Raw genomic sequence first — 72,089 nt, 5'->3', positions numbered from 1 at the left:
GACATGCGGAGACTGCTGGGGTGATTTTCCAGTGTTGTACATCGGTGAGGTGTTTGAGGTGCTCGCGGAGATATGTTCTGCCCTGTGCTTCCCTGCTTGATGCGTTGCTTTGGGCTGTTCTAAGTTCTAAAAATGTATATTTTGTCCTAACCGTAAGGTTCTTATCCTAATACTTTTCGGTGACGCTTGTTTATTTTAGAGCATTTATTTATGCCATCTTGAACCCTTCATTATCAAATATTGGTTGACTGAAGTTGTTTCTACGAAACCTTGTGGATATCCCATTTAAGACGTATCATTTTATTAATTTGGTAAGCAGACCTAACTTTTTAAAATAAATATCCTTTACACAAGTGCACACGATAAGAATGAGAGTACTGAGGGATATTTTATTCTCTTATATCTACTGAACCCCAAGAGATACTATTACAAAAACACTGTTAGCCCGCTAATTGATCAAAGTTAAAAACAATAATATAAACTCATGACAGCTCTCTAGAAAGGTGAGCATAAGGGTGAATCCTTGTTGGTTAGTTTTAAATTGCCGTATTTATTAGTATGTATTTATATCTCTAGTGCCCCATAATGACTATTGTTGTCTTCATTATAGTGATATCATCCTTATGTTAGGTTTGCCTACAGTTAAAATACCAAGATAATATGATTAATCAGATATTATAGCGTTCTTAACATGCTATTCATGTTTTTTTATTAATGAAATTAGGAATTGGTTGCTTTGTATTTAGATGTACTGATATGTTATACTGCATATATGACATTTATGAAATGTATGTTTTTTAACTGTATATATAGATTTTATCTTAATGATGTATATTGATTATTTTTCTTGTTTATTTTTACTGTGTATTTCAGAATACCTTGTGCCTCCTGAAGAAGGCGTTCTTTTAACGCCAAAACGCGCGTCGAGTATATTAATAGCCCTTCCATTATTAATTCACATGTTTTTTTGTTACTGATTGTCTATTATTATTTACTGTATGTTTTTAATTCAACATTGTATGCATTAATAATGATTATGTAATTGCTGATCTGCTATTTTATATATGTAATAAATAATAATTTCGACTACAAGCTTTTTTATACATGTCCTTGTTCTTGCACCCTTTTCCTATTCTATTGTTATATTATTGCCTAGGAATTTATACACACAATTGCTTTGGGCTGTGCCTTCCTTCCTCACAAGGCCGTGCCCCCATACTGCTAAGAATCCCCTTTTGACCGCGCCTCCTCACATCAAGGAAAACACGCCTCTCTGCAATTTATATCCTGACGGCAGGGAAATCAGCGACTTTCACCGCTAGTTTACTGGAGTGTCTGATGCCGCGCCTTGTCCCAAACAGTCGATGCTTGTATTATGAATTTGGCCGACATTGATATGTTATTTGGAAATGTTGTTCCGCAAGGTATATGGGCACGGATTCGTAGGGAGAATCATTTGGCTGAATTAGGTGGTGATTGGGCTGCTATTAGAGCTGCGGATGCGAATCAGGTGGGTGGTGCAAAACCCGAGGATTTGATTACGTCTCTTCCAGGTAGAATAGTTGAGTTAATGAAGACAATGATGCCGAGTAAATTGGGATAAGTTGGCCGCGTGCAAGCAAAAGAAAGATGAAAGTGTCTCGGACTTTTTTACTCGTTTTGAAGAAACATTCATAGACCACAGCGGTCAGGACTTGAGTGTAGAGGGTGGTCAGCGATTGTTTGTGGACAAGTTTGTATATAATTTGCTCCCCGAATTATTGAATACATTGAAGAGTTCTGAAAGTGCATGGGCTGTCTCTTCTCCTGCTAAAATATTGGCTACTGCACAGTATTATGAGAATAGGGATAAGGAGGAGAAGGAGAAGCAAGAGAAGAAAAATAAAGATTTGAAAACTAAAGTTCTTTTACAGCAGGCGTATCCGCCTCGCTCGAATCAACATCAGCAAAACACTAATTTTCAGCAGCCTCCACAGTTTCAGAGACTGTTGCAAAAGCCTGAGTATTTTACGCCGAGACCTTCATTAGGTCCTAATCAATGTGCATATTGTAGGGAGGAAGGACATTTCAAAAATAGTTGTCCGGTCTTTATAACAGCGTAATAATGGGATGTCTGCTTCTCGAGGTCATGGGAAATTTCAGACAGGATCTAGAGGTAGAGGACGAGGTGCCTCCTCTCAGGAGCAGCGTTCTCGTGTCCCATCTACCTCGAATTACTTTGACCAGCAGACGGTTCCGTCTACGCAGTATTTCAACGATAATTACTACGTTGAAGACAGGGCTGAAAATTTTCAGACTGAATAGGACAGCCATGGAAGAAGTGAGGGAGTTGTGTCGATTCCAGTAGATCAAAATGGGCCGTATGTCACTGTCAATGCAATGGGTGTTTCAGAACCGTTTCTTTTGGATATTGGTCCGATGAGAAGTTCAATCATTTATTCTAAACTCCCTTGGGCACTTTTGTCTGGATTAATAAATACTTCTGTGGGATTTTCTGGCGCTCCAGTCCGTAATCCGGTTTCTTGCCCCTTGCCTGCTCCGATTGGTCCTTATGATTTGGAATCTTCACTTATCTTAACAACTGGTTGTGGTGAGAATTTACTGGGTTTAGATTTGTTATAACGACTGCATGCGGCATTGTGTTGTTCCCCTTCTGGAGTGCATCTCACGTTGGGAAAAAGATTGAAGTCTCTCATGTATTTATCTCGGGACAAGTTTCCACCTGAGTTACGTTCTCTACCTGAAAGTCTTTGGGCCATGGGCCTGAATGACGTGGGTCGTCTTGCGAACCCACCGTACGTTGTCACAGTTAAAGATAATGTTTGAATGCCACGCATTCCTCAATATCGTATTTCTAGTGATGGAGAGAGAGCATTGTTGGCTATTGTTGATGACTTCATTCAGAAAGTTGTGGTCAAAGAGACCAGAGGCAATGTCTGTAACAGCCCTGTTCTTCCGATCCTTAAGAGGACGGATCCTTCACAGCCTCCTGTTTATAGATTTGTTATTGACCTAAGGGAAGTCAATAAAATAGTGGTACCACAGTTTCCTGTTTTTCCGGACATTACAGCTTTATTGACAATGATTCCTGCTTCAGCGGTTTGGTTCTCGGTGATCGATCTTAAGACTGCTTTCTTTAGCATTCCCATTGCTGAGGAAAGTAGGGATGTCTTTGGTTTCTCTTTGGGTGGCCGAAGCTTCAGATTTAAGAGAGCTCCTCAAGGCTATTGTGAAAGTCCCTCTATTTACAGCAAAGCTCTTAAATGGCAACTTGATACTTTCCCTTTGCCTCCAGGTGCTACGCTTGTTCAGCATGTGGATGATTTGCTGGTGGCTGCTGATACGGAAGATGTGTGTAGGAATGTGACTGTTGCGTTGTTACACCATCTTGCTGTTCTGAGTCACAAAGTATCGCCCTCCAAATTGCAGTATGTGCGACAAGAAGTGACCTATTTAGGTCATCTCTTGTCGAAAGAGAAAAGGCGATTGACCCCAGAACGTATCCATACTATTTCACAGATGTCTGTACCCACTACACAGAGAGAAGTACGTGCCTTTTTGGGTATTACTTCCTACAGTAGACAATGGATTTCCAATTTTTCACTTTTGGCCAAACCATTGGTGGCATTAACGTTGACGCCCCATCCGCTCCTTTGGACGGATGAATGTCAGAAAAGTTTTGTTGATTTACGTACTGCCCTGTGTTCCGCTCCAGTGTTTGGTACCCCAGATTATAGTAAGGCCTTTACATTGTACGTTCACGAGAGAGAAGGTTGCGCGTTTTCAGTCTTGACACTGCAATTCGGAGATAAGCAAAGGCCATGTGCCTATTTCTCCGCTACATTAGACCCAGTAGCTAAAGCTTTGCCCAGTTGTCTTAGAGCTACAGCAGCTGCTGCAATTTCTATTAGACAGCCTGCCGGATTGGTATTGGATAACACACTCATTGTTATGGTTCCACATGCAGTGGATACTTTGGTAAATAGAACTAAGACGCAGCATCTCACGAGTGCTCGTGTGTCTGGTTACGAGCTGACCCTTCTAGCGAGTCATATACATATTAATAGATGTAACACCTTAAATCCAGCTACACTGTTGCCACTCCCAGATGAGAAAGATGATCAGGAAAAGAATGATTGTTTTCTTCAAACAGAAGACGAGACGAAGGGGAGGATTGATTTAAAAGACACTCCGCTCAAGTACCCGGATGGGATCCTATGGGTGGACGGTTCTTGTTTTAAGCTCCCAAATGGAGAAACCACTTCTGCCTATGCTGTCACCACCTTATGCACTATTGTTGAGAAGGCACGTATTGGACATAATTCAGCCCAAGCAGCTGAATTGATAGCTTTGACTAGAGCGTGTGTGCTGTCGAAGGGAAAGAGAGTGAATGTGTACACAGATAGTCAGTACGCGTTCGGTGTTGCGCATAGTTTTGGAAAGTTATGGAGGGAGAGAGGATTCTTTACCTCTCACAGGACAAAGATTCAGCATGGTCAGTTGGTGACTGATCTTCTTGAGTCACTTACTTTACCAGCACAGATAGCGATCATAAAGTGTAGCACACATAAGAAAATCACAGATGATGTGGGTCGTGGAAATGCGTTTGCAGATGAGGTAGTGAAAACTACAGCTAGAAACACCACTAGTCGAATGTATGTGACAGCTCACATTAGTACAAAAGGCATATGTAAGCTTTTGGCTCCGTTATGGCAGAATGAAGGAATTCCGAAATGTGCAGAAAATGTGGTTAAACATTGCATTCTTTGTTTAATGCATAACCCAGGAAAAGGAACCCCAACTCCAGCAGGTCATTTTGCTCCCCCGTCATATCCCTTTGAGGTGGTGCAGATCGATTACATTCATATGGATCGCTGCTACAAACTCAAGTATGTTCTGGTGGTGGTATGTGCCTTTTCCCGTTGGATAGAGGCCTGCCCCTTGAAAGATAACACCGCTTTGTCAACTGCTAAGGTGTTAATTAAGGAATTCTTCCCTAGGTTTGGTTTGCCTCGCATTGTCTGGAGTGACAATGGAAGTGAATTCGTAGGCCAGATAATGCAGAAAGTATGTTCTGGTCTTGGAATCAAACAAAAATTCCATGCGGCAAACCATCCACCGTCAGCGGGTTTTGTTGAGTGTTACAATGGTACGCTCAAGCTTAAGCTGGCGAAGATCCAAGCCAGTACAGGTCTTTCCTGGCCTGATGCCTTGCCCCTAGCTCTTTTGTCAACCAGAACTACTGTACACTCTCGTATGGGACTTAGCCCATATGAAGTGGTATTTGGACGCCCCTCGTCCCAAAAGATACTCAGACATACTATATTCTCTGTTAATTGACTATTTGCACAATTTGACTGCTAAATTAAGTGTTATTCATCAACAGGTACAGAGTGTTCTGCCGGAGGCCTCCACAGACCCAGGTCACACCATCGTGCCCGGCGACTGGGTCTGTGTGAAGAATTTTCAACGGACTAAGAATTTGGAGCCTCGGTGGTCCACGCCTACGCAAGTGTTGCTCGTTACTCGCACGGCCGTCAAGGTGGTGGGAAAACGCAATTGGATACATGGAGTGCATTGTAAAAAGGTGCCACTTCATTACCCTTTGATCAGTGGACTCGCAGTGGTGTAAGAGAATCGGACACTGCAGCAGTGCCTTGTTTTGTCCCGATCAGTGATGCTCAGATTTATGGGACTCAGTCTGAAAAAGCGGATAACGATATTCTTCAAGCTGCTGTGCCTGTGCATCGTCGAATAGACACCACCAACCCAGAACTACTGTTCATCGATCAGACCGTGCCAAGCAAAACACGCTACAATTTAAGACCAAGACCCAATGAACTGAACTCCTGAACACTTTTTATTAACAAAAGACATTCCTTCTTTTGTCCTTTTGCCTTTTTGTGTAATATTAGTATTAGATGTGCCATCTGTCTCCGTCGCAGGGTCACGGTAGGAGACTCAGACTGTAACCTGATTCTGTTCTTTTAGTAAGCGGCTAGTGCCTCAGGATATACAGAAGTGATTAGCTGAGTAATCGAAGAAGAGTGCCGTGAGCGACATTTTTTTCGACAATGATGGATGGTATAATAATTGTAGGTAGGGAAAATAGGAAGCAAGAAATGAGATCAAAATATTGTAAATTATTACGTAGTCGATTTGGCGTAGCTTTATTTGTTCTTATGTTTTTGTATTTTATTAGCCTGCACAGGATGGATTGTTCATATTTTACAATCAAGAAATGTTGCTAATACTACTACTTCTTTGCCTTCTCGACTTTGTCTTCTCACACAAAATGCATATTTTACCCCCTCATGAACAGATAAGAAGAGCCGAGTATATGAACAATACATTTATCCAGTTGTTGCACCAACATCAGTTGGCTATTAATATGACTGATTGTTGGGTGTGCGGGCTCATGCCACACAATACACAAAAGGAAATGCCATATCTGGTTCTTCCTTTTTCATACGAAGGTTCAGCTTGGGCCTATTTGACAATGTTTTTGGCCGCATACCACAATAGGCTTAGAAGCCCTGTGAGAACTCCTGGGAATGGATTAGATTTTAGTCACAGCTCCTTGATAAAAAGCATAGTGGTAATGGCCAAGATTGTAGAGAAGAGTAAGATTCCATTAGATGAAAAGAAAGCTTATGATGGATGGAATGTTACCCACTATGTCTCCATTCTCAGCGACAAAACTAGAAAAGGCGAGTCTTCGCCAGTGTGGACTGTGCCCCATAAAGGAAATCTTTGTTTCCAGATTAATAGCAAGAAAGTTGACGAAATCCAGAAATGCATATATACATATGTTCTTTCATCTCTTGATTTTCCTCCGCTAGTTCCATCTCAAGGAACATATTTTGTTTGTAATGATCGAGCTTACACTTGGTTACCTTCTAACTTTTCTGGAACTTGCTACATAGCTTTTCTCCTTCCCCCTACACATACGGCTTCGTCAGACCATCATAGAGTTAGACATAGCAGAGGCGTATTCGATGCCAAACACACGGCAGAACAAGAGGGAGGGGATTTCCTTAAAGGATTCCTTCCCTTTTGGGGACCGATGGTTAACAGCAGACACATTAGGCAATTGGTTCGAGTGGTTGAGACCACTATTAATGTTACCGCAGGTGCGATAGGTAACATTACAGCAGAGCTTCAAGCGGACCGTCTTATGATGCTTCAGAACCGAATTACGCTAGACGTGATCCTACCAGATCGAGGAGGTGTCTGTAGATTGATCGGATCTAGTTGCTGCATTTATATTCCAGATGACGCTCCAGCAGTATACCAAGCTATTTCCAAATTGCATACAGTCTCCGAGTCGATACACCAGGACGAAGGAGATTGGTCTTTTATGGGATGGTTTTGGGGAACATTGTCTACTTGGGGATGGAAGATCTTAACGTTCCTTGGAGCAATTTAAGCTGTCATATTCTCTTGTTGCTTATGTGTTCAGTGTGGTCCTGCAGTTTGTGGCCTGTTGGCTACTTTATGCGTTCCACGATCTGCCGCTCAGATGACAGAGAATATTAGAATGATGGTGCAGCAACAACTTGAAGATCTTATGAACATTAGTATTGACTCTGACTCAGATTAGCATGAGTTGGTTTGTTTTTGCCTGAGTAATGGCAAAAGGAAGGCTGAGGTTCTGAAAATTACGAATTTGTTCGTGCTCAGCCTCCATTTTGAGATCACCGCCATTTTGTGTTGTCCTCACTCAGGCAGCTCGGCGAACACGATGTTTGTTCTTGTCGTTTCTGCTTTGCGTGTCAGGTGGCTTCCTCGCCTATGTTTACTAACGAGTGTCAGGGTCTGGCCGAGTACACTAATTCCTGTCTGAACTGATCAATCCCCGTCTGGACTACATGTAATTTCACACCATTGTTTCCTTCAAGTTATCTTATCTGCTGTTCTACGCTACACATCTCATGAATTCTCCTGTTTCTCGATTGTCCTTCTACGACACACAGCTGTGTTTTCTCTGCTAGTAAACCGAATTGTGTGGATTCACTTGTGATTTACTTAAGGGGTCGAATGACAAACAGAACGGGAACTTGAGTTGCTTTGGCTTTAAAACATTGTCTATAACATTTGCCTATAGCTCATGCTCGTGTTTTATTGCATTTTGCATTGTGTTGTATTGTATATAAACCTGTGTGCCACGGAGTTAAGTGGCAGTCTCTTTTGAACCTCGTTGTACTGACGACTTCTAAGACCATTGTACTAGCTGAAGCTAATCAATAACATCTTCTACTCCAGACGAAGAGTCTGTGTCTCTGTTTTGACAAGGCAGGTGAATCCCGGGGATTTAGGCGTACCCTGCGCCACCGGGCCTTAAGGCTGCGGTTCTCCAACCACAGGGTCCCTCAGACATCCATCATATCTCCTCTTTTGCTCAATGTGTACCTAAGCCCATTATTGGACATGTTTAGATCATTCACCCTCTCCCGTTTCAACTATGCATATGATAAACAAATCATTCTAAAAGTAGATGGCTGGAAACCTCTACAAATCAAAACTTGACAACAGGCGATGCACGATAAATGCACTGACGCAAAGTGACCACCTAAAGCTTGCTACTGCAACGATATACATGAGGACAAGGGCAAAACAAGTACAGGTGCCTACTGACATATGGCCCAAGGAACTCGCAGCCCCTCCATTGACATCAAGAGAAATAAGAAACCTTTAGAGTAAGCTAGGATTGGGGCGTGGTCTGGCCTCGCAGGAAGATGGCCGTCTGAAAGGTGAGCTCCGTCGTGGGATGGACCCCTGACGGGATTTCTTCACTTATCAGCGGTTGAGGAGATTCCTTTTCTTGGCCCGCTGTTGTCAGGGGACTTGAAGATGGCCTCGGCTGCATTTCCTGACATGCGGGGACCGCTGGGGTGATTTTCCGGTGTTGTACATCGGTGAGGTGTTTGAGGTGCTCGCGGGGATATGTTCTGCCCTGTGCTTCCCTGCTTGATGCGTTGCTTTGGGCTGTTCTAAGTTCTAAAAATGTATATTTTGTTCTAACTGTAAGGTTCTTATCCTAATACTTTTCGGTGACGCTTGTTTATTTTAGAGCATTTATTTATGCCATCTTGAACCCTTCATTATCAAATATTGGTTGACTGAAGTTGTTTCTACGAAACCTTGTGGATATCCCATTTAAGACGTATCATTTTATTATTTTGGCAAGCAGACCTAAATTTTTTTAATAAATATCCTTTACGCAAGTGCACACGATAAGAATGAGAGTACTGAGGGATATTTTATTCTCTTATATCTACAGAACCCCAAGAGATACTATTACAAAAACACTGTTAGCCCGCTAATTGATCAAAGTGAAAACCAGTAATATAAATTCATGACAGCTCTCTAGAAAGGTGAGCATAAGGGTGAATCCTTGTTGGTTAGTTTTACATTGCCGTATTTATTAGTATGTATTTATATCTCTAGTGCCCCATAATGACTATTGTTGTCTTCATTATAGTGATATCACCGTCCTTATGTTAGGTTTGCCTACAGTTAAAATACCAAGATAATATGATTACTCAGATATTATACCGTTCTTAACATGCTATTCATGTTTTTTTATTAATGAAATTAGGAATTAGTTGCTTGTGTTTAGATGTACTGATATGTTATACTGCATATATGACTTTTATGAAATGTATGTTTTTTAACTGTATATATAGATTTTATCTTAATGATGTATATTGATTATTTTTCTTGTTTATTTTTACTGTGCATTTCAGAATACCTTATTTCAGAATACCTTGTGGCTCCTGAAGAAGGTGTTCTTTTAACGCCGAAACACGCGTCGAGTATATTAATAGCCCTTCCATTATTAATTCATATGTTTTTTTGTTACTGATTGTCTATTATTATTTACTGTATGTTTTTAATTCAACATTGTATGCATTAATAATGATTATGTAATTGATGATCTGCTATTTTATATATGTAATAAATAATAATTTCGACTACAAGCTTTTTTATACATGTCCTTGTTCTTGCACCCTTTTCCTATTCTATTGTTATATTATTGCCTAGGAATTTATACACACAATTGCTTTGGGCTGTGCCTTCCTTCCTCACAAGGCCGTGCCCCCATACCGCTAAGAATCCCCTTTTGACCGCGCCTCCTCACATCAAGGAAACCACGCCTCTCTGCAATTTATATCCTGACGGCAGGGAAATCAGCGTCTTTCACCGCTGGTTTACTGGAGTGTCTGATGCCGCGCCTTCCGGTCTGACAAGGTCATTTTTTCTCAGAGCTTCTTCATGTAGTTGGAGAGGCTTTTCTTTGCTTCCTGACACAGCGCTGCATACCTGTGTCCCTGCTAGCGCTGCGGCCGGCAGCGCCTCCATCGGAGCGCCGTCTGCATTCCTGCTGCTGCCTGGTGCTAGGCTGTCCAGGCCCCACTGCTGCCAGCATCACCCCTGGCGGCCCCCGGTAGCCGGGGAGGGCCGCCGCTGATGCCGCCGATATCACAGCCGCAGCCCGGCCCAAGAGTAAAGAATCCCTGCGGCGGCCCCCGGAGCCTGAGGTAGGCCGCCGCAAATTCTAGTCAGGCCGCGCTGGGCCTTGAAGGGCGGACTAGGCCCGAAGCCTGCCTCAACCCTCACGTGATGGGGGGGCGCATCTTGCCCCGCCCCTGCCAGCGCTGCACTCCCTTTGGGCCATGAGGCCGCGCCCCCACAGGCCGCACTGCCATTGGCGGCTGCAGGCGCGCCCTGCCTCGGCCCACTCTGATTGGTCCCAGGCCCGCAAGAGGGCCAGAAGATCACTGGAACCATGCTGAGGCTGAATGGAGGCCCGGGAAGCACGCCTGAGTCGCGCGGGCCTCCCCTGACCGGCCCACCATGCCCGAGGCCTGCTGACACTACCGAAGGGCCCCGGGGAGAGTTGGAGCCCTCCCCCCGGCACCGGAAACCCCTTCGAGGGCCCTCCACCCCACCAGAAGCCTACGCTAGGGCCCGGGAGGGCCGAAGAAAGAGGTAATACCCCGGGTGGGCGGGCGGAAGGCCTGAGACTGCCCCCACCCTGGGGAGACTGTTGCCAGGGCCACGTTGGCCCAATCGGCCCATTTAAGTCCTGGAACTGGGCCAGAGCCCCGAAAGATACCTCTGGGGCCTGAGAGTAATAGAGTTGACTATCAGGTAACGCTAGGCCCAGATGAACGTTACTTATTGTTAACGGTGGCAATGTATCTTTGCTCATGTACCACTGCTTTACTGGTTCTTAGGCCCAAAGTTTATATAGATTTAAGGGAAGGTTTATCCCTGCTTGAGGAGAGCATTGAAATGTTCCTTCCTGCTCAATTACTCCCCTTCAATGTAATGGTTATCCCTATTCATTGAAATAGTTATTTCCGACAAAGGAAATGTTAACTAACTGCCTGCAGGTTTATAATGACAGGGTTGCTTTACCTAATGTGATGTTGCCTGACCTCTAAGGTTTTGGATATTCCTGAGTGCATATAAAAAGGTTTATTCTTGCGTAAGGAAGTGTTCACCTTTACCCGATGACAGGCTTATCCCAGTCTGATGACCTGGTTCAATGACAGGGTTGTTTATCCCCGCCTAATGCCATGATTATTGTGGCCTGATGACATGTTTCTTCTGCATGAAATGTTTAGTCTGGCTTAATGAAACGTTACACCTCCAATGAAACGTTTACCCCTACTTAGTGCCGCATTTCCTGACTGCTTACAGTTACATGGGGCACTGGTTATTACTGAGTGAGGAAACGCTCATTCCCTGAATGAAATGCTTTCCAAAAAGCCTACAATTACCTATTGAAATGTTTAGTGCTAAGTCATGAAATGCTAATCATCTAATGAAATGTTTATTGCAAAATGCTACCTTGATTATTGAACCGCTCCCTTTACTCTCCTCTGATGAAATGCTTCGAGGAAATAGAGAAATTGTGATTTTTGATTACCCTGACTCTGCTCTAGATAAAGTTATTTGATTGTTGTAATCAAACTCACTGGTGTGGTCTCCGTCATTGCATGTGCGTTTATTGTCTCAGTGGATGCGTGTGCTGTGTAGTCACTTAACACCTAAGCTTTCGGGTGCCTACCTGCTCGTGCCAGGCTACCCCCGGGGAACTGGTGACTCCAGTTCCTACAACGAGTAATTTGCATTCAATCATGCGCTGTATGGGCGAAGCCGGTGCAAGCTATGTTAAACATATAAAGAGCAAAATGGCTGTAGAGCCAACAGCACTACAAAGTCATTCTAAGGGCAGTGTAGGCACTATACAATTGCAAAAACATAATACAAAAGGTTTTAAGGGGGACGTTGAGCTTGGGGGAAAATGTTTTATATTTCTGTGGGGGTAATGGTCATTACCAGAGAGGGGGTGAGACCATAGGAGACACCCAGACATTTTATGTCTGACTGACCCAGGCCACGCCCCTTCTTGCTCCTAACTTTGCTTGACCCTGAGAACAGCTCCATGAGGTAGGTGGGGGGACACCTGAGACCCATATGCAATGATAAATGTTAGCGATTGATTTCTTCTGGATACGACGGTAGCCTCTATAGCTGACGCCATAAGGTATCCTTGGGCAAAAAAACTTCCATTAAGGCTGTGCAACAAAGACTGTTTTATATTGTGTTCAGACACAGCACAACGGAGTGTTGCCTTTCAAACAACTAAATACTAAATACTGGGGGCCTCATTTATGAAAAGTGACGCACCGCTGCGTGAGAACAGCGATGTGGCAATTTTCATTGCGCCCTCCTTGCGGCACCAATGATGCATCATATTTACAGTAGGACGCATTATTGCGCAAGGAGTTACAGATACGTCAGTATTTCTGACATATCTGAATGGCGCAAAAGTGACGCATTGCTGGAGTGTGTCACAAAAGTGACGCAACTCCAGCAATGTGTCCTTTCACATGGGGCAAGCCCATTGTGAAAGGGCCTGCGTCAGTCTTACGCCTGCTGTGAGGCAGGCGTAAGAAATTGACACATTTGCGTCCTAGAAGTGGCGCAGTGAAATTATATAGATTTCACTGCGTCACTTCTATGATCTTTTCTTGCATCAGTACGCCCCCCTGCATACATTATACCTGGCGCAGGTATAATGTAGCGCAGGGGTTTACAAAGTGACGCATCTACCTATGAATAAATCTACTCTTCAACTACGTTGACTCTGACTTCATCACTACAATGCGTCAGTTTGTAAATATGGTGCAACAAGGCATTTTTTTTATGCTGCTGGTGCGTCACAAAAAGTGACGCACCGGCAGCGTAAAAGTGACGCACAGCCTCATAAATGAGGCCCTGGAAATCCATGTGAATCGCTTAAATATTTGTATGGTTTCGCCTTTTCCACAAGGAAAAACAAACAGACTCACACTTGTTCAGACAGTAATTGTAATAAAAAGTAAAGCAGAATAGATTGTGTCTTTTATTATCACACATTTCCACTTTGTTTTAATATGAACATCTTGAGTAATAATTACATTATGTATTCAAAAGGTTATTAACTTTCCCTCTGCACTTTAATATCTCACTTGTCACAGGAGGAATGGGGGGATGTTCTCTGTAGACTGTTCAGCAGGCGGTGTTAATACTTCAGCTGTAATACGTGTTACGTGTCAGTTAATACTGTTTTATTATTTACATCGTGTACATCCGAGCTTAAATTACTGTTTCAACTGATCCAGGCTTTCAATTCAGGTGTTAGAATACGTGCTGCATGAGACATTTATTTTGTTATTTTATTTATTTATTTTTAAAGCCCAGATCTTTCCAAATGATGATGGACAATGTATAAAGTTGAAATCAGCTTGGAATGGTTCTTCCTGTTACTCCTGTCATGCCATCCCCTCTACACGTGGTGGAGCCAGAGGAGGCTTCTCGGTATAGGTTCACCTGGGCCTGATATGGAAGGTTTTATTATTATCGCAAATAGTATGCAGTTCCTCAGGGCGGGCAAAGTGTTACAGAGGCAGGAGGAGGGGGATCCTCCTTGTCGGAACTAGAGTCCTCACACACCCAGGAAGCTAGGTGTCATGCTTCATCATATGGACTTGCTCCTCGTCGGGTCGCCGCTGTAATGCCCAACGGGCACCCTTAAAGGGGCTCTTTGGCTGAGATCTTTTTTCCCTTGCCCTATGGTGCATGTGGGTGCGGAGGCTCTAAAATAGTGTAGATGTGGTGAAAGTGCGTGATATTAAAAAAGTTGGTTAGCCCAAATAAACTTTTTTTAGACTGCCTATCCACCTTATTAAAAGCAAAATAGAGTGGCCGCTCTCTGACTTTATGGTCCAGTGGAGCTAGGCTCCACTCTCATGTTCAACATGTTTCATGCATGGTGGTCAAAAATGATACCTGGCATTTAATCAGGACCTAGTATTTACACTATCTACACACAGTGGAAGGTGAAAGAACTCCTCCCTACCAAGCTTCATGGATGCGAGCATGGAGTCCCGCCAATCCAGGTGGTAACCTATAAGAGGGTTGATATGAAATCAGTGTGGTGCAGAAGGTAAACTGTTCCTCTAGGCATCTCTCAGGGAGTAGGTCACGTCACTTCAACACATTTATAACAGATATCCGCACATCTGCTGTAAGGGAGTGGGAAAACTCACTCCTATTCAAAAGGAGTTAAAAAAGGAGGTAAAAAGACTAGAAGACTGGATTAAAAACAGCTGTAGAAGAACAAGGTATAACTGTGCTGGAGATCCCTGTGCAGGGCGTTGATTCAATATTGGTAACTCACCTAACTGTAGGACGAGATTCACTCCATACGGTGATCCGCTCCGAACACTAGTATCATGATGTCCTAAAAATATGGGGGGGGGAAGGTGCATAACAGTAAGCTCTTGCCGAGTGCCGACAAGCCAAACATCACATCCATGATCACGGTAGAAAATGGTGTCTAGATACAGGGGAGTGGCAGGATATGGAAGGAACATTTAAGGCTCAGGGAGACCCGCCTTTCTAGCCCTGATTGTTCAGGATAAATGGTGGCCTTTTTATTATTGTTTGATTAACTTTCATAACAATGATTTTTTAAATTCTGTGTCAGTTCATTTTACCCAATTGTTTGTATTTTACCAAACTTGAAGTCTATAGGGAGGGGATCTACGTCTTAGCCTAACTACTTTCTTTGTGGGGATTTTAACGCTAAACTGGCAGCTGATTTCAAGGCGCGTAGGTCGAAACATTGTGCATCTCCTAGGGGGCTACCTGATAGCAGAGGGGAGGAGTTAGGCAGGTGTATAGCAGCCCATGATCTTGTTAACTTTGTTGATTTGTTTAGTTGAGGGGGGCCATCCGTAGCCTCTTTTACAGAAAAGGCCGGGCCTCCGTTATCGATTCTATATTTGTAACAAGGAGGCTCCTACCTTGGATTTCAAGTGGCACCCTTCTGGAGCGAGAGTGGGCGGATCACAATGGTCTGTTTGCATAAGGACATCTCCCAGTGCATAATACATCTTGTCCTGATGAGATCATTTCTGTCCCCCTGCATTCTAATATCCTCAGGGTTGTTTGGGACTTGAAGGAACCAGGGGTCAATAAATCAATCAGGGGTTTATAAAGTGCACTACTCACCCGTGAGGATCACCCTTGCACATTTCTAAAGACTCACTAAGGGTCAATTCTTTAACTGCTTGGCAGAAGTAAGTGGGGATGGAATGCTAGCCCAATATGAAAACTCAACTTTGTGTATTAAGTATCTATCGCTGATGCCCAACCTGCGCGTGCAGGAGAGCCCTCGTTGGTTCAATAGACATTGCTCAGCAGCCAACCGTTGGCTAAGGAAGATTCCTTTCGCTTTACCAAAAGGCCCATTTGCGGTCTGCGAAGCCCGAAAGTTTTTATAAAAGTACCCTGAAGACTAGGAAGGATGTCTTGAATAAAAGGGACTGGGAGCTCTTAGAAAGCGCTGAGCTTCCCAAGAACAGCAAAGTCTTCTGGGACATGGTCAAGGAGATCAGGCAAAGGGATGGCCCCACCAATCCCCTTTTGAACTGTAATGTTTTTGGCTCGGAATGGGACTCTCATTTCACTGCTAATTATCATCTGGAAGAGAAGGAGAGTCTAGGGAAAGAACTTCGGAGTAAATGACATCACTCGCCCGCATTGTTTGTCACATTAAACAAAGTACGGGTGGCTAAGCCCCGGCACCGGATGGGGTCCCAATAGACCTCATTGAGTGCAATACTGATCAGTGGGGTCCTCTGCTCATGAACGTATTCAATAATTCATGTGTAAAAAGATCCCACGTTCATGGGCCTTTTTCACTATTGTCCCTATTTTTTGAAAAAGGGATAACATGTCGCCCAATGCTATTGTCTGATTTTCGTCATTGACAATACAGTAAAAAAAAATTGGAAGGGTGCTATTCAACTATCTAAAATGTTGGGCAAAACATAGCATTTTGTTGACCTATCAACTTAGGTTTCACCCAGGGCTGGGCACATTGGCACAGTGCCTATATTTCAATTTGATTGTTGGCAAACATAACATAACCAAGCACTGTACCTGGTCTTTATGGACCTATAAACAGCATTTGACTGTGTCAATAGAACCAACCTTTGGTTGATGTTACTGGATTCAGAGTTAAAGATGGCACTTGTGACATTTGGGCCTGGCATGAGAAATTTCTTACATTTTTCCCTTAGCTCGAGGGATGTGTCTAGACTGTGTCCTGGTCCCACTGCTCTTCATTATTTACATTAACAGAGTGAGTCCCTCGCTGATTAATGCTACTTGGGACATCCAGAAAATTGCTCACTTGCCCGTATCTGCATTATATGTACACAATGCAGAACCTATGGCATGGACCACGGGTGCTCTTCGTACGCTAGTCGAGTCTTTTGTATCTTTAGAGAGCAGCTTAATTCTTGTTACAAACTTCGGGAAATCACATGTCATGGTGTGCGGACCAGGAAGAAAAATATACCCAAACTAATGCTTTGTAGTCAATCTCTTGGCAGCAGGATCAACTTTGGCTATCAAGGGGTCATTTTTGACTCTGCGGGCTCATGGCAACCACAGACTAGTTGCTCATACCTGAAAAAAAGTAGGTCGACCAGAGCACCATTCAATGATTTTCATGTCCTAGTAGGGGGATTATTTCTCTTCTCCTGAATATATACAATATTCAGTGTGTTTCTGCAGCTTTCTCTGGTGCTCGGGTCTACCCTGCAGTCAGAGGAAAATAGTATCCTCCTTCATCTCCCCTTACAAGCTCCCATTTTATTATACAGTCTGAGCTAGGCCTCCAGCACATACCCAACAAAGCAAATTTGCAGTCACAGCCAGTGCAGGTAAGAGCAGTGGAGTAGACTGTAAGAAACAGAAAACACTCAGTGGGGAGAGTTGGCGGAGTAACACTACGTGGAATTCTCCATAAAAATTCTGTTCTACCCTAACTAACAAAACAGAAACCTCACACACCTTTGGTAAAGCAACAAGTAACTCTACATTTACATGCTAAAGAGCATATAGTTATCTCACAAAAATGAAATTGGAAATATCGTAAGCAGTGAGTGAGGTGATGATTTTGGCGTCCCCTAACCTAGGGAGAGGACCAGGCAGATGCCTTGAACACAAAGAGCATGTCATGCTGAATGATAAGGTGGTGGTCCCATCCTCCTAGGACCACCCCAAGAAAAGTAATGGGCAAAAACACAATCCCAACCAAAGGCCTGGCAAAGCATTATGAGGCGAAATTCTAGTATGCATTGAATATTGTAGATCGTCTTTCCCGCTGGGCAAGTGAGAGCCCCTGAGGCTTGAGGAATGGTTTCCTCTAAGTCTGGTAGGTCTGATGGAGGTGCCCATCCTACCGGGCACATCAACAGTGATCCTTGGTGGACGGCAGCTCGGGGCCTGCTCTGGCATTGGGCTGCCCTCCTCCTTGCGTCTGGACACCTTGCGTCTTCGGGACCCCATCCCCGCCCGCGTGTATTTCCTCCCTGATGGTGTCTGAGAGGATCAGAAGGCGACCTCAGAGGGATGCCGTCTGCTGGCTGTTGCCGGCTCCTGACTGAAGCAGCACGCATAGATAATGATTGAAGCTGGAATTCTACTGATGGCTATCGGTAAACCAAGTTCATATGTATATGTTTTGCTATCTAGCCCTAAGTGCGCCTGGTATGCCCAGACATGGGTCCCGGCTCACTGTGCACTGGATTCAAGTTAGCCTAGTTGATGTGTGATGATACCCCAAAAAAGGTCCCAGGATGCTTGTTTCCGGTCCAGGGAAGACTTGGCCTGACTTGGCAGTTCAGGCCATACTGTTCCAATGAAGCACAGGATCAAGACTGATTTGGATATGGCTGGGTCTAAACAGGGGTCGTATGGTGAGCAAAAGAACTATAGGTTTAACCCAGATCTCTTAACTGGGGGTGAATGTTTGATTTGCTCTGCATTCCATCCATCATCTGTGTGTCTTTAGCATCCTTTTACTACAGCACAATGTCGGCCTAGACGAGCGACAGAAAAAAAAGAAAAATGAAATGAAAAATTACACTTGTATAGCGCACAGACTACCTCGCAGCTCCGACCTAACCAGCACTAGAGACAGAACTAGTCTTAAGGTACCTTCCTCCTCATAACAGGACTCTTACACATTTTCTAATAGTCTACACTTTCTATAAGTACAATTAATTAACACATTCCATAGACGGCTCCATGTTTATTGATGTTTGAGATATATCCTGACCTTCCTGTTTCATTCTTTTTATATATAGTGTGTGCTGTGTCACCGGCTGGCTCTGCCACACAAACATGTGGGTGTACACCCAAAGAATACCGATTTATAATCAAGTTGTTCCTTATTTTCGATTACTCCTAATAACTTCGGGCCCGATTCACAGAATGAACTTAAGACTCAATCCTAAACTTACTACTATTTTGGTATTCACAGAATGCACTCACTACTTTTGGCATTCACAAAATGAACTTACTACTTTTGGTATTCACAGAATGAACTTACTACTTTTGGCATTCACAGAAGTTAGGATTTTGTCTTAAATTTGTCTTAAGACAAACTTAACACAGACTTAAGACAGACTTAAGACAAAATCCTAACTTCTGTGAATACCAAAGTAGTAAGTTAATTCTGTGAATGCCAAAAGTAGTAAGTGCATTCTGTGAATACCAAAATAGTAGTAAGTTTAGGATTGAGTCTTAAATTCATTCTGTGAATCGGGCCCTTCAAGTCTATATTCTAGTAAGCCTCGAGAAAGCCTCAAGGGTATTTTGTCCCACGTGGTGAAATGTGTTGGCTGATGATGCTCCACTGTATTAGAAAATAATGTTTGAAACATCTTTTAAAAAACAATGCAGAGCAACAGAACATTCTCATAAACTCATTTCAATGTAACCAGAAGACATCATCCACTGCTTTCATGTTCTGTTATCCAATTTTAGGGCTGGTTCTTTTTCGTAAGACTGAACATATTTGCATGATACTCGGTGATGAATTTGTGCTAGGATCCAACTTTGCACCTGCACTAATTTAAAATACTGTGATCAGGGCCTACCCAACAGAAAACTGCCAAGCACCAAGAGTATTATTTGTACTTTAGGTAGCCACTGGTCTTTAGGACCACCAGTTCCGCCCTTTATCCAGTAGCCCCTGGCCCTGACCACGCCTCTTTGTAAGAAGAGAAGAGGCACTAGACATTTGAGAATACATTTATGCTCAAAGTTGTTTGCAACATAACTGGTATGAATATGACCAACAATACAGTGAAAATCACATTGCACTGACACACAGAGCAGTAAGGTCTATGAAAAATTAATTTAGCAATCGATTACATTGGTTAGAAAAGCTCAGGCCGGGTAGCTCTTTTTATAGACCGACAGCATTTACTTTAATAAATTAAAGAAATCCAGCTACAATTCCTAATTAGGCCTGGGCGAAATTTTATTAAACGCTAGAGAAATTAATTTAATTTTGGTAATTTTGCATTACACTTTTGATGTGAAATTACCCAAAATTATGCGCTTACCCTTGTTCTACTAATTAGGAGTAATTTGACACAAAACTCCTACAGCAGGGTCGGAGATAATTATCGCTAAGCGCGCTTAGCGCAAAGATAATTATCGCCGGCTATCGCAGGATTTTATCGCTGATCTGGGTTTAATCCTTAACCGTTCTTTAGCCCACTCTGCCACCCCAGTTTAGACATGGCCATATGCAAATCAGTCTGACCCTATGCCTCATGGGAAAATACCAGCCCGAACTGCCAAGCCATGCCTTCCCTGGACCGGAAACAAGCTTTCCTAGGACCAGTTTCTGGCATTCCAGCCGTTCTCAGCCCGGCTTGCTTGAATCCAGTGGCAAAGTGAGTAAGGGACTCACATCTGAGCAAGCCTGGCTGGATAGGGCTAAAGTGAGTGTTTGATTGGTTCAGATACTCTGTCCATCACCACCCCCTTTTGTACCCCTTAGCAAGAACGAGCGCTGGTCTGTTCCTGTTTTGTTGAAGTGAGCTCTATTTTCTTAGTGCAAAATGCATACTCTGGTCCATTTGGATGTGAAGGTGCATTTGTGCTAAGAAAATGGAGTTAAATGCTGGGTTATGTCCCTCGCACATTTCCGCTATGAAATAGCTCTGAATGCGACAGCACACGAACAGCAGCAGCCCCTCGCGCTCGCTGCATTTGTTGTTCCTGTGCTACTGCGATAGAATTTTTATGCCAAATTATTTATAATTGCGTAAACAGGCATACTCGTGTCATTTCTCATAATTTCCTGTCAAAACAGAAATGCGAAATTTCTCTGAATACTCCAGAGTAATCAAAGTTTCACCTAGGCCTACTGGAAACCTCAGCAGCATTAGGTTTTTCAATAAAAACCAAAGGCCTGGAAACACTGCAGCTTTTGTTCTTTAAAAAAGTATAGTAAATATGGTCCTTCTCACTCAGAAGATGATTTAAACTGCAGTAGAATGAATGCTATGACCTGCCCTACTAGCAGTGAAGTAATGTATTAAGTGTTCCATCAGCTGAGAAAGCACTGATCAGAAATTGCAGCCCCTAACACACACATGTGTGCACTCTGTGGGTGATAAGCGTGGCTCAAATCCACCCGAGTGACTTACCGCACTCACCTATAGTAACTCTGTAGAAAGTCAGCCGGACAGTGGAGAAGAATAAACAACAAACTTTATTAGGCCACAAACTCCCATATGAGAGGGCCCTGTCCGACCTCACCCCTAAGAGTGCGTCGAGAGGACTGACTCACATCATCACAGCAATACAATAAAATGCAATACAGTACATTGGGGTACCCCCCTTCTGGAAAATTACTGAAACCCAGACAGAGGAACAATGTCCTCATATAGAAGGCATCTGCACCTGCAAGGGATACATCGCTATCTTTGCTCAAGGCCGCGGAGCTAAGCCTCAGCGTCTCTGGTGCTTGAGAACATTACTGATAAGAGACTTGTTAGTTTCGGCCACAGTTAGCTGAGAAACAAAAACTGCTGTATTAGTGAAATTCTCTATTCCTACGGGAGGGGTAGATGAGCGAGTGCGACTCGCAGGCTCGGGGTGGTACACAAAATGGAGGCACACGAGCTAAGCTAAGAAAACTAATAACATCACACATATATTTGAATAATCATGTAACAAGCAGGAGTAATGCAAAAACATGTATATATACGTACTTCATCAGTTAGTCACATGATGCTAACTCACGCAGGAAAATTAGAGATGGGTGGGGCATCGAAAAGTGAATTCTATCAGACCCTCCTTTTAGCATCATTGGCTAACTGCAGCGGAGCATTTATTTGCCAAAAGGTAGCGCCTTTACAACCATTCTAGGGGCAGGGCATCATACTTATTCAAAAATATCATCTTCAATGAGCATCATCCAACGAACATCAGGGAGTTCAGTAGCAGTGGAGGCAGTATATTGACCAGACACCTTCTTTTGTGGTCGCAAATTCGTAGCACACATTGAGCAGCATGGGGGAAGGCAGTAGACACAGAGGCAACATGTCAGTAGTACGCTCACCACACCAACCAAACCCATCAATATTTTCCAACCCCAGGAGGAGAAAACACCCCAGAGCCACCCTTTTAATGACCACGTCCCGTTATCCTGATGAAGTTCAGTCGCTAATCTATGGAGTTTCTGAACTGCTAAATTAACTGTCGGAGCTGAGTCAGGAATATATACGCAACAAGACGTCCCGATGACGCAACAGGCTCCGCCCCTATCTGCCAGGATGACGTCAAGCACCATCCTATTCTGAATCGTAAATAATCTCATAGCCTGAATCTCAACAGACATGTTAGTCGCGATGTCTGCTTCAGTAAGTACCACCTTCTCCATTACCCTGGACAGTCGTCGAATGGCCCTACTATTAAATATCAGACCCCAGAAAGGCAAGAGACCCTTAGAGAAATCAGTCCATTGTTGTAGAGAAGTGTCTGTCTGGTCAACGTCATCTACCTGAAGTTCCCTCCTTTTGCGCTGTTCTGGTGGACTGGGAAACCTACGATGAGTCTTGTGATAGTCGGAAGGTGCCACATATACGGGCGGAATCATATAAGCTAGGTAACATACCCTCAGGCAACCATAAGTACCCATTATCTCCACACACAAAGTAAATGCTGGGGGGAGTTACCAAAGATGGACTAAGGGGTAAACGTATTGAGGCTGTTACGTTACAAGAACTGTTGCCAACTTTAATGGGGCCCCTTCCCTCTATACAAAAAAATGGGGACGGACCCACCACAGCCAATGGAATTAAAGACTTGACAGTGCCGTTCCCTTTAGGTGGATATCTGTAGGACAGAGAGGAATTTAACCGTAAAAAACTTTCTCTAACCTTGTCGGTATCATTTGGAGTCAAAAAGCGTCCCACCTTTTTCTCACACGTCTCTATAAATGTCTGATCAAAACGTTCGTCAGTATATAACCGTCCAAGGGAAGAGGGGGGCATAGGGCGAACTCGCATTGTCATTGACGAACCTCTGTCTTGCAGTCGAGGAGTCAGAAAATCTGGCTGTTGAAAATATTTGACAAGACCTATTAGAGTATACCATCCCACGCAACTATTCACAGGTGTCAATGGAAGCGCTAAAAATCTATCCTTCTTGTAAGCAGCAGAAGGCAGAAGCCCGCAAACCCAACAGTCTGTTATGTTAGTGGTGGCATGAGCATGGTGCAAAGTCTTTATAAAAACATTTTCTTTGTAACCTCGTCTAAGCATTTGTTCACCATAATCTACCGTTATGATGTTATGTTCAGGAACAGCAGTAGGTGTGGGTGCAAACACATGTACAGGATAAGCTTTATCCAAGAAAAACAATATACCAAGAGTCACTAGAAAGGCAATAAGCACTATTATGAGGAGTACTAATTTTCCTCTCCAGGAAAGGGCCAACCAGGGGGAAGCAGGCAAAGGTCTCCGAGGAGCCGCAAAGGGCTGCTCCTCGTCGGGGATGGGACGACCAAAAGGATGCATATTTTTAAAAATTCGCAAAAGTATATAAAAAAAATGGAAATATACACTAAAAAATAGTCCCAGACAGTCTTAAAACCGGCCAGAGGGGTTCTTCAACCCTAAAGAGGGATCTTCTCCCTGTGTCCGTCAAAGCCTCACAGGCAGGCTTGTACCGTCCATACCTTAATCCCACGTCACTTGACACACAGCAATTGTAACAGAGGAGCACTTAATCTGGGCCCCACACCACTCTATAGTCTCATAGAACAAAGTCTCATAGAACAGAATCTTCTGCTAAACACCAGGGCTCTTACAAGTCCATCCCTATCACTAAATCTTCTTTTGCAACAGAATCTCCACTAAGCCCTTCTTCCAGTGTTCAGTCCAGTACACCTTCACCTTTTTCGGGGCCGCAGATTATAGCGAGTGCTCCCTCGCACTTCAGGGTCAGTGAACAAAACGGGTGTATCTGTAACATGAACTGGACCCTTTAATGCCTTCTCACTAGTAGCAACGGGAGTAGCGGAGCTTGTTATTTTTTCTCTTCTTTGTCTTGGTGCACTTTGTTCTGCAGGTGACTTTTCATTCGTCTTTTCACCTTGCTCCTCTCCCCTCAGTGAGGCATCCAAGAAGGGGACGTAGCTGGGTAATTGCTCATGGCAAAGGAAGAGAGCAAGAACAGGGCACTGTAAGCAAATCAAAGATTTGATGGTGTATACACAATCTCATTAGACAATGTTGTGAGTGTGAACCCACTCATGGGTGCCGACGTTTCGATCCCTAATGCTCAACTAGATACATGGGATCATCCTAAATGTATTGAATATTGGACATTGTTTCTTGAAAATAAATTCCTTTCCCGGCTGGGATAGGAAACCTAAAATCGTATAGTATTCCATTGTGTTCCTATACTGTATTGTATTTATGTTGAATAAGCTAAGCACCTTTGTTTCTTATAACGTAGTTATACCCATGGTACTTAGCTATCCGTTGGGTCCCCCTTGTTTCTAAAAAACGCCCATAATTATGAGCCACGCCAAAGGCGTATTGGCTGTCAGTATAAATGTTCACGTCCAGTCCCTCACTCAGTTCACATGCCCTCAGTAAAGCTATAATTTCTGCAGCCTGGGCCGAATTGTAAGGTATTCTAGAGGTCTCCACTACTGTCTGTAATGTCGTAATTGCATATGCTGCCGTCGATGTACCATCTGCAAGCTTGAAACAAGACCCGTCTACATACAATTCCCCATGCGGATCATCTAAGGGCTTATCCGTCAGATCCACCCTCCCTTTCGTCTCCTCCTCTGTCCGAAACAAACAGTCATGTATGTCATCATCCTTTGCATCTGTTGGGATAGGTAACAACGTGGCAGGGTTCAGAGTGGCACACCTTTTTATCGTAACATGAGGTGCAAAGAGGGTCATCACGTAGCCGGTAAGACGAGCACTAGTTAAATGCTGCGTCTGTGTTCTGTTTAGCAAAATGTCTACAGCATGCGGTACCATTACTGTGAGGTCTGAACCCAATACGAGCCCTGCCGATTGTCTTATGGCCGGACAGTGGAGAAGAATAAACAACAAACTTTATTAGGCCACAAACTCCCATATGAGAGGGCCCTGTCCGACCTCACCCCTAAGAGTGCGTCGAGAGGACTGACTCACATCATCACAGCAATACATTATAATGCAATACAGTACATTGGGGTACGCTCCTTCTGGAAAATTACTGAAACCCAGACAGAGGAACAATGTCCTTATATAGAAGGCATCTGCACCTGCAAGGGATACATCGCTATCTTTGCTCAAGGCCGCGGAGCTAAGCCTCAGCGTCTCTGGTGCATGAGAACATTACTTATAAGAGACTTGTTAGTTTCGGCCACAGTTAGCTGAGAAACGAAAACTGCTGTATTAGTGAAATTCTCTATTCCTACGGGAGGGGTAGATGAGCGAGTGCGACTCGCAGGCTCGGGGTGGTACACAAAATGGAGGCACACGAGCTAAGCTAAGAAAACTAATAACATCACACATATATTTGAATAATCATGTAACAAGCAGGAGTAATGCAAAAACATGTATATATACGTACTTCATCAGTTAGTCACATGATGCTAACTCACGCAGGAAAATTAGAGATGCGTGGGGCATCGAAAAGTGAATTCTATCAGTGGGTGGCACTGATCTCACATGTTTCCCTCAGGCTTTCAGAGGCAATTGATAGAAAAGGCATGACTCTGTTTCATTCTTATAAACATTATCATGATTAAACAATTGCAACTGATTGTAAATAGACACATCAGGAAATTAGTTTATCAAACAATATTTAACCTTTAAATAATGTGAGTTTATTTCATTTCTGGGGTGAAGTTCTGTGCAGGTGCTTATGAATTTCTCCTAAAGACGGAAATTTAAAAAAAAGTATATTTAAACCAGCACTGAAAAAAACAATTGGTCTGGCTTGCATTTTGCCTACAGACTAAACCATTAAAAAGCCTGCTGCAAGGAAATAAAAATGAAGCAATGACTTTCTGTATAGTTTCTGCATCTATCAGATAAAAATGTAATGTGTAATGATTCAGGGTACTTCTGAGATGTAAAATAGTCCATCATGCATTGCAATGCAGGTACTCTACCGCCGGCGGACTGATACACCAAAGATCTCATCACATTAAGTGAGATAAAAATACACCTTTGAGCGAAGCCAAAGCCACTTTTTCCATATTTATAACAATAGGTACTGCTATGCTGTCAAGCAAGACCTAAAAATACCAAACATGTATAGCGTACTATTTGTTTAAACATATAATTGGATTTGTAGAACCCTGCCCCCTCATCCTAATCCATTTTCAGGTTCTTACCTTAATATGCCAAAAAATATAACATACCCAGACAGCCCCCCCCCATACCAATGCCTCCTTCCCACTGGACCAATTAGTCTGTCCCATATTCGGGCCTACTTCTACATCAGCCTAGTGCCATAACATAACAATGACATAACATCGAATATTATCGTGTAGCGCTAGGAAGCAAGATGGCGGCCGCTTGAGGCTGTAGAAGTGGATTTGCCAAACGAGCACCATGAACTAAGTGTTGGACAGTGTGGGGAGACTAATCTAAAGGTGGAAAAGTGAACAGCACTTACCCGCCAAATGTTTGTTGATACAGGAGGCTCCGATCCTGCGATGGATACCAACCTTGGACCCAAAGGCAGCTTCGGGAAAAGCAGACATGGGACTACACTACGGCAATAAGACTGCTGGTGGAGCGAGTTCTCGTATACGCTGGCTGCCGGCGTTGCCGCCGAAGAGTGACTGGCCAAAAGGCTCCCAAGGCGGATAGTTCTGGGAAAATCGGGTGCAACGGCGGATCCTGCAGGCTCTGTGGGGGAACGAGAAGGCCCGCGGGTGCCGCTGACACTGAAGCCGGCTCTGGAGAGAGAGAGAAAGAGAGAGAAACGGTTTCGGTCAGGGGAAGAGGCGGGACCTCGTCGGGAAGGCGTGTGCCGGGGGCTCAGTACTTGAAATGTTACGTGCCTCCAGCGATAAACTGACGGAGAGTATCGTTAAGTGTGCAAGTATCTCTGAGGCTGAAAAGGAGGCTCCCCTGATGAATCAGGACTGGAGAACGACTCTGCTGGAATTCAAAAAGTAAGTTCTGAGCCAAGGCAATACGCCAATGTAGCAGTCGGCATAACGGAAGACCAAATGAGACATAGTGAGGGATTGCCAGAACAATGTGGGGAAAGTGAGGATGAACAAAAGATAAACCAAGGGGAGACTATTGAGGTTGCAACGGGCATCAGGCCAGCAGAAACAGAGTTAGAGACAGCAGCATTGACAATACCAAGAACCTTCACAGTACAGCAAAACACACAAGATGATGAACGGAATGTTGCACAATGGCAAAACATTCACCCCCAGTCACAGATCTGGGTTTAATCCATCGTTATTTTTCTCACCAAGCCACCCAAGTTCAGACATGGCCATATGCAAATCAGTCTTGACCCTGTGCCTCATAGGAACAGTCCAGCCCGAACTGCCAAGCCATGTCTTCCCTGGACCGGAATCAAGTGTCCTAGGACCGGTTTCTGGCTATCAGCCGTCTTCAGCCAGGATAGCTTGACTCCAGTGGCATAGTGAGCACGGGACCCACGTCTGGGCATACCCTTCCCACATACGGTGAATAGCAAAACACACAAGATGATGGATGGAATGTTGCACATTGGCAAAACATACACCCCCAGTCACAGATTAAACCTAGGACTGGAACCTAATTAGGCTGAAACGCTGGGTGAGATCTCCAATTGAAGACCACCCACATTATCGTACCGGTCCTGTGTGAAAAGGTCAACTTCCTCGAATTGGATGGAGTCTGGCTGATGACACACACTACATTTTATACTCCACGAGGAGCAGCTACTCTGCCCTCACTTCACTGATAGGATAGGGACCTCCTATCCTTCAAGTTCCCTCACATAGGGGGTCAGTCTTGCCCTGAAGAAAGTCCTGTACCTTTATGGCTGCTTTGGACTGAAACACATCGGCACTAGGTTCTCAGGACCATAATATTCCAAAAAAGACTCATTTTTAGATTTTTTTATTTACCCAGACAGACCCAAGAATAAAGGGAAACCGGGGATCTGCCTGAGGTATTTTATCTTTAAACCCCCTTCTCTCTTGTCTATCTAAAGAGCTCCCAACACTGTGGTTGAGCCCACCCTGACTTTTAGGAGTCGGGGTGACCCGATGATGAAGCATGACACCACTAGGGTGCGTGAGCGTAACATAAACAAAATAGTTTTTTCCCTTCATTCATGGTTGGGTTAGGTACAAACTTTCACTACAGAGTTTTCTTCACCCCCTCTACCTTTGTCCTCTACCTCAGGCACAGTTTACTTACTAGCACAACTGACCACCACGTGGTCAATTGGAGTATTTGTTGTGCTTTGAAGCTTTGTATCTAACCAAAGACAATAACAAGGGAAGAAGATTAGGCAACTGCACGCCAAGCTTCGGGATTTGGAGAGAGAGCATTTGGGTAAGATAGTGCAGGGAATGGAGGCAGCTACAACTCAGCTAGACATTATTTTGGTTAAAGCTGAGATAGGGTCTTATTTCTCTCAAAAGGCTGCAGCAAGCTACCAGACTCATAGGGCGGAGAGCTATGAGTATGGCGAAACAGTTGACAAAATTACTTGCCTTAAAGACTAGACAAAAAACAGTGAAGAGCCAGATATCTCTAATCTCAAGTGGGGGGGTCCTCATATCCAGTTCCAGGGGATATAGTTGCTGTGTTTCCTAAATTTTATCAAGAGCTTTATATGGAGGAGAAGCAAGGCCCTCCCAGGGTTGTCTTTGTGAGGGCTAGTAAAGAATACAGGACAGTGGGGAGGGGGGGGGGGATGCAAGCAAGAGGCTGAAGACTGAATTTACACTGCAGGAGACACAAACAGCGATATAGCAGTTGGCTTCGGGCAAGGCATCAGACCCTGATAAGATCCCATCTGAATTGTATAACATTTTTCAAGAAGAGCTGGCTCCCTTGCTCTGGTACCTTTTTTTGGGGGGTACAATATTCTGGAAATCCACCAGACTCTTGGAAGGGTACTAATATTATATATAGAGAAACCATCGGATAAGCCCACCTCCCATCTCTCTAATAAATGCGTATGCAAAAATGTATTCTAAAATATTGGCGAACCGTCTCCAGAGGGTCATTGCCAGTCTTGCATCACCTTGGAAACATGGCTTCGTACCAGGTCGAGACACACTGACCACGTAAGACTAGCCGTGGCCAAATTTGATATCACTGGGGAGACTAATGGAAATTTGGCTTTGATCCTCTTGGATACGGAAAAAGTATTTGATTGTATGTCATGGGAGTATTTGTTGGGTGTCCTGGCAGCTAAGGGGTTTGGCCCCTGGGCTGTTACTGCAATCAAAGCGATGTATAGGGCTCCCTACGCGAAACTATAGCTGATGGGTAGAGAATCAGACATGATAAGGGTTTTACGGGGAACAAGGCAGGGATGCCCTTGTTCCCCAATTTTATTTGCCTTATATATAGATCCACTTATTCAATCGATGATCGAGAACCAGGCAATTGTTCCAGTGACAACCCAGGGATTTACTGCCAAAGTACTAGCTTACACAGATGACATTGTGGTATTTAACAACTAACCCTGAGGAAGCAATGAGGGAGATTGAAGCTATTGCTACTATTTTTGGAAAGGAATCGGGGTATCTGTTGAATAAAACTAAGACCCAAATCATTTGCACCAAAAATTTTACTTTTTCTGGATAGTCGACAAGTAAATATAGCTACCTATCTTGGAGTTAGTATCCCTCCGGGTATCGGTCAGATCGCCCAAATTAATTTAAACCCTGTGATTAGTGAGATTGCTTAGGCGAATAAATTCACTTCATTTAACTATTATAGGGAGAGTTAACGTTCTTAAAATGATATTGTTCCCCAAGGTGCTGTACCTGTTTTGGGCACTCCCGGTTAAAATTGAAGGATCTTTAATCAAAACTCTAGATTCTTTATTGAGTAAATTTATTTGGCAATATGGTAAGTTCAGGCGATCTCTAAAGCTTCTTACTTTGCCACAAGCACGGAGAGGGTGGGCCGCTCCTAATTTAACTTTTTATTATTGGGCAGCTTTGTTACATCAAATAAATATATATGCTTTTTTTCGAAAGTACTCGCAGCTCCAGTGGGACACAGGCTGAGGGTCTCCCAACAATCTACGAGCTGGCGCTTGGGGAAAGGGCAAAAGCACTGTTTTTACTTGAGTTGGAACCCAGTTACTGTAAGAAGGTTTGATTTAAGATTATATTGAATGCATGGAAAATCTGGGGTAGAATACAAAAACATATGAAGATCGAGAAGAGAACAAAGTATACACTCATTTGGAGATCATCCCTATTTCCCCCGTGTTTTATAATGTTATAGCCAAGCAATGAGAGCAACTTGGGTTACGGATAGTGGGAGATATTCAGCCAAATGGCCAATTATATCTGTTCAGCGAGTTACAAAGAGAATTCAGAATTCCGGATGGGCACTATCTTAAATATCTACAAATAAAGGGGGGTTTTGGCAAAAGGAGACAGGCAATCTCTAATGCTAAAATTGCATTGTTTGAAATCACGGGGAGAACAACCTGTAAAATTAGACATTTATATAATATGATGATGGAGCAAGCTCTGGATGACATTGAAAAACTGAAACTAAATGGGCCAGTTGATTAGAGGACGAAGATGTTGATATTGATATGTCAATAGGGTTAGTAAAAATAACGCTCCTATCCGCCAATTTAAAGTCACAACATTATAAAACGATTTATAATTTGTGTTTTACTCCTGCTAAATTATTCAAACGGGGGAAAAGGGAGGACGACAAATGCCCTAGAAGTGGGGTAGGACCAGCAGAAGAGATTCATATGTTTTATGGGTGCCCACAACTTGATTTGATAAAAAACGCACTTGTAAAGTTCTGGGAGAGGAACCTTGGTAAAACTGTGGCACTAACCCCTTTGCTTATGATGATTGGATATGACAGCAGTGCTGAGCTAGATCAAGCCCAGACTAGTATCATATTTATCTCAGTTGTTATAATAAGGCTACTCATTACAACTAGATGGAAGGACACAATGCCCCAAGCTTTAATGAATTCTTGGCCCGTTATATAGCTGTATCGAAACTTGAACAGGCTTATATACTTGCAAGGGGTACAAGGCTAAAAAATGAGGTATACAATTATGGGCTCCAGTTACGAAGTGGCTAAAAAGGGCAGGACAATGTGTACAGATTAAATCTGTGCTAATATGAATGTTCTTGATGTATTGTCTTTCCTCTGCCATTTCTTTTTTTGTTTTTGTTTGTAACAATATTATTTTGGATTAATAGATAGCTATTGACAATATATAACAAATTAATTAAAACAAGTTATGATTATATGTATAATATCTCTCTGAATACAATTAAAAAAAATATATATATATATATATATATCTATATATATATATATATATATATATATATATATATATATATATATATATATATATATATATAAATTATCATGTAGCACATCATAGCAGATAAAAAGATAGCATATCCGAGCAGAATGTGCCAGATTATTGCATGATGTAAGATAATAAACAATAATTGCAGAGCAAAGCATAACATAAAATAACATAGCATAATATGGCATAATGTGCCATAGCACATCCCAGCACAGGATGGTACAGTAGCCTAGAATTATGCACCACGGCATAGCGTAACATAATAAAAAATAGCATAACATAAATAAAATAAAGTAGAATAGCACACAAAGCTTGGAATACATACCTTATTATAGAACAGCATCAGATAACCAGAGGTGGGCGAGCCAAAAAATGAACAGAGAGAGCTGAGCCAAGAGCTGGCTCTGGCTCTAAGAGTCTGTGCAGGAGCCGAGCATTGAAAGTATTTGGGTTGTGATTCATGCAAAAACAACCCACTAAAATAGGATAAGGTGTCTTCAAAATTGAATTTCTTTAACATTTGGAAGCATTTTACCTCTGTACATCATATTATATCTATGCACTGATAAGTAATATTAAAAGAGAGAATTTTCAAACATGAACAGAGAAACATTCCTTTCCCCTCGCTGATGACAACACTATTAGGGCCATATGTATCAAGCTATTTAGCATTCGAATTTCGGCCTTTGCGAATGCTAAATACCTAAATAGTATGTATCAAACATTTCAGCATCAAAATAAGGAATCGCAAAATTTGCTATTCCTTATTTTGCGATTGCACTTAAGGATCAGCAAATTTTGTGATTCCTTAAATGCAATGTATCAAAGAAAAAAAATGCAAAATATGCCATTAAGGAATCGCAAATTACCACCAACTTCTAGTTGGTGGTAAGTTGCGAATTCTTTTAATAATGCTTTTTTTTAAAAAAAACAAAGGTGCCATATGACGCCCATACATGCCCTTAGGGCATGTATGTGCGCCATATGCCCCCAAATGTCTTTCTCAGGGGTGCAGGAGGGTGTTCTTGAGACACCCCTGCACCCATGAAAATTCCTAATTTGCGATTAGCTAATTGCTAATCGCAAATTGCCCCTTCATTCCTATGGGCCTCCTGGCCCATAAAAATGAATGGGTAATTTGCGATTAGCAATTTGCTAATCGCAAATTAGGAATGTTAAGGAATCGCTATAAAAAAGCGATTTTGTGCATACATACCGTTTTGCGAATTCCAAATAGCGATTCCTTAAAATTCGCTATTTGGAATTCGCAAAACGGAACTATGATACATATGGCCCTTAGTGAACTAAGTGGCAAGTCAGGTTTCAAGTGTGCCCTATTTGTGGCCAAGATTTGTGTTAGAGAAGAAGCAACAATATAGGCCAATAAATCAAACACAAAAGAAGTTTTTGTACAGCCACATCCTTAGCTTATCTATTTGAAGAACCTCTCATTTGGGATAATGAACAAAAAAGAGGTTCTGTGAAACAAGTTATCTGCCTAGTATCACACAATTTAGTCAAGCACGAAAGCTGGGATTGATGCCAGGCTTTGTGGTTTCACAATGTGCAATTCACCCACTAAAGAGGCAATTCTTTCCCACATAATGAAGGAAAGTTTGGTCTTTAATTGTTGGTGTATGAGATTAGAACGTGGGTGACCGGCTGAATAAATCTATATTTTATTTTTTGGTAGTTTTACATAGAGCAAACCTTGTCCAGCGATATAAGAGCACTGCACAACTGACATTGGTACGCCTCTTTTTCAGCACAGAGAGATTTGCCCAGTTTCACAAGATGCTGAATCGGGGCTGGAATTGAACCTGGATTCCCGCGTTGCATGGTCGGCTGCTATAGCCACTAGGGCCACTTCGCCTCCCGCAAAAGTTCACCTCTTTTTGGGCCCGAGGTTCCAGGCACCCTCGAGCTGAGACAGAGCCAGACATCTGGATCCAGCCTAGCGCAAGCTTTCAGCTGCTTGGCTACTGCTGCACCTAACACAATATAGCACAGCATTGTGTAGCACACCATAGCAAAATAACATAACATAATATTCCATAGCATAGGATTACAACGAATAAAGTACCATAAAAAATGTGTTCCATTCAAGTCATAAAATTTGTATAGCGCACTACATACCCAGAGGGTTTCCAGGCGCTTAGGAAGAGGAGGAGGATTATTTGTCAAATATCCAAGTTTTAAGCTGCTTTCTGAACGCTAGGTGGTTCTGGGTGAGGCGGAGGTAAGCGGGGAGTGAGTTCCATGTTTTAGCAGCCAGGTAAGAAAAGGATCTGCCTCCCATGGTGGTCTTGTTGATGCGAGGTACAGTGGCGAGGGCTTGGTCGGAAGAGCGTAGTTGGCGGGAGGGGGTGTAGAAGGACAGTCGAGAGTTGAGGCAGTCTGGTCCGATGTCGTAAAGTGATTTGTGTGCGTGGGTGAGCAGTCGGAAAGTGATCCTCTTATTGACGGGTAGCCAGTGGAGGTCTTTAAGGTGACCAGAGATGTGTTCGTTGCGTGGGATGTCTAGTATGAGCCTGGCTGAGGCGTTTTGGATTCGTTGGAGTTTCTTCTGGAGTTTAGCGGTGGTACCTGCGTAGAGGGTGTTTCCGTAGTCCAGTCGGCTCGTGACCAGGGCGTGGGTGACTGTTTTCCTAGTTTCGGAGGGGATCCAGCGAAATGTTTTTCTGAGCATGCGAAGAATGTTGAAGCAGGAAGAGGATACGGCGCTGACTTGTTTGTTCATTGAGAGTGAAGAGTCCAGAATGACGCCAAGGTTCCGTGCGTGGTCTGTCGGGATGGGTGCTTTTCCGAGGGCTTCCGGCCACCAGGAGTCGTCCCAAGCAGAGGGGGATGTGCCTAGGATGAGGACTTCTGTTTTGTCTGAGTTCACAGCTTAACATACAATACCATAATATAGTATTGTGTACCCTAGACTAACATATATTAGGGTAGCATGATGTTTCTTAGCATGTTATGCTAAGTGTATTTGTAAAGCGCACTATAACCCACGAGAGAATCCCATGAAATAACTTAATATAAGCTGCTCCTGCGAGAGTATCCCGTGAAATAACTTATTATAAGCTGCTCCCTGTAGCGTCGCGGTCTAGCCTTCCGACGTCATGTGACTCGCCGCGAGGCATTGTGGGAGTGACGTGACGCGGTCGGCCATTACTGAACGGGGCGTGGATACGAGCGGTCAGCTCTCCCCTAAAAGAGTGCATTAAATAAATAAAGCACTTCTGCATACTCCTCTGTTCATGTCCTTATTGGAGGGGGGTGTATCTTCACACACCACAGTGACGACGAGGCGGTAGACCCGCGAAATACTTCCTTGCTACCGTCAAGTTAGGGGAGAGCAGACATTTGCATTGCTGCAGGTTCGGCCTACTCCAGCTCCCGCGAAGCACAGTAATGGGTGAGGGGCATCCAGCTCACAGCACGAGAAGTCCTCGGCGCGCACATCGGCGTGCACCTCCCAGCCCTGCCTTGTCCTCAATCATCGAGTGCTCCACCTGCTCCAAGGGGACTGCGTAGCCCATAAGCACCCTTCCCACCAAGTGCTCTACAACCACACTATTAGCCTGGCACTCCTGCCACGAGCCGTCCTAGTGAGAGGCACACTATCCACAGGACCGCATGCACCATCACGCGACAGCGGCATACCAGAGCACAGTCCTGCAGGTGCAAGAGATCAAGGGGCACCCTGCTCCCAACCAGGCACGTCCATTATAAGGCTACAAGAGTTTTCTAGAGCTTCCGCACCACATCAAGGTGCACCGCCCTCCACACTGCTCGCATCATGTGCGCGCAAACCTTCTCACTGACCAATCCAGTACCCTTCCTACAGAAACCAGGAGAACCAGCCATGAAATAGGCCAACTGGAAAGGGTATTTCCTGAACTACTTGTTGGTGCTGGAAGATGAAGGCGAGGAGGTGTTTTCTAGAAAACACCGAAAGAAAATACTCCTGCATAACCTTGGTCCAAAAGGCCTGCGTGTCTACGAAAATATGGTGAAGAAGGCCAGGGCATCTACGGACAATGACGTTTTCCAACATGCCCTGGAAGACCTGGACAACCATTGCCAGCCGGCAATCTGCACAGCTATTGACCGGTACCATTTTTTCCAGCACAAACATACAGAGTCGGAATCAGTGGAAGACTACGTGGAGGACTTTAAAAAGCTAGCCATCAACTGCAAGTTCAGTACACCACACAAAGACCTTATTAGAGACCAAATCATAATGCACACTACCCACTCAAACGTCCAGGAGAAGCTGTAGGTTAATGGGGAAGGATCCCTCCCAGAGATCATCGCAATAGTCAAGAGAGCCGAGCTATCCAAACGATGTGCACTCGCCGCCAAGAAGGAACCAGTCCAACCGCCCACAGTGTGCAAAGTGACTGACAAGAGGATTCCGACCACAAAACCTACAACAAATACTGGCTCGGCCACCATCAGGCAATCTACGTCTAGACATAAAGGGCCCAGCCGCACTCCCATGGACAAGCAAGGAACCTGCTACAGGTGCGGCAGCCAATCCCACATGGCGAATGATTGAAAGTGCCCAGCATCCCACGTCAAGTGCTTCTTCTGCAGTGTCACATGCCATTTTGGCAAAGTCTGCAGACGGAAGCCCAGAAGCAATGCTGTCAAATTTATCCAAGAGGATCCAAGAGGACTCTGACAACCAAGATGGAGCAGACCAATCCGACCAATATTGCATACTCTGCATCGAGGACCACATCCTGGGTATTGGTGGCGTCGCCAAGAAGAAGCCATCCTGCATGTTATTAATTGGGGGGTCCAGATCGCCATGGTGGCGGATTCTGGTTGGCCATACACAATTATCCAAAAACAGCTATGAAACAAAGCCTTTGCTCCCATTGTGGGGAACCACCTTCATTCCACTGACGTCCTCCAGGTCACAAATACAGGGGAACAAATCCCCATGGTGGGGTTTCGGCATCTCCTGATCGAGTTCTAAGGCAGACAAATGATGGTGAAGTTGTATGTCGCACAGAAGGGCCCCTCAGTCCAGGGGTGGCCAGACCAGGAAGAGGTGGGCATCCAACTCAACCCAGGCGGCGACACACAAGTGCTCCTGATGGATGACCCATCCACGCTGGCCTCGTTAAAAGCAGAGTTTCCATCAGTCTTCAGCAATCACATCGGGAAGATGTCAAAGCTCACCCACAAAATAATGCTTAAAGAAGGAGCGGTGCCAGTCTCCCACAAGGTCAGGAACATTCCCTTCAACTGCAGAGATGTGGTACAGCTAGAACTTAAACGGTTTGAAGACAACGGCATCATCAAACCGATAGAATGCGCCGAATGGCTCGTGCCCTTGGTGGCAGCGCATAAACAGAGCGGGAAGATACGCCTTTGCATCGATCTCCGAGAACTCAACAAAAACATAATTGTTGACAGGTGTCCGCTGCCCAAAATAAACGTACTGCTTGCCCAGACGAAGGGGGTCAAATGGTTCTTCACCATCGACTTCAAAGCAGCATACCACCAAGTGTTGCTACATCCATCGTGCTGAAAACTCACCTTGTTCATCACACCCTTCAGCTGCTACAGGTTCAGACGGCTACCCTTTGGTATCGTATCCACAGCGGCCGCCTTCCAAAAACTCATGCACACACTCTTCAAGTATGTCCACGGGGTCCTCTACTTCCCGGACGACATCCTTGTCATTGGGAAGTCCAAAGCCGAACTCGATGACATCCTGCACGCCGTACTGCACACACTTGCAGCCAACGGTCTCAGAGTGGAACTTGAGAAATATAAATTCGGCTTACGTAAAGTGACCTATCTGGGACACGAGATCAGCGACACAGGCGTCTCCACAAAAACAGCTAATGTGGAAGCCATCATGTCCGCCCCTCCTCCCCAAAAAGCAAGGACAATGTCCTCTCCTTCCTGGGCCTGGCAGAGTTTTATAGCAAATTCATCAGGAACTTTGCAACCATAACGCACAGTTTACGCCAACAGCTTAAAGAAAAGAACGCCTTTGCCTGGTCCGACGAATCAGAAGCGGAATTCACAGCCATCAAGAGGGACATTTGCGGGGCGATCCCCATACATGGCTTTGACGGCACTGCGCCCAGTATCCTGACCACGGACGCCAGCGACAAAAGGGTTGGGAGTGGTCCTCTCCCAGAAAGCAATGGATGGCACGGAGACCACCGTTGGGTTTGACTCGCGATCCCTCACCCCCAGTGAAGAGAAGTACCGCGTGATCGAAAAGGAAATGCTGGCAGCCAACTGGGCGATGGAGAACTTTCAACAATACCTATGGGGATAACGATTTACACTCCGCACTGCCACAAATTCCTTATCAAGGTCCTCACGTCCAGCGGCAAAGTGACGGCCACCCCACGCACCGCGAAGATGACACTTTACCTCTTGGACTTTGTGTACGACGTGGAGTATATCCCCAGCCCACAAAACAGGGTTGTTGACTACCTCAGCAGGGCAGCTGCCATGGAAGACAGTCCGACTGGGACGAGTACAGTGTGGCATTTATGACGGATCACGAACACATCATCAGCGCCCAGGACTGGGCGAATACTTATGCACAGGACACCGAACTCTCACAGATCAAACAGTACGTCACACATGGCTGGCCTGAGAAGAAGCACACACGGGACAGCCTCGGGAAATACTGGGAGGTCCGCGACAAACTCTCTATTTGCGACATCTCAATATTCTTACTACGAGGTGACAGAGTGGTGCCCCCGAAGGAACTGTTCGATTGTTTGCTCCACATTAACTACGAAGGCCACCTAGGCATCATCAAAGCAAAAAGAAGAATGAAACTACTTTACTGGTGGCCGGCCATGGACAACCACATAGAGAGATTCGTGAGAGCAAGAGAGCACTGTGAGCTGACATAACACTCACCGCCATGAGACCCCCCATCCAACAACCTGTGGGAGGACTTATCCATAGACATCGGAGGCCCCATCTTAGATTCCTGGGGCAACCCTAAACACCTCATTTTGTTAGTGAATCGATACTCGAAGTGGCCAGAGGTCGGAATTAGTGAATCTGTCGACACCGACACTGTCATCACCTTCGTCACCAACATCTTCCTGAGGGAAGGCATTCCAAAAACCATAACAAGCGACAACAGACCCCAGTTTACGTCAGCCAAATGGACAGCCTTTACCGACCGCAACGGCATCCAACACAAACACACACCCGTCTACCACCCGGCAACGGCCAAGTGGAGTGCTTTAATCGGGGGATCATGGGCTCAGTCCAAGCAGCCATCAGTGCCGGGAAGAACTGGGATTCCTAAGTAAAAAACACAGTTTAAGCGTATCGCATCACGCCCACCCTTACCGGCTACAGCCCATTTAAAATCCTGAGAGGCAGGCATTCCATCACCATAGACAACACAACCTGAATGACCATGAGACTCCAAAGCCGTCATCCGGAGCAATATTGAGAAAGCCCAATGCATCTACAAAGCACATTACGACAAGAGGCATAATTTGCGGGAAGCCACGCCGACAGAGAGTGACTTGGTCCGAGTCAAAAAAGGTCACCCAGGACAAAAAAGAGACAGCAAATTCAGCGAGCCCTTGCAAGTAGTGGAGCCATACACAAATTCAGCTTTGTTGAGCGACGGAAAGGTGTGGTCACAATCCAGAATAGCCAAGTGCAACAAAGTTCTTCAGTTGGGCATAGACAGTAGCAACAGTGATCTCGAAGAAAGCAACAGCACCACTGGGATAGAAGCACCGACCACAGAACCAGCGAGAGAGGACAAAGATGCCACTGACAGGAGCAAGACCTGCACCTCAGCAAGTGCGGAAGGACAGACAGGCGTGCGACAAACACAGCGTCCGCCCAACCAGGACACAGACAGTGAGGGGACCTCGCAAGAACTTGTCGACACGCAAGATACAGACCCAGAGGCGAGCACGAGGGCGGCTGGTTCCAATGGAAAGAGAGCAAGGGATCCGAGCTCCTGTCACGCACACCCGCAAGGGTCACACAGTAAAGCTGCCGAAAAGATTCAGTGAATTACAATTGTGAAATCTCTCTCTCTCTCACTCTCTCTTTCTCTCTTTCGCTTTCTCACTCCCTCTGTCGACTATTACCCAGTTACAGTTTTCCTTGCAAATGTTTGTTAAGGGGGAAGAAGATGTGTAGCGTTGCAGTCTAGCCTTCCGACGTCACGTGACTCGCCGCAAGGCATTGTGTGAGTGACATGATGCGGCCGGCCATTACAGATCGTGGTGCAGAGACGAGCGGTCGGCTCTTCCCTAAAAGAGTGCATTAAGCAGTCCTGTCAAGTATCACGCTTCAGGTGTGACTCTAACGCATTTCAGTGCGGTGATCCGCATCACCGCACTGAAAAGCATTGTCACGCATTTATAGCGCCTCCTCTCCATGACAGAGCCAGCTAAATGAGCACCACACAGAGAGTAAAGCTCTTAACTGGCAGGGCATCCATGCACTGCTTGCAGCATGGTTGGTTGGGGGCTGGCTCGCTCAGCGCAGTCTGGACCTGCTACAAATGTAACTTTCACATCATCTCAGTGCGGCAAGCCGAGATTCACTGATTGACGACAGGGCGGGGGCACAGTTTAAAGTAAACTTTTAAACTGTGCCCCCGCCCTCACGCTGCGGTTGGGCAAATTAGTGCTCGAGTTTACTGACTCGTCATGTTGTCAGTCAGTGAATCAAGATGATGTGAAAGTTTAGTCTAAGCCACTGTGCAGCCGCCGGGAGCCTGCCACTTGCACCACGTTCCGGCCCAAATCGGGGCCTAGCTGGCGGAATGGAGGGCTGCTTGCACCGCGTTGTGCTGCGGTATCAAAGCTTTCAGGAGTCGGGAAACGTTCGTGAGTCGATGCGGCTCTAAGGACGAGGCGACCTGCAATTGCCGCTCAACAAGTAGAGTGAGTGCCTGTTTGTTGATATTTGATTTTTTTTTTTTTTGCGCTAGCCGTAGTGGACTGGTGTTTCCAGTTGGTGCAACAAATGACAGTCAGCGCGGCTGCATATACATCATCAGAGAGGCAGCACTAGGTCTGTAACAGCCTTCTGGTGTGTACGCTGGTGTCACTGTCTGCGAGTGCGGGGCTGGGCAGATAAACCTTAATTTCAGGCAGGGAATAAATACACTGATGTGGAAGCTGAAGGTCTGCACTATCTCACTGCCAAATGGCGTGGCTTTCTATAGCTGCGTGTCTTGTGCAGGCTTGTTGCATTCACCACACAGAAGCACAAGCCTAAAAAAAACACACAACTGCAAAAAAGTGTTCCTGAGCTACAGTTCAGAGCATATGTTTCAAAGGAGGTTTGTGATATTTGTACAATTTTAATTGTATTTACTTAGGCATGAGTATCATAAATGGAAGCCATTTAATCATTATTTCTTACTGCTGTAGCTGAAATGGGTGTACTTTCTAACATTTACGTTTCCCTATTCTTCATAGCGTGATTTTGCGCGCAAGATTGTGTCACTCATAGTCGTTAAAATGTCACTCATAATTTCTCAGAAATTATGAACATACAGCTATGATTAAGTAAATACAGCACTTCTGCATACTCCTCTGTTCGAGTCCTTATTAGAGGGGGGTGTAACTTCACACACCACACTCCCGCGAGAATATCCAATGAAAGAAATTAATATAAGCCGACGCTCTGCTTCCTTAGTGTCCTGAGAGAGTTAGCTTGGTTTTGCCCCAGTGAGCCGATAGTTCCCCACCCTCTTGACGCCATCAATCCGCGGGCCCCAGTGCGCATGCGCGGGCGCTCCTCCGCACGCACCGCCGCGTTTCTTCCAGGGAGATTTATTCTTTGCATGGCATTCTTACAAATTACAGGAAATCAAAAGTATCGAACCCGGAGATTTATGTGCGGCGCTCGACGGGCGCAGTTTGTCAGCTGCTATCTCCCTCCCAGCCAAACGGCAATTCTATATTTCCTGCCAGGAAAAGTCATTATATCGCCACAACAAACACTGTGTTTTTGTTTAATTGGCAAAAGTGATATTGACAAGTGATTATTTACAATTGGAGCAACAGTCTGTCCTCCAGGGAGCGCGGGCGCCTCTGACGGGGCCTCGTGCACGCGCGTGTTCGGGTATTGATCAGGCGGCAGAACAGGCGCTGTGGAAGAGAAAACCACTCACGTGCCAACAATTCAGAGCTAGAAAGTGGGAGATTTGAGATAATAATCGGGGAATATGTATTTTTCCCATTTACTTCTATTGATGCAGAGGCAATTTCAGGCGGCACACTGTGGGGACAGCTAAAAGTAAAGCCATTTTTGGCATTAAAAATATGGAGTCCCTCGCCTGCATCGGGTCTGTTGCATATATGAAATCATTCTAGAACCAGGAAAGTTAGTTCCGGGCCTTCGAACTATGACATACACCAAAGCAGAGCCCTCACGATCTGATAACAAAACAAAAAAAAAGACAGTCCTACACATTAATGTCACACATGTAAACTTTAAACAATAAAGCGTCACAAAAGTAGTTCATTCGTGGACGTCAATTCAGCAAAATGCCTGGGCTAGCGGAAGTGACATCACACGCCATTTGACCTTAACTTTCACTCACACACGCATGCTTACACACATACTTATAGGTTCAGGCATACACATATTCTCTCAAACATAAACTCACCCACAAGCACACACACAACCTATATTTAAAGGCATTTTTTACTTCCCTCGGCTGCCAGATAAGGTCAATTCCAGCCAATTGTGCTTCAATTTTTTATTACACCTATAGTGAATAATATAATTTGTGTAATTAAAAAAAATGACTGAAAAAAAAGGAAAGCAGAACCCCAACTTATGTCTATAAGAAGAGCTGCCAATGTATTCTTGGCACTGATTTTGCCACCTCTGAGGCTAGGGGTTGCAAAGGTCTTGCCAGGGGTTGCAAGGAGCAAACCAGGGGTCCCAACTGCGACCCATAAATTATGTCCATTGGTTCATATGGGAAGAACAGCCACAAGCTCCTGGGTGCCAAGCTCCAAGCACAGCTAATCCTCACATCTCAACAGCACACGTCATTGGACAGTCCCCTAGCATCCGCCCACGAGGCAGCCATACCATAAATGGACCCTGGGAACGAAGGCGCCATTGAGTCAAAGGCCAGAGAGACCCCAGGTTTCATACATCAACTCAAAGAAGAAACACCAAGCTTGACAAAGATGGTGTTGCAGACTCTGCAGTGATCACGAAAGGTTTCTGGAGTCAGCACAACAGGAGAGGCGAACTTGAACCGCGCGTGGTACATCCAGCAAATGCCACGCATCTTCCGCAGGTGAAGAGAGAGAAGGAAAACAGGTAGAGGGTACATTTCCGGATCTTGATACATGGTAGACACCACTGTAGGATGAAAACATGGTCCCAGTCCTAATGCGAATCTCCCAGTGATAACCGATGAGGACCTCAAAGAAATTATGAATCTCCTAACTGCTGTGCAGAGGTGATGGCGACCGAGAAGAACGTATTAGCAATAAAAATAATATATCAGGCTCAGCTAGTGATTGGAAAGGAGGAAGTTGAAGGGTTTTATGGCCCCTCAGAATGACTAGGAAGACAAAAAAAGAGCATCCCTTTAGTAGCCCACTACCCCGGCTTCCATCTCTGAAAGGTTACCCCAAGGAGACGTGGCCGCTGGACCACGAGGGTAGAAACTGCAAACCCAAGATCAAAACAGTCCTGAAAATTAAGTACCACCCCCTCAGGCTCACAGTCACAGAGATCTGGAGGTCACTGAGTGAGGCAAGAGGGAAAAGAGGACCAATGAAGACACAGGACTGCAGGGGGGAGAGACTGGGATTCTCTGAAAGAAGCTTCCGAAGGGGAGGTTCCCCTAGATGCCGAAGCCCCCTCCTCTCCACCTCCAAGAAGATAGGCGGAGATGCTGGCAAGAAACCGTAGATAGGCTCCTCTGCTGAGGGCCTCTCCAGTCCAGAGCCACTGTCAATGGTCTCAACAGAGGAAACCACCCCATAGGGGTCCATAGGGAACCCCAGGATGAGTTCCACCGCCTCCATGAGAAAGCAAATCAATAACTTTAAAATTAGAAGAGGGCGTGGGATCGGAGTACCTGTGTGTATAATGAGCAGACGAGGGGGAGGACATTCCTGCCATCCAGTAAGAGAAGATGAGACTTAGGGGCCCATTAGGATGTCGGGCGGATTGCCCTTGCCAGGCTGGCTGGGGCAATCCGCCCGACATCCTTCCCTGTATTCCCCCCCACCATATTAGTATGGCGGGGGGACCACGGCAGAGCAAAACACCGCCTGCCACTTTTCCGCCCAGGACGCCTTGCGGCCGGGGCGGGAAATGTTTAATATGGTGGCGGTGTCTGTTAGACACCGCCAGCCATATTACAATGGGCTTAGGGAGATGCCTGCGGTCTTCACTCTGGGGGCCCCCTGCGGGCCCCCAGAGTAAAGGAGGGGTGGGTTATGCACATGGGGGGGTACCTGTGGTATCCCCCTTCATTTGCATGAACAAAGCGGCAGGCACCGCGCGGTGCCTGCTGCTTATTTTATGCAAATGCTGAAATGCATTTCTAGCATTGTGGCGGGCGGTGCTGGGGGCACCGCCCGCCACAATGCTAGAAATGCAGGATGTGCCCGCCACTGTGGCGGGCACATCCTGATAGCCCCCACGGGACCCCCGCCCTTCTGGTGGGCGGTCCCAAACACTGGTTGGATGACAGGCGGACAAAGTCCGCCTGTCATCCTAATGGACCCCTTAATGTCTTCCTTGAGCCCTCCCCTGCACACAACAGATCATTGCGGTGTTGGTGGCTATAAATTGTCTCAAGCCCTCCTCTGCTAGGGATCCTGCTCGTCTGCAAAGATGGTTTCATCATATTAAAATCTGGAGAGCATTGATCAAAGGCAAGGAAAAGCACAGACTTTTCATCATGTTGGCTCAGCGTGCGGGAATCTATTACAGTGCTTAAAACTTCACAGACTCTCAAGATTCACTCGACTTTGCTGCGGCAGATGTGCAGTTTCTCAACTTGGAGAGATCTCTGATTTGGCCAAGATTGTGCTATATTAATAGAAGGATTTATGAAAAGTTGGGTAGGCAGGATTTACATCTGCCAACAGTTCTACCTCTGCTTAAAAGGCCTCAGATGAAACTCTACCAGTTTACTAGTTATTTGTCACATCAACACTTTCTCCGCTGTTGGAAAACAAATCTATTATATATGGGTAAATTGGCTAATGCCAGTCCTGCAGGCGGTTCCGCTTCTATGTGTGGGCACCAAAGTGGGTTACTTGGTCAGTACCACATCTGGAGGAATGATTCCCAACATATTGAAGGCACTGTCAATACCAAATGCTGGTTACAGTACATCTGCTGTCTTCTCTGCAGATTTAGTCAAACTACTCTCTGAAACTGACTCATTGTTTTGTGTCTTTTCCAAACCCCAAATCCAAGAAGAAACAAAGACCCCCGAAAGCAGGCACGGCTGGGACTGACCACAAAAAACATGAACGTGTCTCCTAGCCTTTGATGTCCTCTGGCTTCCGATGAAGAGAACTATGCAATTCAAGCATCTCTGCCTTTTACACTAACCATGGTAAGGCAAGAGTTCCAGACTCCTTCAATGACTGGTGACTACAGACTCCCTGCAGGAAACCAACAGGAAGAGATAAAAACACCCAGGGGGAGATTTACTAAGATTTTGCGCTGTGTTTGTGTCAAAAAAGTGACGCATATCGGCGCAAAATCTTTTTTTCCTAATTAACTTTCCAGCGCTAAACTTGTTTAGCGTTGGAAATAACGTAAAAGTAATGCGAAGCAGCACATAGAGCTGCTTCGCATTACTATGCTCCATGAGAGAGTACCATGGGGGAGATTTACCAAACACACAACGCACAACGCAACGCAGCCCCCCGCGAGGCTGTGCTGCGTTGAGGGACAGGGAGGGAGCAGGAGAGCGCCATATCTTCAAAGATATGTCTCTCTCCCCTTTCCCTTGCGCCGGCGCTGATTCAGCAGCTGTGCGCCATGCACACACCTTAACACTGTAGCGCCAGGGTCTGGGCATGAGTGTAGCATGGTTGTGTACAGGAAGGGTACCATCCCTGTACAAAACACTATGCTAGACACAAGGGAAAGCTTTTCCCACTTTACATGCGTGTCTCACAGTGTAGCAAGCATGCAAAGCCGGAACAGGAAGGAGAAATGAAAGCCTTTCTCCTTCTTTGCGCCTAGTTGAAAAGGGTGCAGTTTTCTCACGCTAAACTCAATCTACTGTTTTTAGTAAATTGGGTTTAGCGTGAGAAACCTTGGGGAATGCCCATGCACAACCCTTGGCATGCCCCCACGGCGTAAAGTAACGCAAAGCAGCGCAATGCACTGGTTCGTATTACATTTACGTTATTTCCAACAAGTTTAGCGCTGGAAAGTTAATTAGATAAAAAATATATTTTGCACTGCTTTGCGTCACTTGTGAGGCAAACATGGCGCAAAATGTTAGTAAATCTCCCCCCAAGGGTGGTGTGTGGGCGTTCCCATGCAACCACCCACGGTTTCGCACGCTACACCCAACGTACTTAAAACAGTAGATTGGGTTTAGCATGAGAAAACTGTGCCCTTTTAAACAAAGCGCAAGGAAGGAGAAATGAAAGCCTTTCTCCTTCCAATTTCGACTTTGCATGCGGGCTGCACTGTGCAGCACGCATGCAAAGTGGGAAAGCTTTGCATTTTGAAGGGTAATCTCCCTGTACAAAACCTATGCTACACTCATGCACACAACCTAGCGCTATGGCGCTAAGGTGTGTGCATGGCGCACGGCTGCTGAACTCAGCACCGGCGCTAGGGAACGGGGAGGAGAGAGACATATCTTTGAAGATATGGCGCTCTCTTGCTCCCTCCCTGTTGCGCAACGCAGTGCAGCTTCACGGGGGCTATCAATCTATCAATCTGTGACACTTATAAAGCGCGCTACATACCTGTAGGGTCTCAAGGCGCTGGGGGGGGGGGGTGGAGCCGCTACTGCTCGAACAGCCAGGTCTTCAGCTTCTTCCTGAAGGAGAGGTGGTCTTGGGTCAGGCGCAGGTCGGTCGGGAGGGAGTTCCAGGTCTTGGCGGCCAGGTAGGAGAAGGACCTTCCTCCTGTAGTCGCTCTTCGGATGCGGGGTACGGCGGCAAGGGCGTGGTTGGCTGATCGGAGGTGGCGTTTGGGAGCGTAGAAGTTGACTCGGCTGTTGAGGTAGCTCGGGCCTTGGTCGTGTAGGGCTTTGTGTGCGTGGGTGAGGAGGCGGAAGGTGATTCTTTTGTTGACGGGGAGCCAGTGAAGGTCTCTCAGATGTCCGGAGATGTGGCTGGTTCGTGGGATGTCGAGGATGAGTCTGGCTGAGGCGTTCTGGATCCGCTGGAGTCTCTTCTGGAGCTTGGCGGTGGTACCGGCGTAGAGGGCGTTGCCGTAGTCCAGTCGGCTGGTGACGAGGGCCTGGGTGACGGTCTTCCTGGTCTCGGTGGGGATCCACCAGAAGATCTTCCGTAGCATGCGTAGGATGTTGAAGCATGCCGAGGAGACGTTGTTGACTTGCCTGGTCATGGAGAGGGAGGAGTCCAGGATGAAGCCCAGGTTGCGTGCATGGTCTGTCGGTTTGGGTGCGGTGCCCAGGGCGGGAGGCCACCAGGAGTCGTCCCAGGCGGAGGGAGAGGAGCCCAGGATGAGGACCTCCGTCTTGTCCGAGTTCAGTTTCAGGCGGCTGGTCGTCATCCACTCGGCTACCTCTTTCATCCCTTCGTGCAGGTTGGCTCTGGCGGCGGCGGGGTCGTTGGTCAGGGAGAGGATCAGCTGGGTGTCGTCGGCGTAGGAGATTATGCTGAGGTTGTGTTTGCGTACGATGGCCGCGAGGGGGCTCATGTAGACGTTGAAGAGGGTGGGGCTCAGAGATGATCCTTGGGGGACGCCGCAGATGACTTCGGTGGCCTCTGACTTGTACGGTGGTAGGCGGACTCTCTGTGTTCTTCCGTCGAGGAAGGAGATGATCCATTCCAGCGCCTTGTCCTGGATTCCGACGTTGCTGAGGCGCCGTACTAGGGTGCGGTGGCAGACCGTGTCGAATGCCGCGGAGAGGTCTAGGAGGATGAGGGCCGCTGTTTCTCCGTTGTCCATCAGGGCTCGGATGTCATCGGTGGCGGCGATGAGGGCGGTCTCGGTGCTGTGGTTGGCTCGGAAGCCGGACTGTGAGGGGTCGAGGGATCTGTTCGTCTCGAGGAAAGCGGCCATCTGCTTGTTGACGGTCTTCTCGATGACTTTGGCTGGAAACGGGAGGAGCGAGATGGGGCGGTAATTCTTGAGGTCGGTGGGGTCCGCTGTTGGTTTCTTGAGTAGAGCGCTGAGTTCGGCGTGTTTCCAGCTCTCAGGGAAGATGGTGGTGTCGAAGGATGTGTTGATGATGTCTCGCAGGTGGGGTGCGATGACAGCGTCGGCCTTGTTGAAGACGTGGTGAGGGCAGGGGTCGGTCGGTGATCCGGAGTGGATGGAGTTCATCGTGCGGATGGTGTCTTCGGTGCTGATCGGGGTCCAGGCGTGGAGGGTGGTGGTGGGGGGTGGTTGTTCGGTCATGGTGTGCGTTGGTTGGTTGTTGAAGCTGTTGTGTATGTCCGCGATCTTGTTGTGGAAGTATGAAGCGAGGGAGTTGCAGAGGTCTTGCGATGGGGTGATGTCGTTGTTTCCTGCGCTGGGGTTGGAAAGCTCTTTCACGATGTTGAAGAGTTCCTTGCAGTTGTGTGCGTTGTTGTCCAACCGGTCCTTGAATGCTGTTTTCTTGGCGGCGCGGATCAGCTGGTGGTGTTTCCGGATGGCAAGTTTGAAGGAGGTCCTGTTGTCCGGTGTCGGTTCCCTTCTCCAGACTTTCTCGAGGGCTCGGCAGTTCTTCTTGGAGCTCTTGAGTTCGTCGGTGAACCATGGGGCTTTCTTGCTGCCGGGTCTGCTGGGCGGGGTCCTCAGTGGGGCGAGTTCGTCCGCGCAGTTGCTGATCCACTTCGTGAGGTTGTCGGCGGCCTGGCTGGGGTTCGCTGAGCTGGCAGGAGGGTGCTGGCTCAGGGAGGTGGAGAGCTGGTCTGCTGTGATCTTGTTCCAGCTTCTGCGGGCGGCCTGTTGCTGGTGGTGGTGGGTCTTGTTTTCTTGAAGGTGAAGTGGACACAGCTGTGGTCCGTCCATTGAAGCTCTGTGGCGTGGCTGAAGTTGATGTCCTTGCTGGATGAGAAGACAGCGTCGAGTGTGTGTCCGGCGAGGTGGGTGGGGGTGGACACCAGTTGCTTGAGTCCCAGGTTGGCGAGGTTGTCGAGCAGGGTGCTGGTGTTGCGGTCGTTGTTGTTCTCCAGATGGAAGTTGAGGTCTCCCAGGAGGATGTAGTCAGCGGAGGGGAGGGCATGTGGGCTGACGAAGTCGGCGATGTCCTCGCTGAATTGTGTGCGTGGTCCAGGGGGTCGGTAGATCAGGGTGCCTCTGAGGGTGGTGTTTGGGTTGGTGTGGATCTGGAAATGCAGGTGTTCGGCGGTGGTCAGGGAGTTGTCGGTGCTGGTCGTGAGACGGATGGTGCTCCTGTGGATGATGGCGATGCCTCCTCCCATCTGGTTGGCGTTTCGGTCCCTCCGGGCGATCTTGTAGCCCTCTGGGATGGCGATGGCGATGTCGGGAGCTGAAGAGGCGTTCATCCAGGTCTCCGTGAGGAAGGCAACGTCTGGAGCTGTGGTGTCGAGGAGGTTCCAGAGTTCGATGGCATGTCTGTGGACGGAGCGGGTGTTGAGCAGGATGCACTTGAGGTGGGTGCTGCTGGTGTTCGGCTTGGTGGGTGCTGGTGCGAGGCAGGTCCGGATGCAGGTGAACTTGCAGGCGTGGCAGCTGAAGGGTCCGTGGGTACGTCGTGGAGTGGCTTGATGGCATTCTGGGAGTCGGCCGGTGTTGAGAGCGGTGAGGGTGGCGGCGGAGTACGTCAGGCGGGTCGGTCGGGGTCTTCGTGGGCCAGGGGTCCTGGCACTGGGCGCGGTCCAGGCGCGGACGGGCGTAGACGGGCTTACCTTTGGCGCGCCGATTGTGCGCTGGGGCTACGCTGCTTTGCATGGAGATTTTGTAAATCTCCCCTCAAACTCTTATCAAAGATGTCTCTCGTAACTTAACCACCACCATTACCGTCTGTCTGTCACTTGCAGATCAAAGGCTCGAATCTCTGCAGGGCTGATTCAACCCCTTCATCCTTTTCAGGTCGAAACATTATGAACGATTTAACAGAGGAATTGTAACACCTATTCTATACAGTGATATTAGGAAATACATCTACGATAGCCACAGCTCCAGTAAAACAATTTATCACTGGTATTATGACCAGCCTGTGAATGAATGAATGAAATTTTATTTGTAACGCGCAGCTATGCCCAGTGGGCGTCAAGGCGCCTACACCAAAATATAAAGCTGTTAGCAGACAGAAACAGAGCCTACTGGTATGCCTTAATAAAGAGCCAAGTTTTCAATGACTTCCTAAAGAGGTCAAGGGAGGGAAGTCGTTTGATTTCAAGGGGGAGTGAATTCCACATCAGAGGTGCCAGTATGGAAAAAGCTTTGGACCCCCATCTGGCCTTCTTGGCTCTGGGGATTACCAGTTGGTGTTGCTCGCTGGATCGTAAACATCTGCTCGGAACATATCTGGTAAGTAATGAACCAAGGGCATCAGCCGAGCCTGCAGTTAGAGCCTTATATGTGAGGCAAAGAAGTTTGAAAGTGATCCTTGACGGAATGGGGAGCCAGTGGAGGTTCTTCCTCGCTAAGGTCATAGATGACAACCAGGGCAAAGCGAGAGCAAACCGCGCTGCAGCGTTCTGTATGACCTGTAGACGCTGGAGCAAGCCCTTGTTGGCCCCGGCGTACACTGAGTTACAGTAATCGAGCCTTGAGCCAACAAGGGCAATCACCACCTGTTTCCGCGCCTGTGGGGACAGATAGTGCACAATCCTTTTCAGGGTCTTGATGACACCCCAACAGGTCGCCACCGTTCTATTCACCTGTAGCTCCATGGAGAGCTGGGTGTCAAAGATGACACCTAGGTTTCTAGCAGATTTGGTAGGTATGGGGCAGCTGCCTAAAGAAGGGGGCCACCAGTCATCTGACCATATGTCCTGGTCCTTGCCAAAGACCAGGACCTCTGTCTTGTCCCCGTTCAGCTTTAGGGAGTTGGAGACCATCCACTCTGCAACAAGTTGCATGCAGGCCCTAAAGTTAGAAGCAGTTTCACTGACAGAGTGGGTCAGGGATACCATAATCTGCGTGTCGTCCGCATACGACACTACCTCCATCCCCTGAGATCTTACAAGTCTTGCAAGGGGGGCCACGTAGATGTTGAACAGGGTCGGACTCAATGCCGACCCCTGTGGCACCCCACATTGCAAAGACTTGGCAGGGGAGAGGTATTCACCTAGCATGACACGTTGCTCTCGATGTTGTAAAAAGGAGCTCAGGAGACTGAGCGCTGGTCCGACTGCCCCTGCCTCCCTTAACCTAGATGTTAAAGTCAGGGGAGACAGGGTGTCGAAAGCTGCTGAAAGATCAAGCAGCACCAGTACGGTGGAGAGACCCAAATCTACTTTTCTGCGGATGTTATCCATGACTTTTGTCAAGGCAGACTCCGTGCTATGTAGCTTTCTAAAGCCATGTTGGGACCCATCCAAGAAGCCGGAGGCGTCGAGGAAGTTCGAGAGATGGAAATTCAGGTGGGTCTCCAACATCTTAGCAGGGGCCGGCAGCAGAGAGATGGGTCTAAAATTTTTCAGCACTCCAGGGTCTAAGGTGGTCTTTTTCAGAAGCGGCTTTACGATGGCTCTCTTCCAAAGTGATGGAAAAATGCCCTGTTCCAAGGCTCCATTCATTACCTCAAGCATCGGGGGAAGAATGATCTCTCTGCAGTTTTTAAGTACCTTGAGGGGCAGTGGGTCAAGGGGAGATGAAGATTTGGTTTTATCCAGCAGGCTATTGAGATCTTCTAGCGTAAGAGCCGGGAAGTGTTCAAGGGACTGAGGGGAGTCTACATTCCAAGCCTCCAGACGTGTGATTTGTACGGAATCCTCCGAACTGAGTAAATTCCTCTGCGTCTTTAGGGCTATGTAAATATCGTCTATCTTTTTATAGAAAAAGTTTGATATGTCATCACATAGCTCCTGGGAAGCAACTACTGGATCAGGAACCTGAAGAGAGCAAAGGGAGTCTACAATTTTAAAAAGCTCTCTGGAGGATGTTAACGAACAGGTTAAATTGGAAAAATAGTCCTGTTTTTCCTTAATGATTCGCTTTCTATACTCCCGTAGTAGACTCTTGTAACCTTCTCTATCTTTTAAATCCCAAGATTTACGCCAACCACGTTCCTTCTGTCTACATTTTTGTCTGAGCAACCTCAGATCGGCAGAGAACCAAGGGGCGGATGGCTTCTGTCTAGCTGCAGATTTCAAGGAGGGGGGAGCTAGCTCATCAGCAGCTTTGATAATGGCATCAGTTAAATCTTGGCCCTGTTGGCGCACACCCTACATAACAACTTCAGCTTCTCTTTAAAAATCTGAAGAGATACGTCATTGATTCAGGAAGGCTCTACAACCCTTTCTGGTCAAACCATTCTTTGGGTGTTAACAGTTTTGCAAGAGGACCCCCTCATCCTCAGGAGAGGACCAGGTGTGATTCTCTGGGGTGACGTTTGGCCTTCCAGCATTATGCCAACATTCCAAAATGAATAATGCCATTCTGATGAAAAATCAGACTGAAACAACCTCCTTTTGGAGAAAGGCCTTAGTGACAAAATACCCTTTTCAAGAAAGCACAATGATTGTGTATGGCTGACCCGGGATTGAATTTCCTATCTGGAAAAAAAAAACTTTCTACTATTCCTATTGCAATAAGAAATATAAGAATAAATGTTTATTAAAGAAAGCACAGGGCGTGGTTACACGCGACCGTGTGATGGCCGCGTTGTAGAGGAGCTCCGCGCCGCCTGACCCAAAAACCCCTCCATCCGCCTAAGCCATCCAAGTCCTGAAGCGGGAGCTGAATGCCCCGGGTTCCATAACCCCCCCGGTCTGCCTCCTGTCTCGGCGGTGGCAACGAAGCGTAGTACGGCCGGTAACAATTAGCAGCCTTGGCATAGTGTGAGGCCGCGGCACACAGTGATTGGTGCTGCCGCCAGGATCGCACTGCGAGGCGGGCACGCGCCTACTCGAGGTCCCGGCTTGCGGCCCGGTCCGCAACCTAAACTCGCTGCTTGCCGTTTTTGTTGGCACCCTTGGAGGCAGCCCGCCTTGATCTGCACAGCGAGGGGCCGCACTCGGGCAACGGTGAAGTGTTCGCCCTACGCAATCTGCTGATCGCAGCCTGCCTGATGGAACATTACTGAAGGAGGCCAAACACTGCCTGAGGGAGCCGGAGACTGACCGGACGTATCACAAGCGGCCTAGTGTGACCACTAGAGGAAGGCCTGGGCCTGGTGACCTGCGGAGACTTCTGGACCTGAGGCTAGCGACACCCTAAAGCACCCATGAGGTACTACCACTGCAACTGGTGAGGAACTCAGACCCTCCCATTATATTTGACTGTCTCTGTGGGGAGCCCTGTGGTTCAGTGCACATAGAAACAGCTGGGGCCCTTGATGGAGTACGCAATGGAAAGTAGAAGAGGCTCAAAGACGACGCAGCAGAACAAGCTGGATAGGTACACTTGCCCAAAGAGCCCGGCCCCGATCGCCCGGCCCGGCAGGTGTCAACTGGAGGGTCTGAGAGCACGCTACCTGAACTCTCCCTTCAAGATGTCATGGAGGCCATAGGAGGGGTGTACACCTCTATGGAGCTGCGAACTGGCGCCATCACGGTGGAAGTGACTTTGGTCAGAGAAGTGATCTCTCAACAACCCATGAAAAGGTCAAACAGTTGGAGATAACTGCACAGAGTCTGGTGGATGATGTATCGCAACTACAGACCGAGGTCCAGGCTTTACACACCTTCAAAATGTTTGCGGTAGACAAGCTGGATGAATACGAAGGGCGCTCACAACGAAATAACGTCCTCATCGTGGGTCTTCCGGAGAAATTGGAGGGGCAGGGCCAGGACCTGTTAGTTGAAGACCTGGTACTCAATCATCCCCAGCCACGTGGCCTCTCAAATGTCTTTGTAGTGGAACGGGCGCATCGGGTCCCGGGAGGTCGCCCAAAACCGGCGGCTCCTCTCCGACCCATCTTGGCCAGACTTCTGAACTTCAGAGACCGGGAAGTGGGAAGCAATATTGCAGCACGCCAGGAACTCGCTGCCTTACAAGTATGAACATTCCACTGTAACATTTTTTCTGGATTTTACCCAGGCGATAAAGAGACAACGGTGTTCGTTTCTGGCTGTGAAAAAATCTTTGAGAGATAAAGGACTGAAATATTCCATGCTCTTTCCCACCAAGCATAGAATAGAGGCCAATGGGATGGCCTGGTTTTTCGACCATCCGGAGGCAGTAGGGGACTGGCTGGAGGGATGGAGAGATGCCAAGGAACATTCCCCATGTTGAGCCTGGTGACTATAGATACTTGTGTTATGTGGATTTGAAAGTATCCTAACTATTTGAGGGTGCTCACAAGTGCTTTAGAGGACTGACTGTGGGTCATGCAGAGAGTACTCCACCGTAGACCTTGATATACTGGTGCTATTAAATATACATCCTCTACCATTGCCCGGGAGTAGTCTCCTCGATCAGGACTAATGTATTGTATGTTATCTTTTCCTTTAGGGTGGGGTGGTCGGGCAGGCGAGGTCCTTAATCCCCGCATTTAAGTTGTGTTGGTGTTCTTGGGGTGACAGGCACTCTGAGTAGTTTGTTGTTGGGCTGTTTTTTTGCCCGAGATGCTGGGAGGCAGGGAGGAGGGAGTTGGAACCAGGGTTGGGGGGATGGGGTTGTTCTTTGTTGTTTTATCGGCTTCAATGATGCTCATGGTTTTGGATATGGTGTCATCCTTACTTGGGGTCATGGGATGTGTCCCCGGACTAGTACTTCATCATGGGACCACACTGGGATAAAGGTTTCACGTTACTTAGCTGGAATGTCAGTGGACTGGGAGACGAGGTAAAATGCACTGAAGCTCTACAATATAATAAACGGCACTCACGGGACGTGGTCCTCCTTCAGGAAATGCATCTGGTGGGTAACATGTGTAAAGCCCTGAACAGATAGGGGTACAGGCTCATTGCCCACTCGGGATTTATTAGCGGGTCACGGGGAGTAGGTATTATGGCCAAAGTTTCCTCACCCCAATCCACACATGCTGATGAACGTGGGAGGTTTATCTCACTCACTGGTCAGTGGGAGGAAAGAACAGTGACCCTAGTATCGGTATATATACTTCCAGGCCTACAGGTTCAATCATTCACGGATCTAGGCACTTTACTCCTTTCTTCGCCAGAGGGCCTTCTAATAGTGGGAGGGGACTTCAACGCTGTGTCATGTGGTGAGTTGGATGGTCGGCCCCCATGTGCTATGTGACCCTCCTATAGTTGGCTTTGTGATTTTCTTGAGGCATTCTGACTATCTGATGCATCCAGAGACCTCCACCCTGGGGACTTGCAATACACCTTCTTCTCTGGAGCCCACCATAGCTTCTCCCGCATTGATTACTTACGCTTGCCTGCCTCTCAGCTATTCCATTTGCATGAGGTCCTCCATCTGGTGAGAGGCATATCTGACAACTCGCCGATGTGGACCGGTCTGGTGTTGGGAGACCACCGAGTCGATAAGGTGGCACCTGTCAATCCCTGGTTTCTCCGTGACCCATTTGTCCGCAGAGACCTGCAGAAGGTGATTGAACATTATTTTAGTGAGAATCTGGGTTCGGTGGATTCCCCTCAGACGTTTTGAGAGGCGTTTAAGTCAGTCATTCGAGCAGCTGCCCTTGCTTTAGTGGCGGGGATCCGGAAGGAGAACTCCAAGGAGCTTGAGGCGAATCAGAAGGATGTGATACGCCTGAAGGCGAGGTGGGGAGGGAGGTGCTTCGGACGCTGACCATCTTTTGCAATTAAAAACGGAGGAATACAAGGCTCTTGCCACTGAGCGTGCTAAGACTTGGGGTAGGGAATAGAAACGGTAGGGTGTATGAATGGGGAGATAAGGCTGGGAAACTTCTTGCCTGGTTGGATAAAAGGGAGCAAGCTAACCGACTGGTGCCTGAACTCACGACTAATTTGGGTGTGAGGGTCAGAGACCCGGTCCGAATAACTGACGAATTTGCTGCACATTATACAGTGATATATACATCACAATCATCCCTTGGTGAGGAAGACTCGGCTGATCTCCTTGAAGACATTGGTCTTCCATCCCTGGCGGAGGGCGATCTGAGCTTTTTGGACAGCGATATGACTAATGACGAAATTTGTGCAAGCAATCAGGGCCTTTAAACCGGGTAAGGTGACTGGGCCCAATGGGCTACCCATTGAGCTTTGCAAAATGTGTCCAGATAAGCTGTCCCTGCATCTGCGTGCCATGTTCGAGAATAGCAGGGAGGCGGGAGAGTTGCCGCCCGACCAACGGCTGGCGTCAATAGTAGTCATCCCTAAGGACGGTAAACCGAAGGCCAGATGCACATCTTATCGGCCCATCTCCTTGAATTATGCGGAACCCAAAATACTAGCTATGCTTTTAGCCACCCGCCTATCGCGAGTGCTTGATTCCCTTGTACATCCTAACCAGCCAGGCTTTATGCCCCACAGCTACGCTGCTCTAAATCTGAGACGTATTCACGGGGTGATAGAGCGGGTCGACACAATACAGGAAGATGCCATAGTTTTATCTCTAGATGCGTCAATGGCTTTTGACACCATCGAATGGCCATACTTGTTCGCAGTACTCGCTAAATTTGGATTTGACCCACAGTTCATCTCTTGGGTCAGACTCCTCAACTCCACTCCTCTTGAACAAGTGGTGGTAAATAACAAGCGATCTGGGCCCTTCATTCTTGATCGGGGCACTAGGCAGAAATGCCTGTTGTCGCCCTTGCTCTTTGCCCTATCCCTGGAGCCCTTGGCTGCCTGGATCTGGTGCGACTTGTCTGTCCGAGGGTTGTGCTGGTTGGCGGATTGGGAGGATCGCATCTCCCTTTACGCAGACGACATTCTGCTTTATTTGGCTTCCCCTGCCAAGTCACTCAGGTGTGTCTTGGACATCTTTACATCCTTCGGTAGATTCTCGGGCTATTCTATCAACTGGGGGAATCTCTCCTCTATGTCCTGTCAGGCGGAGCCCACTTCTTCGTAGGGACTGCCCCATCCAAGTGGTATCAGATGGTTTCCGCTATCTGGGGATTTATGTCACAGCTGTTGCCTGGCTACAGTACGAAAGAAACCTGCTCCCACCCCTGCAGCGTCTTCAATGGGATATCAGAGTCTGGAGGGCACTTCCACTCTCGCTGCTCGGACGTTCTGCTCTATTTAAGATGATGTCCCTCCCCCGCTTTCTTTACGCCCTTCAGAACTACCCCGTTCCAGTCCCGGCGCGATATTTTATGGAGATTGAAGAATTACAGAGAAAGCTACTCTGGTACAGGAGACCCAGAATTGCGCTCCATAAGTTAACCCTCAACTTGTATGACTGGGGAATTAGCCTTCCCGATATTAAAAAAATATTATTGGGCAGCACACCTCGCTGCCATCAACCAGAGTACGTATCGGGCCCATGGAGATCCGGGATATGCCATGGATAGATGGCTACTGCCGGGCGGATAATACAACCGAGCCCTCTACTCTAATCCTAACACCCTGCATCTGACTGGGCCAACATCTCACTCGGTTCAGGTGTGGCACGCAGTTAACAAGAGTTTAGGATGGAAGCACAGATGGACACTAGCAACCGCACTTTGGGACACAGCCAAGCTGGGTGGTCTTTATTTATCTAAAGGCTTCGATAAATGGGACCTCACATGCATTTCCCGGGTTGGGGATATGTGGGAGAATAGCTGAGTCCTTCGTTTTGACCAGCTGAAAAAACACCATGAACTTGCTGACACAGAGTTTTTCCGCTATCTCCAGATCCGTCACGCCCTGATTACCGCCATTAGTGAGGGGTGACAGTATAAACTGTAGGCGGCATTGTGGAAAGATAGCCACATTCATACATATTTCTTTGGGAGTGTGAGTACATTCAGGAAAACTGGAAAGGGATCCATAATGTCATGGGTGAGGTCCTACACAAACCTGTTAGCCTCGAGATCAAAAGATATCTGCTTAATGTTTGGGAACCCATGGACTTGGTAGCAGTTGAAAAGCTATGGGTCACACTTGGGGCCATGGTGGGCATGAGGCACATTGCTCAATTATGTCACAATGTGGTAACGCAACATGGACTGGTGCATGTTCCTGGAAAAGGCTGTGTATGTGGCACGGGGTTGCCCCCAAAAATGGTCTCGAGTATGGGCCAAGTGGAACTCATGCAGGGGAGATATCTGTGCGGCACCTATTAATCTTCCTGATGAAGACCCAATGTCCCCGTGAGTGCTTGATTCATAAAAGTGCGAATTTCCAGGCAAAGTTATGTAACATTGATGAATTGCCATATCCAGACAGGTGTACCTCTTTTAAGCCAATGCAAATGCCAATTGTTTGGTTTGGTTTTCTTTGTTCTTAAAATGAATAAAAAGATATAAAAAAAAAGATTGATACGAGTTCAATCAAACATTAATTGGAAGATGAAAAAAAACCAAGAATATTGATAAGCCAGATGCTTGCCTAACATGTCCATCCTGCAACGCTGCTGTTATTACACTATTGCAATTAATTCTATTTTGCACACATTTACCAAGCCTAGGAAAGAATTATTGCCTTCAGTTTTTAGACGCTTGCAGATTCCTGAAGTTAATTAACTGTTTTCAATTATAATGAAATGTGAGATCTTGGCTCTATGAAAGATATGTAACATGGGTCTTTGAATAATGATATTCGTTTGAATGAGGAATTCGCAAAGTCTTTTTATTGTGTTTGGAAATCAATGATTGTATTGCCAAACTGGCATAAAATCAAACAATAAAAAGAAGTTGTAGTGTAGTGTTTTCTTTATGTCTACCAAGAGCCAGTAGTGACAAGGAAGAGGGTAAAGACTCATGAAACAAAGAAGAGAAGAGCAAAGGTAAGTAAGCGGGCGGCAACTGAGGCTAGAAGTTGCTTTGATGGGGTTGGGGGTTGCTAGGAGCAGGGGCATAATGAAGCTGCTACAGATCCTGCTGCACAGGGGCCCCAATTCAGCCAAAGGCCAAATAATATCTGTGAGATATGGGAGGCTAACAGGCACCTCTTCCTATCTTGCAGGGGGGGCATCAATTTGCATTACCCCACCGACTAGGAGAGCTTTGAAAAAAAAGCACAGTGCCCTCAGGCGGAAAAGGGGGTGGCGGTAAGTGAACGGGCTATGAAGCACTGAACGTAAACATTTTAGTGCCACGCCTCACCCAGAAAAAATAAAAATCATCAGCACCCAACTTCAAATTTATTCACAATTATTCTACTAAACTGGCAATGTTTAAATATGTTTAGACTTATTTAAACATTGCAGTTAAGTTCTGTTACCATTTTAAAACTGTAATCAAATGCATGGTTGCCAAAATTGCTACTCTGGTCAGACAGGCCTTACTAACGTTTAAAAGTATCCAGTGTGATTATTGAAATGGGAGTGGGGGGTTGTGAAGAATATTTGGAGTTCCTTCCCTTTTGACACCTTCTCCCAGCCAGGATATAAATGACAAAATATGTTAGTGATGGCCCATTACGGAGCGGCTTACTGAAAACAAAGCTTCGTTATAGCATAATGCTTCTTTTAGCTAGACCCTGGGACCGCTGGCCCGTCCCCCAGTTTGAAGACCCCTGCTTTGGAGGGTTTAAAAGCCGGAAGGAGGGTGTAAATTTAGGGGATGAACATAGGTGCTGGAAGTAGGGGTGTGGGTTGTAGAGCTCACCCAACATAAACATGCTGGAGTTCAGAAGGGAAATGAGCAATAAAGATGCGTTTAGATTTTGTTTTTTATCTCCTCAGATTTCCTATGCATTCAAAGACAGAGGTCAAATGTCCAGCTATGTCTTCTGACAAAAATGCTGCTTATTCTTTTATCATGGAGCTTGGTGTTTACTTTTGTTTCTCTGACTGCAAAGTGAGAGGACTTTGTGAAGTGGACTATTTGACAATCTTTCTAGGATACAGAGAGTGTGAAAGGAAAGACTGTAGGATGTCATTTTTTTCCTGGCACACTACAAAATGTAAAATACCTGTAAATGAACTGTGCACATATTTCAAAATATATGAGCAGTTAAGAAAGCACAAATGAAGCATTTTTATAAATCTGATGTGTGAGAGAAACATCAATTTAAATAGGATCAAAACACATCAACACAGTTTCCTTGGTAATGTGCCAATGGTAAATACTTGCTGAAACTCAATTTCCACTACCACACCTATGCTTTAGTAACATATTTTTGCCATTGTGCTCCTAAATGCACCATCGCCTACACACCGCACCCTTACCACCCACCTGTTGAATGGGCGGAGCTCATTTCCTGCACTTGGTCTTTGTGTGACGCTTGGATTTTCCACAATTCCTGTGAGTTCAGTATGCAACAGTGATGGCAGCACCCCTAGTCCGAAAAATGTTCCAGCACCACTAGAGTTAGGGGAAGAGAACTGCCTCTTTAAATACCGATTAAGAAAAAAGTATAGGGGAAGGCGGTCGGGGGTGAGGTGACAGTGATATGGAACGTTCCTTCAAAAACAGGTTGAACTAACCAGATGCAATTTATCAGAATTGTTCTTTGCTCCCTAAACTTCGTTCCGCAATTACAATATTTTGATGCATGGCAGCGCAGCAAGTCTTCCTGCGGCGCTGGCATGCGTCAAATGAAAAGGGCAGGAATGCGCCGTATCTGCAAGATACGGTGCATTCCTGTCCTTGTCCCCAGCGTCGGCGCACACACAGCAGTGTGCGCAACACAGACATCCTTGCGCCATGTTGCAAAGCTGCCTGGTGTTGTAGAGATTATAGTTTTTGTGCAGGAAGGAAAACCTTCCTGCACAAAAACAATCATTGATGGCATTTTTTTTTTCAGCACGCATAGAAAAGGGAAAAACAAAGAGAAATACAAGTATTTCTTCTTATTGCACCATTCCTACCCCTCCTCTGAGGCACACAACACCCATGTTTTTCGATACTGCCCCGGATTTACAGCCTAGCATGAATCTGGGACAGCACCAAAACCTTACGCCTCCCCAGAGCAGACATAATGAGGAGAAATGATTATATTTCTCCTCGTTTTTTTGCTCATTCCACGTGTGCTGCATACTTATGCACACATAGAATGAGTATAACGCCTCTTGTGATTGCTTTTGGGCAGGATGGCTTTTTGCCGAGGCATATATGTAATCTGGCACTTGGCTCCTACATCATATGTATTCTGTTAGGTGCCTTGACGCCCGTTGGGATAAGTTGCGCTATATAAGATGGTCTTCATTCATTCATTCATTCATTCATTCATTCATTCATTCATTCATTCATTCATTCATTCATTCATTCATTCAGGAAGGTGCCCCTTCCTGCATAAAAACAATAACCCAATAACACAGACACCCTTGAGCCTGTTTTGCCACACAACTGCAATTTTTGTGCCGGCTGAATGGACAATAATGCACTGTATCTAATACATATGGTGCATTTGTGTCCATTCAAATTAGTGTAGGGCAGTGCAGCCAATACATCAATTCTTTGTAAATATGCCCTAAGTGTAGTCTGCCATCTATGAGGTAGTTTGAGTTTTTTTTCAGCGGTAGGTGTAACTTGCGTACTTCTGAATAGAGTAATCATTTGTAATTACCTATAAATTCCACAAGATTACGCAGAATTATTTGAGAAAAGTAATTTCACATTTAGCACTATTTTCTTGGTACAATAATGCTCTCACACCCGAAATGGATGAGAGGATGTATTTTGCGCTAAGAAATAGCGCTAAACGCAACAGAAGATGAATAGCTGCGCAAGCAGCCACATGCACGCGGTAAATGAGCACTTGGGATTGGATTGTTCCCCAACGTAATCCTGGCATTTAGCGCTAGTATTTTAGTGCTAAATACAATAAAAAGCAGAAGACGCAGCCAGTCGCACTGGCTAAATGTACTCTCTCTGTAGTATTTCTTTTCCCCAAATTACATTTACTTACGTGAGCGGGTGAAATCATGTGATTATCAGTAATTCAGCATCAAAGAGTAACGCAGAATTTCTGAAATTACTCAGATAACTCCAACGTAATTAAACTGACTTCCAGGCCTAGAGTTTTCTCACATTACTTTGTTTGTGCTATGGTAGTAACAAGAACACCGACCTTTGTCATGCAGTAATGTGTGAATGCAAGGTTAATTAGTGCATTTTTAGAAAAACACATGCAGTATTAGCTATGTTTACGTTCACAGGCACAGCATGAATAATATACACATCTCTGTTTCCTGACACCCTGTCAGGAGGACTTTTCACACCGTGGACGGTGCGCCAAGTGTTACACTGCTGCTTCCCACCTGTGGTGTGACAACAACACCTCCTCGCTCGGATGCAGCTTCATCAGGAAGTGCTGCAGTGTCTAGGCAGGCGGAAGTGCCTTGTGCACTTCTGGGCCGCACATGTCTCCTAACGACAAAGACAAGTGGGCCATTGAGATGACACATGCGCACCAGAGCTGGCTGTACACAGCGGCCTGTGACAATCTCTTCCAGGGCTGGACCGGCCATAGCGGGCCCTGGGAATTTCCCTGGTGGGCCGGAGGGGGTGAGGGCCGGTTTTGTGTCCTTGGGGGCTGGTTTTTCAGGAGTGCTGCAATATCAGCCCCCTGTAACAAAAGCGGGAGCGGTGCTTCTTACTGGCACAACCTCTGCTCCCAGGGCTGGTCGAGCCGCAATCTGACAGGGCTGATTGCTGTTCCTAGTCCGGCCTTGGCCTCTTCATGCACCCACAGGCCAGGCGCGGTTCGTCCATTGGGGTGTGGGGGCGTAGCCCCCCGCCCGACGCCGCCCGCAGCTCCCTCATGACAATCATGTCAATGAATCAACATGACGTCAGACCGCCAGGCGGGGGTCATGTTGATTCATTGACATGATTGTACAGATGGCAACACAAGTACGCATGCGTGGAGACGGAGGGTGAATTTTTACCCGTGCCCACGCATGCGCACTTGTGTTTTGGCGGCGTTGCGCATACCCATCAGGAGCCCTAATGGGCGTGCTGCGGGCGAGAGGGTACCTGTGCCCCTGGCACCAGGATTGGCCAGGGGCGCTGTGAGCCTGTGACGTGTGCGGGACCGGCAGCAAGGTAAGAGTGTGTGTTTTTCAGTGTTCCAGTAAACTAGCTTGCACAAATGACTTGAGATAGTTCAGTGTGTTAAAGCATCTGCTGCAGAAATGTGTGCGTCTATTCCAGGTCACCCGTTTATTTCACGGCATGGGGTTTTGGAAATGTAAAAATTCTCATTATTTCTTTTTTGATAGTTGCAACAACAGCCTTCAACAAATTTCATTTTATAAACATTTTCCAGAAAATGAGTTAACAACTGTCACCACAAATATAATGTACTCTTTGAACTAAGGTTATAAAATTTCAAAATGTTAACAAACGGTAGAGGCGGAATAGCATGATATATGCATTTATTATTGCATGCATGTTGGTGTATGTTTGTATGTGAATTTGTATAGTACATACCTAGGGCTTACAGGATGGCAAATACATGGGCGGTAGAAGGTTTCCAGCATAAAAAGGTAGGGGTGATGTAATATGTAAACTGGCACATCCTTCAACATCGATCCTAAAGGCTTGTTAGAGTCCATAATTTATTTTTATATGGTCATAAAAATACATGAATGATGGATGGATGCAGGGTGGGTGCATTAATGATTGTTCGGTGGATGGGTGGGTGGATGGGTGCATGGATGGATGCATGCATGATGGGTGGATGGGTGCATGAATGATGGATGCAGGATGGATGGATGGGTGGATGCATGAATGAATGATGTATGGATGCAGGATGGGTGGATGGATGGGTGAATGCATGCATGATGGGTGGATGCATGATGGGTGGATGGATGGATGCATGGATGCATGGATGATGTATGGATGGATGCATGGATGCATGCATGATGGGTGGATGCATGATGGATGGATGGATGGGTGGATGAATGGATGGGTGGGTGCATGAATGAATGATGTATGGATGCAGGATGGGTGGGTGGATGGATGGGTGGATGCATGAATGATGTATGGATGGATGCATGCATGATGGGTGGATGCATGATGAATGGATGGGTGGATGGATGGATGGGTGGGTGCATGAATGAATGATGTATGGATGCAGGATGGTTGGGTGGATGGATGGGTGGATGCATGAATGATGTATGGATGGATGCATGCATGATGGGTGGATGCATGATGGATGGATGGGTGGATGCATGAATGAATGATGTATGGATGCAGGGTGGGTGGATGGATGGGTGGATGCATGCATGATGTATGGATGTATGGATGGATGCATGGATGCATGCATGATGGGTGGATGCATGATGGATGGATGGGTGGATGGGTGGGTGCATTATTGATGGATGGATGGGTGGATGGATGGATGCATGAATGATGTATGGATGGATGTTTGCATGATGGGTGGATGCATGATGGGTGGATGGATGGGTGGATGGATGGATGGGTGGGAGCATTAATGATGTATGGATGGATGCATGCATGATGGGTGGATGCAGGATGGATGGATGGGTGGATGGATGGATGGGTGGGTGCATGAATGAATGATGTATGGATGCAGGATGGTTGGGTGGATGGATAGGTGGATGCATGAATGATGTATGGATGCATGCATGCATGATGGGCGGATGCATGATGGATGGATGGGTGGATGCATGAATGAATGATGTATGCAGGGTGGGTGGGTGGATGGATGGGTGGATGCATGGATGCATGCATGATGGGTGGATGCATGATGGATGGATGGGTGGAAGGGTGGGTGCATGAATGAATGATGTATGGATGCAGGATGGGTGGGTGGATGTATGAATGATGTATGGATGCATGCATGCATGATGGGTGGATTCATGATGGATGGATGGGTGGATGCATGAATGAATGATGTATGGATGCAGGGTGGGTGGGTGGATAGATGGGTGGATGCATGAATGATGTATGTATGGATGCAAGGTGGTTCGGGCTCGCTCGCTGCGCTCGATCGCTGCGGTGCAATATGCAAATTAGTTTACGCCTCACCACTTTCAAATGTCACCAGCCGCCCCTGCCACAGGCATCCCCGAGGTGGTCTGCGACAGTCTTTTCCCACCCCAGCATGCGGATCTCAGAATCCACAGATAGCTGAACACAGGGGTCTGTGACAGTCTCTTCACACACCAACAGACGGAGTCCGCAACCCTGAGGTGGCTGCACATCAAAGTTTGTGAGAGTCTCTTCACACACAGGGTGGTGGCTGCACATTGGGGTTTGTGGTGGCCACTTCAAGCACAAGCACCAGCCGTGTGATTCCACACCCAGAGGTGGCTGCGTGTTGGGGTTTGTGGTGGCAGCTTCACACACCACTCCCAGTGGCTCCCAGTGGCGGCTCCTCTGCAATGGCGGAGGAGCGTTGCCTCACTCACTGCAGAAGAAAAATAAAAAACAATAATAAAATCTTTTTTTTCTTTTTTTTCTCTGACAGCCGATGTTGCTGAGTCAAGGGTGGGGCTGGGCATAGGGAGGAGGAGTAGTTGGGCGCTAGAATTGCACATAACGGGTTGGCTGGCCATTTAAGGCCGGCCAAACCGTCATGCGCTCTTTGATTTCTCCAACACAGGTGTATTGTGCAGCCGGGTGGGGAAAAGCAAAGACTACCAGTCACTTAATGAGCGCCTAATCAGGCCGCTCAGACCAATACCGGCATTCCTCTCATGCTGAGAGAAGCATCTGGATTGGATTGAAGTGGTCCATGGACTTCCTCATACTTCTTCACCGAGACGGCTGGCAGCAGGAGGTAAATGTTTTTTTAATTATTATTATCCACCCACCCCCCTCGACCCCCCCACACTGCTACACCAGTTTATTTTGGCAGTAGCCAACCCTGGTGACTGCACACCCAGGTTTGAGGGGGTCTCGTAACAAACAGGCACCAGCAGGCTGGGCCTTCACCCCAGAGATGTCTGGACACAGAGGTTTGTTTTTGGGGGTCTCTTAACACACAGGCACCAGCAGGCTGGGCCTTCACCCCAGAGATGTCTGGACACAGAGGTTTGTTTTGGGGGGGTCTCTCAACACACAGGCACCAGCAGGCTGGGTCTGCTCCCCAGAGATGTTTGCACTCAGTGGCAACGGAGGAAGGGGGCAAGCGAGGCCAGAGTAGCCGGTGGACATTAACCAATCTCCCCTTCTCAATCTTCCGCTGGTCTGTCAGTACGAGGTCTGTACTGACAGCTACCAGCCTGCAAACCAGAAGACAACCCATGATCAGTACCATCATGAGGATTTTTAGGCCCCCTGTTAATACACATTTTGGGGTCCCTTGTTCAGAAAAACTTTGAAAGTTTGACCCATTTACAGCAAATTCACCCCTACGCCTTATGATGTCAACAGTGGTGAATTATTTTTTAAACGCAAATTTAAATGCAAAAACAGCTCAATGTACAAGCGGCTTCGCTTGAACGAATATTGATAAACCTAGATCTTTTTGACGGTTAATATTCCATGCAGAATTCACTGTCTAACCAGCCTCTTCCTCCATTTGTAGTACTGAAATGTTGAGGGTGATTTTGTGGGCCTTTAGTGATCCAATGTATACAATTTAAACAATTGTACATAGCACATAGTGTAGTGTAGTTCCTAGTTTCCCACTAGGCCCTGCGCATTGGAATAACATAAACAGTAGTATCGACGTGGAACTGCGGATATTCCAGGCCTCCACTGACTATGCTAAACTTAATTGGGTTGTGTTACCAACTAGCTCAGAGGTCACTGGAAACTTTCTTCTCTGCATAGGAAGTGATCAGCTTCCTTGGCACAGACAAGAAGGGATTCAGCTTTCCAACAACCGTGCAACATGACAACTTTGCTCCTCAGATCAAGAGTCAATCTCTAGGGTCGTGTGAAACAATAGACATGTATTTCACTCAGTCAGTCTAGTGCAGTTTACTTTCACGAGATGTAGAGAATAGAGAGACGGGCGTTTGTCAATAAAGGGTTAACATTTATTGAACTGTCTTTCTTCTCGTACAAGAGAAATGTATTGCCACAATTGCAATAATTGTTATTATAAAAAGTACGTACAGTGAGATAAGTATTGCGAAATAGAACTGTAAAAGCATTGATATGGTTTCTTAGCCATACAATGGTTTAAAAGTAATAAAACATATATACAGTCATATATACATTAGGCTAACATACTCAACTGGTGCTTCTAACTAAGCCTACCCCAGTGTGCCTGACCTAAGCCTAACACGTGAAAGGGGAGTAAGTAAGTAGCTTTAAGTTAAGTTGGTTTTGCCAAGGTTTGTTTCAAGAATTCTCATCTAAGGGTTTAGTCAACACCATACCTCTGAATAGAATGATGGAGGATTGGTATCTCCTTCAGGGGTCTCTCTCGATATCCCAGTCACCCGCGAGGGTAAACCGGAAACGCCGTGGCTGGATTTCTCTGCACGAGAAAGGCAGCGGCTTCTCTTCAGCGCGTCGAGGAAGGAGGGGGGACAGCGTCCGCGGGCAGCTGGAGTCTGCTGGATGTCTTCGCAGAGGGACGGCTGTTCAGCTCCTTAAGCGTACTGCACCATAGTTCGCGCTTTAGCGGCGATAATGGTATCAGCAGCTTCACCACCACAGGATAGCAGGCTGCAGCGACAGAGTGCTAGATTTACCAACACGGGGTCGTGCAGGCAGCTGGCTTCAGTAGCTCGTACAACAGGCATTGCTTAAGGCAACGTTGGTAATATTTATACCTGACAGGTGCCGGGTTTGACGCAAGTTTGCTGGACATAAGACATCAATTAAAGATGTCACTAGGAAGTGATAGTTATCAGTTGCTCATTAGAGTTCTATTACTAATCAAAACATAGCAAGCGGGGATTTCCAGGTTTGCTGAGTTTTTATCTTGTTGAAGAACTCGGAGTGTTATCTAGGAATATCAGATAGTGACTACTGCTCTGTCATTGCACTAATTGGTCGTAAAGGAAGTGGCAGAGGGAACTATGCTGGAATGTGGCTCTGTTCGTGTGAGGCCAGAGATGACTTTTCAGAAAATCGCACTTGAACGGTTATGCCAATATAGGGAATAAATGGATTTATAGCCGAATAGGGGCATAAGGTCACAGTATCGATCAGGAACCTAGATAAACACGCAACACCCACTCCACGGGTTAATGTCCATCAAAATTACTAAAACTAAAGCAATTTGATGCATGTGTAACATTGCCCACCCCAAAATACATAAATGCATTCGAAATAGGCGTACTTGTAATACATGAATTTCAGGTACTGTACGTTTTTTAAAGCATAGTAATCATTCAAAAAATTATTGCATATGAAATCAATGAACGATTATGCAAAAGGAATTACACATGAAGTATCTCTGACAGAAGAAAAGCGAGATAAATCATCACATAAAAATGCATTGTAATAACATGTGTGCTAGAGGCTGGTGTAATGTTGTTATGTCTCTAGATGTGTTTAGAAATAGAAGTGTGAAGCTTCTGTTCTCTAAGAATAGTTTTTACGTTAAGCAAAGAATTGTTCGTGCCAAAAAAGGTCAATAATAGAAGAATTGTCCAATTCAAAGAAAATAGATTTCCAAAGCTCTTGGCAGTTTTTGTTGATCAAAACGGAAGGCCGAATTCAGAGTACATGGGAACACTGTGTGTCGGAAAGCTTCTAAAAGTTATTGTTTCTCTATGCGTGAGAACATCGTATCAGACAGGCTCTCAAAGAATTGGTCTACAAATTCAGGTGATAGTTCAACCAAATTAGATAGCGCTGTAACTTGGCAGGTGTGAGAATGATTGCTGTCGTCGAAGGCAGGACCAGCAATGCTCACAGAACGTTGTACCTGGATGATGTTGCTTTTGTCACTCGCTCCACTGTTACCACTTGGCTGTAGTACAGGAGTCTCCACGAATGCCGTCATCAGGATTGGTAGCCGCTGGGGACAACACAATGCATGAGCCGTTATTGGACTGAGCAAAGTATCAACGTCCATTGGTACTGCTGATGGAAGTGAAAGACAGATGTCCAACACGCATTCATCGCCGCAAAGCATACACCGTAGCACAGGTAAAATGCAATTTTGCCATATCGGTCTGAATGAAAGGAACCAGGTCATGTTTAGATCTCTCAGCCTGGCCAATCCAAGGACGTTAGTTATCCTGTCCCGGTAGCGCATTGCTAGGATTGTCTCTTCCATTCCCATGGGAGCTATGTCTGAGCCGAGGCTTGCCATAACGAAGCAGGAGGGTCAAAAATAGAATCCCTGCGACGAGTCCCAAAAATAATGGTATGCCGCCAAAAATGGAGTGCACAAAATTAGGAAAGATTCCCAAAATTGCCTGGAAGGGTGTTAGCAGTCCCGTAAAGACTGTCTTAAATATGCCTGGGATGCTTGTTGCACTAGACATGTTAAGGAGTTGGCTGAACATTTCTACGAAATGCACGGGGCAATTTGTTGATAAAAGGTCATGAATTTCAGTAGCTGTCCTTGCAACTAGAAGATCATACGTCTCCTTAGATGACGTTATAGGCACGGTTGTCTGTACAAGTACAGATTTAATTTTGCTTAATGTATAAATTCGTATAGAATAGAGATTCAGACGAGGCCAGATGGGAGTCACTATGTCTGGAGGCCCACTCGGAAACAATGCTTGCATACAGCATTTGACCATGGATGTTACTTCTACTAGATAACTTTTCCCTGGCACGAGGCCACAACATCTGTGATCCGTTCTAAGAATGTAACTCCCGTTCGAAAGTTGCATAAAGAAGGGCTCTATCTGAGTTGCAGGTGTGACTAGCTGGTGGCATGAAAGGTTGTTTGAATTTCCATCACATGCTCCGTGTAAATTAATACCCTGACACAAAAGTATACCGCTTAGTGAATGTTTACAATTCTCACCACTAAGAAATACATTTTTGTCACTGTCACTATAGCAAGAATGAGTGTATGGTAATTTCCATTCAGATTTTACATATCCTTTACCCAATTGTTCATATTGGCCAGCAGGTATGTACTCAAGGCACTTTTTAAATCGGAAAGTTGTTATCGGAATTGTGATAATCCCGTGTATTATCCATTCAATGACAGGACTCTCTGACATTGTCAATGGTAATCACTCGAGTTTTTCGATGCTCAGGATTGTATAGTCTGCTCCTTTCTGTGCCAAACTGATCTGTTTATCAGTAAGGTTAAAACTGGAAAATAATGACGTCGTGTTGATTAAACGCCAAGGAACATAGCCTGAACGAAGATTTTGCAGCGTCCAGCCTAATTCTATAATAGAGCGTAATTGAGATTGGCCATGTTGTAACATTAGCAAATCTCTGTCTATCACATCAAAGGCAGAGGATACAATATTGTCCAAAGAATATATTCTGGAAGACAGAGTCGTTAATCCATTGTCTACCACAGAAAGTGATTTTTCCAAATTAATACGATCAATTTCTCGTATTTTTTCCGCAGTTTCAATTTGCTTTACTTTCCAAGCCTCGTTGTAAGCAGCATAGATACTGGTCGCTATGAAACGCTTTTGACGCTGTTTGCGTGGTCCAAGAATGAAATCGCGCAAATCAGCACCATCTTTTAGTAAAGACAAGTGTTGCTTAATTTTAGCCAGTGTGGACGAAGTTAGCCATTCAAGGCAGAGTTTCCCTACACTGTATGTTGTTATAATCCCTGGATGTTGTCTCTGGGAATATCTCGAGTCTAATCTGGTCATTTTTAACCCCTGTGTCTTATTCAGGAATCTATCTTGACAGCTATTTGTGTCTGTAGGCCAGATTAACCACTTTTTCCAATCAGGATGTGTTCTGTTGAAATGTAAAATTTGTGACACGTCTAACTCAATATCTGTGGTTGTATTCTCAGGTATTGGCTTCAGTATAGACGCTGTTTTAAGGTCTTTGATCTTAGCTAGGCCAAGACAAGATGTTTGGTGTATTGTGTCATTTAAAAATAACATTTGTTCTGGTATCATGCAGGTTCTAAACAGTGCTTCAATGCCTTGCACCTGCCAATCTTTGGTACCCCAAATTGTTTTCGTTTCAATATTATTTTTCCAATAATCAAAACCAAATGTCATCATTTTGTCATAAAATGCTTCCGAATATATCAATTTAGAATTTGTCAGCATTGTTTTCATTCCTGTTTTATCTAACAGTTTGTAATAAAACGTTTCTGCATCACTGGTGTTAAACCCTGAGAAGTATTTGAATTTCTCAAAAAATGCTTTAGAACTGCTTTTAGGTGGTGTAGAACAATGTTCCCATTGATTATACATAAAAACATTTCTAGGCTGTGCAGATTTATGCAAGTAATGATCCCCATAGTGGGTGTAACAGAATAACTGCTCATAACCAGATGAACCTTGTAAATAATCATGATCTGTGAATCTAGCTGACATTACTAAATCAGACATCATGTCATTAATACTGTTAAAGTCCCAATCATCAGAGAATGTACTTGGTGTCACAAAGTCACTTAAGGAAACCTTTAGTTGATGCGGATACTTCCGGATTTCGACCGGACCATATATCTCATAGTCTGTTTTCTCCCATACTACCCCACCAGGTATTGGAATTGCTGTGACATTTACTGTTGACAGTTCTCTTTTCTTCACGTGGGATGATCTGTGTGGTTTCAGGACTAGGTTGATGTTCTGACTTGCTGTGTCCATTGTAATATATTTTCCTTCAATGAATTTTCCCAAACACAGTACCATGATGAGCCAAAGCAGGAGGAAAAATACACCTAGACCGAACCAGAACTCTAGCCAAGGGGAAATAAGGTAGATTTCTTTCAGCTGATGAAAGAGTTCAGTTGCTTTTTCTTTCAAAGTCTTTGTTATTTCTGGCATCTCTTCGGGGTCGTTTTGATCTTCAGAGAAGTTGTCGAAGTTGATGAAATAGCCAGAGGCAGTTCTGCCAATTGATGGGATTGTTCTTTCAATCTGTCTTTCGGTAGCACTTTCTGATGCTACATCATTGTAGACTGGTGTTGTTTCTTGACGAACTGTTTCAATCTGTGTTTCAAGAGGCACGAGTTCCATGGCATTATTGCATAGTCCTTCATTGTGCACTGCAGGCTGATCGAATGTGATTAGTCTTTCAGTTTGAACCTCTTGGATTGTTGCAAGTTTGGGTATTCTGTTGTTTCTTGGGAGTCCACTGGGCCTACTGTTGATTATAGGCCACATGCTTGTGGTTTTACCAGATCGATAGACACGACTCTGTTCTCCTTTTTACCAGCAAGGGGCGGTAGCACAACTGATCTTGTTCCGGTGACTGCCAAGACAGGTACTGCTTTTCTGTAAGAAGGCCCAAATTCCTTCTTCACCGCGATCTTTTCTCTGAC

This window comes from Lissotriton vulgaris, chromosome 1_2 (assembly GCF_964263255.1).
Source record: "Lissotriton vulgaris chromosome 1_2, aLisVul1.2, whole genome shotgun sequence".
NCBI lineage: Eukaryota > Metazoa > Chordata > Amphibia > Caudata > Salamandridae > Lissotriton > Lissotriton vulgaris.
Note: the sequence above shows the minus strand (reverse complement) of the source record.